Genomic DNA, 72,089 nt, shown 5'->3' on the forward strand with positions numbered 1-72,089 from the left:
ACATAGAGCCCGAATTTAGGTCGAGCCTAACCCGAACCTTAAGAGTCCCGTGAGGAGGGTACACAAGGAAAAGCTTTTTGAGTCATTTAATTTTGCTTTTTGAATAAATGTATATGAACTAGAAATCATGCGGTTAGGTTTATTTTTCTCGAACAAACATGCGAATTAGATATCATGCGGTTAGGATTTTTTGTGAATGACAAAGTATGGGGTAGATATCATGTTGGGTAGGATCAACTAAAGTATGATTGGGTAGCCAATATATGAGGGTAGGTTTTATTTGATATTTATAGTACTTATTATTTTGTTGTTTATATTATGTGCACTAACCCATTTTTTGTTATATGTCTATTTTATTTTGATTTTATTGCATTTACATCTTCATGTCATCACAAGGTGTTAATTTGCAAGTGATTGACTAATGAGAAGGCTAGACATATTGAGACAAAAAATTCTCAACCATGTAGTCAAAACCGGGAGATACAAAGATGTTCGACTGATCATGAAGAATGATATCTGCTGAATGAAGAAATCAAACTGATTGAAGACTTCCTTTAATGGGGCAAAGGCCAAGATGTTGATTCAAGAGATAGATACAATTATACCAGGGACGAGAATACCCTTCACAAAGACATGAAGATCACTTCATATTGAAAGTAAAAATAGAGACCTCAAGATTCAATTTAAGGAGCTATCATCAAAGGTGATAAAGTACGCCGACAACTTTAGGTGCAATATTAGATTCCATGAAGAGTACGGCTCAAGGAAATGAAGAAATGAAGAATTACATTTATATTTTGACTACATGGTGTACTGAATTCTTGTTGTCTAAATGAAGGTTGTTCTATGGTGGTCACTTTTGGAATCAACACCTTGTGCATGTGCATTTGCATTTGCATTCTTATTAGCATTAATTAATTTATTTTGTTATTGTTGCTTTTTGTCATTTTGTTATCTCATTTGTACTAACTTGTTTCTATATTGTTTTTTTTTCTCTTTGTTCGCATTGCATGATCATGACATATTCAAAAGGTGTTGATTTGTGAGTGGTCATCATAGTAAAAGGTTTTCATGACGGACAAAGGGTTTCGTGATCAAGCAGGCTATAACATAGTCAAGAAGTGGCATCCTGTGAAAGCTTCGAGAATAGTGGAGGGTTATGTGCATAAAGATCATATGGCGCACAAAGAGCACAATGAGATAAGAGAGATAAAAGAGCAAATGTCCAAGATGATGGATAGAATAGATGTTTTGTCCAAAGGAAGAGAGACTTCTACAAAAGAAAAGAAAGAACTCAATGAAAACAATCTTGAGGTGTCAGATACGCAAGGAACTACTTTAGAACCTGTTGATTCTAGTCAGTATGAGAAATCACGCACAATCATTGTTCGTATCAACAAGTTGTTTGGAAATGCCAAAGAAATAGTGGCAACTATAGAAGTTCAGAAGGATGAAAAGAAACCATGCGGCCAGAACTCGTTGGTGTTTGATAGTTTACTTCCAACATCAAGGGAAATAAAAATGGAAACTCCAATTCAACCCAAGTTGAGAGGTGGCTCTCATTGTGATTCCATCCCAATATCATATAAGGAATTGTATGATGAACTGTTAGAAGCCCGAGAAGTGGCACCGCATTATGTAAAACCTTTGCAACCTCCATATCCAAGTTGGTATGACGTCAACGTTCGTTGTGAATATCATGCTGGAGTTCAAGGACATTCTATTGAGAATTGTTCTACCTTCAAACGTCGAGTCCAACTTCTTCTAGATCATGGAGTATTGGAGTTTGAATTGAAAGGACAACCCAGTTTGAAAATAGATTATCCTGTTGAGTTTGAACCAACAGTGACCAAAGGTAAGGGTATCAGTAAGGAAATCCAGGAAGAAAATTGTTTGCCAAAATACGAAGCTCTGATTCGTCATTTAAGAAGTGAAAATGATAAATTGAGCAGGGAGATGGAAGCCATGCGAGATGATTTTCAAATGATCAATCAGGCTTTTAAATTTGCTGGTATGGGAAATGTACTAGATGAGTGGATAACAGGAGTCGCTAAACTGAGGAATGACGCTGAACAGTGGAGAAGGAATTGTAAGGTACACGAGGGTCGAGCCGAGAAGTTTTCTCATGATTTACATATTGCAGAAATAAGACGCAATATAGTTGTTGATAATTTGGGAAAATATCAAGCCGAAATTCAGACGTTGAACAGATCCATTGCCAATATGGAAATCTCATATCAGCGCCATAAGCGGGAGAATGACGCTGAGCTAGAAGCCGTTAGAGCCAAGAATAAGAAGTTGATGAAGATTGTGGATGATTATAGTGATCTTATGCAAGAGCTTCATAACCACAATGACTTTCTTACAAGGAAGATTCAACAGCAGTGTCTACAGCTCCGAGAATCAGCACTCAAGATAGAGAAAAGGGACAAAGTCATGAAAGAAGTTATGACCCATGCAAGCAATGTGGCTCAGAAATGGGTTGATTTAGCTGGCTTTGCAAGAGAATTAAAGCAGATTGACAACTCAACCCCCGAGCATGAGTGGAAATTAAATTGGCTTTTGAAGGAGATAGAAAAGTTCGGAGTGAAAGTTGTCCGTTATATGTAAAGTTTGTTTGATGAACCGAAACCTTTGTGTTCAATGAAAGTTATTTTAAGATGGTCACTCTGGAATGACACCTTTTGTATTTGCATCTGGCATTTGCATTACATATATTTATTTAAGCATTTTACATGCATTAATTATAAAAACACATAAATAATTTATGGAAGGTTATGTGACATTAATAACAAGATCATTCATTCATACTACTTCCTCATCATCATGAACAAGCAAATGGAAACAATGGAGCAATCTCATAAGGGATCACAAGATCAGTTGCAAGAGAAGTTAGTCGGGTCACAACAAGATACGGGAAATCAAGCATCGGGTTCTTTGCAAGGCGTATCGAATCAAATGATCCAGGTACTGGTACCACAGGCTGCTAGTAAAGAGAAAATAGAGGATAAAGGAAATCAATCTCATCAGACTGGTACATCAAGAGTGATAATTTGCCCTGGAGCGTCTAACTCAGACCTAGGGACGAGCCTCATCAATTTTGAACAATTTGAAGATAAATTCAGGTGGTTGAATGATGCCATTGAAGATATGAAGACTGTTAATGCCCCTCACAAGGAGTTAGAAGCTAGAGAACTTAGTTTGGTCCCTGATTTGGTCATCCCACATGAATTTAGGGTGCCTAATTTTGAGAAATATGATGGCACTAGTTGTCCCATAATTCATCTAAAGATGTTTTGTAGAAAGATGGAAGGGTACCTAAATAATGACAATATGTTGATTCATTACTTCCATGATAGTCTTGCTGGGCCAGCTATAGTATGGTATAACCGTTTGAACAAAGAACAGATCAAGACATGGGTCAACCTAGCTGATGCTTTTCTGGGACAATATCAATATGTTAAAGGCTTAGCCCCAAAACGTCATGACCTTCAAAGGATAAGAATGAAAGCTACTGAGAGCTTTAAAGAATATGCCCTAAGATGGAGAGGAGTGGCAGCACAAGTTCAACCTCCTTTGTTAGAAGAAGAAATATCATATATGTTTCACGATTCTCTTCCAGCTCCTTTCTTTGAGTTAATGTTGGGAAAGTCAACGAATAACTTCAAGGATCTTATGACAGCTGGAGAGTTAATTAAGGATGCAATCAGCAAAGGAAACTTGAAAGACACTTCTAAAAACCCAACCGATCAAAAGGAACAAACTGATGAGGTGAATGAATGTTACGTCAAGAGCTCTCAAAGCCGTAAAAGAAAATGGGTAGCGGGTTACTTGAGATTTCCAAAGAAAGTTCCAAGATCAAAAAATGCTTTGAAAGTGTTCCAAAATCCTATCTCAAATCTATATCCCCATTTGATTGAAGGTCAATACCTCACACCGAGGCCAGTGAAAGTGCAACCAGACCCTTATGCTCATAGCTATGATCAAGATAGTGTCTGTGATTTCCACTTGGGGGCATTGGGACATTCTACGGGAAACTGTAGGCCGTTGTTAAAGGAGATAGAGATGCTTGTGGCAAATGGGACATTAACAGAGGAATTGGTGGAACAGTGGATGACGAGCTCGAGTGGGGCATCAAAGAGCAATATGTAACATCTGTTTGAGTTAAGTGCCACGACATTAGATGGGTAATGAGGCCTCCTAGATAGGAAGAGATCATTTTATTCATTATGAAGCTTTATTCCATTTGCAACATCATGTTTGAACTTGTTTTTCATCATTTCTCAGTTTATTTGGTAATGATGTTTAAATAAATTCATGTTACTTTAAGGATGGTGAGCATTGAATCAAATTTGCAACTTGATATTCTTTGAATATCAACTGAATTAAAAACTCTTTAAATGATTAGAGTTATAAATCTTTGACAAGATGACAAGGTTGAAACCTGATAAAATAAGGACCTTGACCTTATCTCCAGAAGATACAATCGAACATCATACCCTTTTATTGCAGGGACCGATATAGCCTTCTTCCATCATAAGGAGATAAACGATAGGTTTGGTATTCAGGTATGTATAGGAGCGGACAACATGGGGCATCTTTTGTGTATGATGTTACAAAACCGAATAGATTACACTTTTGTTGATGATGTTCAATGATGATTATGATCCTTACAGATGGAATAGTCGAGTAGGTGAATCTAGTTTAGGTCAGTTACTTGGAAATTGAACTCTAACGATGAGATTTTCTGACTTTCAACAACACCTAGACTATGACAGGTTCTTCTTGACAAGCTTAAGAAATTGGACCCGTATACCCAAATTATAATATTATATGTATACAATAAAGTTTGAGTTGTCCCTCTAGAGCAATTGGTTAAACGCCCCGGCTTTATGGACATAATTTAGCTAGCCTAATAAAGGTGATGATATTATATATATACAATAAAGCTGAGCTATTCCGCTAAAGCAATTGGTTATAGAGGAAACTCGAAAGCCCTGGCTTTATGAATAGATTATATTCAAACCATGACCTTGATCGGGTACCTGGCAATTTGGTGTATGCTCCACTGTGATTGTCAAGTCAAAGACTTTGTGATGAGACGAACCCTTCAGCTAGCCCGATAGAGGCAAATTACAATAAAGCTGATTTCAGCTAACCAGACAATGGCAAATTAAATCAAGTTTTTTTAAATAAGGAGTTTCGGTAAAGATTGACTAAGGGAGTTAAGGAAAACCTGTTATAGTCAACTTCACACGAGCACTCAGGAATTTCATTTTTAGATCGATATTTCTGTACTGCCTTTGTTAGAGGAGTCTACGAGGCTTGAACAAATGGAAGATTTCAGAGAACTGAAATAGAAGTGTTCTATAAAGTCTAGTAATTGATTATGCAAGTTGCGTCATTTTGTCCGTATTCGATTAAAATACCAAGCCAGAAGAAGGGGCATGTTGTGATGTTCACGAAGACCGAGAAAGAAAGATAAGTTTGTTGGCTGAAACCTTAAAAAATAGGAAGCCAACTGAAGCCAACCCATCAATTTTGACACTTGTCAAAGAGTTATAACTCTGAAAAATTAAATAGTTATTGATTCTTTTGATATTTTTTGAACTCATGTTTATGATTTGATTTGATTGTGAGCCTGAATTAAGGGGTAATATTTTATAAAATTCTTTCATTCTTTGATCCCTATAATAAGAGAAAAGGGAAAAACATTTTCAAACATGACAGTTTCAAGTGTGAAAGGTCCTTGAAGCTTGTGAGACTCATTATGCCTCTATTGGAGAAAAGGAATAAGCAATGCCAGAACATGAAGTATTCCACGATCTTGAAGTAGATGGTCCAAGAGAACAGAATGAATGAAGAATGAAACTTATAAAATTTCCTTGTGACGTTGTCAATTACTCATCAAGAAGAAGATGATATCATTATTCAAAAGGGGCACATATTACAACTTGTATAAAATGCAAGACATTTTGTTAGAAAAATTAGGCACTTAAGTGTTTATGACAATGTGAAGAGACGCCTTCAAACTACTTGACAACACTACTATGTAGTGACACGAGAATGAGAACATTCAAGTTATGATATGTTGGGCACAAAGAGATCCAAGAGTACCCACTTTGGGGCATGACCAGAAACCCATATCATGTTGGGATGACAAGATTCAGATCAAGAAGATATTGAGAATGAGCCTCACAACTTGAAGTGTTAGGGGCAGACCGTGAATTTGAGCAGAGCTTACCTTGTAAAGCAAATCAACTGAGCATTGATCAATGGCAGAGTCCTGGAAGAACAACTCTGAAAGTATAATTGAGCCAAGGACGGAAATGGGGCAACACAGTCGTATTTCTTACTATAGCAAGATGTTGAGAGAGAAAACACTTTCTCCGAAATAAAGAAAGAAAACAAAGACGACAAGAAGAAGATCAGAGGGCTTGTCAAAGATGCAAGTAGGAAACCGTGAGTTGCTACACGAGCATATGAAGTAGACCCTTGAAAGAATGATCAAATAGAAGAAGATCAAGCTCACCACTCTGGAGCCAAGTGAAAATTGATTCAACATTTATGCATTCATGAAAACATCATTTGCATAAAAGAAAATGCATTACACTGATACATTTAATTGCATTAGTGTTTCATGCATAAATACATGATTTTGACAGATCTTCCTGTGAAAAGAGAAGATTCATGATGTCAAAATCCCGACAAGTTTGAAGGGAAAATTTCTAACCTCAAACGCAAGGAGTTACATTTAGAGAGGCATACCCTGAAGAATTGAGAGGTCTAATCCACAGAAGAAGCATTACTCTGAAGTGATGACCATCAGATATAGAAGAAAAACAAAGATTTTTGTGTATAAAGAAGTGAATCGATCGATTGGAAAGACTTGCACACATGAGATTAGAGCAAGTCAATCTTAAGCCTTCACCGAAGAGCAGTGAAGCAAACCATCCATAAGACCTTCGGGTAAGATGTTTTCAAAAGAATTTGAAAATAAAAAATAATGTTTTAAGAAGATGGAATTTTTGAAAATGAAGGATGCGATTTTCAAAATTTCACAATTTATAAGTCCTTCGGGCCATCAGTAAGTCTTTCGAGCATGATGCTTAAATCCTTCGGGTCATCTGTAAGCCTTTAGAGCAAGATGATAAGTCCTTTGGGCCATCCGTAAAACCTTCGGGTAAGATGTTTTCAAAAGAATTTGAAAATGAAAAACGATGTTTTGAGAAGATGAAATTTTTTAAAACAAATAATGCGATTTTCAAAATTTCACAATTTTTAAGTCATTCGGGCCATCAGTAAGTCTTTCGAGCATGATGATTAAATCCTTCGGGTAATTTGTAAGCCTTCACCGAAGAGTAGTGAAGCAAATTCATCAGTAAGTCTTTCGAGCATGATGATGAAAATCCTTCGGGTCATTTGTAAGTCTTTCGAGCATGATGATGAAATCCTTCGGGTCATTTGTAAGTCTTTCGAGTGAGATGATAAGTCCTTCGGGCCATTTTAAGCCTTTTCGGAAGAGTGTTGGAGCAAGCCATCAGATCATCAGATGTGAGAGGAAATTGAAGGTTCTCGAGTACAAAGAAGTGGATCAGTTGATTAAAAGAAAATGTGCACGAGGAGTCATTAACCAATTCAAGGTCTTAGAAAGAGAGATGTTCAGATGGCAGCCTAGTCCAAGAAGATTCTCATATCTAGCTGTTGCGAGACAAGATCCCGCAAGAAAAATGGATTCTCAAAGATTCCCTTAAATTTTTAATTTTTCGAGTATAATGTTTTTCAAATCTGTAAGCATACATTAATGAGTGGCAACGTTTGTTTTTCAGGTTTAACCTTCGAAGTTGAGCCTTCATGAAAGAATAGTGAAGAATAATCAAACCATAAGATTGTTCGAGTTCTACTCCCTGAAGCAAGAGGGAGCGAACCCGTAGGCAGAAGATTGTTCGAGTTTTACTCCCTGAAGCAAGAGGGAGCGAACCAGTAGGCAGAAGATTGTTCAAGTTCCTTAATCCCTGAACAAGAGGGAGCGGACACATCATTCGAAGATTTTTCAAGTTTCATTTATCCCGAAGTAACAGTAGAGTGCTTTAATCTTTTGAAGTTCTCAAGACCGGACAAAGTCAATCATCTTTTGATCTTTGCTCTATTCTCGTTACACGACAACGAGCAAAGAGGGGCAGCTGTAGATGCTCGTTTTTGTCCGGGGTTAGATCGCTAAACCCGACCCCAAAATCCGTTGAAGGCCCGATTCAAGTCCAATGATCCAGTAGAGCAACCTCTATTCCACGTGAGAATTCCCTAAAATAAAAACGGTTATGGGGAGTTAACAAGCATGAATGAGAAGTTACCAATAGGATTGAGGTTTATAATCGTATGAGGAAACTGAAAAGGGGTTCAGTTTTTATTTGGGGGTAACCATATCGAGAGGACCAGGAAAAAGGAGAGGAATTTTTTACACAAAAACAGGGGGCTCGGTTCAGGAACCATAAAACCAACACAAAAAACGGTAACCAGTGGGAAACCATTCGATCGGCAGGAGGGGTTCAAAAACCAGAAAGGAGTCAAGCAGAGATTTTTCATAACCAAAGGGGTCGACTTTTGGGACAGCAACAAAGGACCAGCTATTATCCCAAACGGAAGAAAAGACGGAGAGGGAACCAACATACGAACAGGAGTACGAACAGAAAAGCAGAAAAACGCCGCAACAGACAGAAGAGATTCTACTCTTGTAAACCCACAAAAACAGTGTGTAAGCAAAGCAAAAATTGATCTTAGTTTACATTTATTTGGTTTTCATAATTTTCTTTGTGGGTGTGTGTTGTTTGAAACAAAAACAAAGAGAGTTAATAGATTAACTTACCCTTCTTGGATCCTCTTCGCCTGTGTGCGTTGTCGGGGGTTGGTGAGAGGTGCGACCATGGTGGTCGGTTGGGTTGTTTAGCCTAGGTTTAGTTTTGAGGATCCGTGAGATGGCGGCAGATGTGGTGGCTAGCCAGCAGCGTTGGAGGCTCGGGTGGGTTTCGACTGAGGGTTTCGGTTGTAAAGAAAAAAATAGAAGAATGGAGTAGTGACTAGTGAGGAAGAAGAGAGGGAGAGAACGGCGCCTCTGTTGATGGGGGGTTTGCAATTAAAATTAGGAAATGTTTTACCCTAGATATCACTTATATCAGAGAATTGGAACGGCGCCGTTTAGTGAGTGTTTAGGGATCCTGTTTTGCGCGTGGTTATGTGCCGTTTGAGCCATTCAACTTTTTGGTTTCATGCATTTTGGTCCATAAATCATGTTTTCCTGTTTTCAATTTTGCATCTTTATTTTATGCGTTTTAATTTTCAGTCCCAAATATTATGTTATTTAGTTTTTGTTAATTTAGACATTTAACTTCTGAATTGTTGCATGTTCGTTTTAGTCACTAAATCACATTTTTCAAGTTTATAATTTTATCTTCATGTTTGTAAGTGTTTCTTTTTTTAGTCATCTGTTCATATATCTTTTTTTACTGTTTACGCATTTGGCTCGTAATTTTGGTTAATTGGCATTTTAGTCTTTAAATCTAATTTGTTGTGTTTTTAATTTGATCTTTGTATTTCATGCGCATTTAATTTAAGTCACAAATGTTGGTTATTTTGTTTTTGTGATTTAGACATTAGGGCTCCAAGTTTTTACATGTTACGTTTTAGTTCATGTTTAAGTTTCTTACGTGTATGTATGTGTGATTAGTTAGGGTTCGTTTCGGGTGTATACTTATCCTAGGTTTGAGTGATGATGATATGTGTGCATATGTTATTACGTGGTTCATAAGTATGGATTTAGGTGTAACATATATATTTTTATTTAATTAATCTTTGCATGACATCATTTTTGCATAATTTACATGATAGCCTCACGTGCATAACTTGACTCTTATTACATAATTTAACTAAGGGTAATATCCTTTTAATTTAAAATTGTTGAAGTAGGCAGTCATAACTGATTTGAGGTCTGCTTTTAATGATTTTAAAATAAAAGTGTATCCCGAAAGTGAAACAAAAAAATTGATTTGTCACCTAAAATTTGGGAACGAGAGAAAAAGAAATGGTCGTTTATTTAAATATATCGAGAAAAGGTTGTTATATCTTTAAGATCTGGTCTCGATATTTGTAAATAATCGAACATTCTTTATCTTTCTAAAATGACTTGGTAATTTTAATTTAATTCGTTTGAGTGTTCTTGAATGTTTTAAATTTACATTTTTGTTTTATGGGATTAAAATTCAAATTAACTTCGAATTTGTAAAGTTCATTGCAAAAACGTTAATTAATCGATTAGGTACCGATTTAGGGCATTGTGGGGGTGCTAATCCTTCCCCGCACGTAACCGACTCCAGAACTTGGATTTTGGTAACGCAGACCTCAATTTGTTATTTTAATTAAAGTTAATTTTTATTTAAAATGACAAAGCATTTTTGGGTGCCCAATCACACCCTAATCAAAGATTGGTGGCGACTCTTCGAACCGTATTTTTCGATCGTAAAGGAAATTCAAATCTTTTCGAAACGAGGGGTCTTTTAAATCGCATATGTTTTTAAAATGAAAAGAGATAATTAAGAATTAATGCGGTTTTCAAAATCTCACCTTTTCTCACACCTTTAAGGAAAAATCGTTTCGCCAGCATCGATGCATTCTGCAGTGCATCGATGCACTACCCATGCATCGATACACAAATTACCTTCGATGTTTTCATTTTTAAAGGGATACATCGATGCACCAATTGCATTCGATGTTTCTTCTTTAAAGAGTGCATCGATGTACATTCAATGTGCATCGATACACCTTGCCCAGAATTTGCATTTTAAGCCCGAAAATCCATTTAATTCAACTCAAATGCTTCATATTTCTTCCCCTTTCATATTCCTAACTTACATATACATATTTTCACTCATTTCTGCTCAATAATCACTTCTTTATCCTCCATATCCTATTCTCTTTAAGAAATTCAAGAATCATACCCAAATTTTAACATGTTACAAATCTAATTCTAACACTTCATACATGTTAATTAGATTGATAACAAGTCAAATTCACTCTAAAACCTCATTAAAGAACCCTCTTTCAAGATTTCACTTATTCCTGTCTTTTCTTTAATTCCCTCTATTCTCTTCATCTTATTGTTTCAAGATAATTTAAGCTCTTCTTATACTTAATTATCACCTAATAATCAAAACTCAACCTTAAATTTCAGCTAATAATCAATAACAAGAAATCTTACCTTCGATTGAGCTCTCACGTGGAGGAAGAAGAAGGGAGAAGAGTTTTCCAGATAACTCTCCCCACAAGCTTATCTCTTAATAAAGAGATAAGATAATTATCTTTAGATAACAAAGACCATTTTGCCCTTAATCTCCTTTAATAATTACTAATAACTTTCAAGAAATATCTCCACATAAATCATTAAACTATTCAACTTTTCTACTTTTATCCCCATATTCTGAAATTTTACAATTTAGTCACTAACCCGGTATTGATGATATTACAAATCTCCCCTCATTTTAAGAAAATTCGTCCTCGAATTTTCATTGTACATACCAATAAAAACATATCTTTTAATGTTCTTATGTTGCTTTCACAACTTTATCCCATCTTTATAACTTTAATAATCAGTTTTACTTATACATAACCTTATTCTTCACCATCTCTTGCACTTATATTTTTCTTCCTCAAAGCTCTCTTTAAAACTTATAAATACTCTTCTCTTTGTCTTCATCATATCTATATAATTCAAATACAAAACCATATTCAAATCCATATCATACTTAATTAACTCACTTTATCTTTTCTTCCAATCTTTTTAACTCTATCACCTTTATTCTTACGGCTACTCAATAACAACTGTTCAATCTAGAGCACAAGCCTTAATTAACCAATCATATACATCCAACCTTCCATCATTTCTTAATTCTTATCTGTACTTTAAAGCACATGATCTTTTCATATTACTTTATACTTCTCTTTCAATTATTACTTTCCCTCAAACATAAGAATCGTTATTTCCTTCACTATATCACATTCATATGATCAACACATTTTTTATCGTGTAACCTTGTTAGCCAACGCTAACTCTTTCTTCTAGAGTACAAACCCTTATTATTTCCACACTCTTACTTATACACAGTACTACCCCTTGTTTTCATATCCATAACTCTGATTTCATTCATCTTATAAACATATCATTGATGCACTTATTCTTGAATCCTTTTTCAAATTCTAACCACATCACTTGATCTTTTAACGTTCTTATGGTGACTTTTGTTCACCATATTCTATATTATCCACGTAATAACGAACTTCTCAATTTAATTTCTCCACTTTGGAGAAATGAACACCTTCTAGCATTATCTTAATATCATTTATCCAAAGGTCTGTAACAACATAACCTTCCTCAAATTCACTTGAAAACACATTGAAACACCTTTCCACATCATGATTCATTCTCTAATCATATACAGGAATTCCCTGAGGTTTTCGCTCTTCTCCCTGCCTGGCCAGGGCAGGTGAATGTTATTAACTTCAGGTCTATCACCTTGTTCTTCACTTTGGAAGCTCTCATAGATTCATGTGCTCATATCATTTCTTCTATCACATATCACGTGTGCATATGATCATCCAATTCATATCATATAACATATGTCATTTGCATATGTTCACATATCTTCTATCATATCATATAAACATATATATCTCATAAATCATTTTCAAGTATTCACTTATCTTATATAACATAACAATTTAACTTATTAACAAGACAGCACACTCCTTACCCTAACAGATCAGAAAATTTCACACTTTGTGTTGGCATGTGTTCTTTTTAAAACACTTTTTGACTTTGTTTTTAGCCTAGAATCGGCTAAACCTTAGCTCTGATACCATTAAATGTAACACCCCAACCCGAATCCGACCTGGATCCGAGTCTGATGTGTCACATTGACTTTTTAAAACATTTACTTGTATAAAATAGTGAGTAATTTAAAAACTTTTATAACATATAACTTATTCAAAACATTTACAGAACTATTCAGAGCTTATACAATTCAAATCATTTAAATACATGCCAACTAGACTTTTATACCATAAAATACATTTAAATCATCTATTTTATAATCTGAAACTTTGTAAGAAAAAATGTTGACCTGACTTGCACCTCAACAATCCATAAGCTTGTAAGAACCTGCATGTGAAACACTCACACGCCAAGTCTATGACTTAGTGAGACAAATAAATATATAATGTAAACTCTAACTTGTAATCATGCAGGAGCAACTATTATTATCATATCATACACATCATATCAAATCATCTCACTCGTATGCTTTTTATATAACAATTACATACATATCATCATTTATGTTTTTATCTTCATATCTCTTATTTCTTATTCATATGATCTCTTACATTCATATTATATAACTTATAATAAATTCTTATATCATCATATATAAGTCATTTATACTCACTCACATATACATCAACATATATTCATGTAACAGATACAATAACCCATATCAAACATATATCATATCATGCAATTCATATACATATATCACATACATTGATTTCACAATTATCTCTTTATTAGCCCATGTACACATGTGAGAACTGTATATATGTGAGTCTATTGAGGTTGTGCACTATGTTGTCACCACAGCTCGTATAATTCCCACTAGGGGCGCATAGAATTTGTCCCGAAGGACCACGTAGATGTCCCAAAGGACTACATATAACACATATGTCCCGAAGGACCACTATGTCCCAAATGACCACTATGTCCCGAAGGACCGCGTAGACCCTCGACTCTTGGTATGCCAACTATATCTCTAGCTCTCCTAACACTTACATGGGCATTCTTTTTTATATCGTTTCACATAATCATATCTCATATACTCATAGCTTTTATCATATCATTTCTCATATTCATATAATAATATGATTCACTTTCAAATATCACATATACACATTCATATCACATATTCTTATAAACTCATAACTTATTTCACATGTACATGTAATCAGGTAGTTTATTTTCACGTAGTTCATGTCACTTTTCATATCATTCATTTATCACATACATAATCTCTATCATATATACATTTCTTCACTTATCTCATAGTTATGTATCATATTACATAATTTAACTTATATCATAATATCAAGTGTGCATATATCATGGACAATTAACATGTATCATATAAACATTTATTCACTCATATCATTAACATATGTAACAATCAATAACACACACATAACATGTCAAACATATGCTCATATTAATGAATTCATGCATTCTACTATAGGAAATAGACTTGTCACAAGTCTTATTTCCATTAATACATAATACACTATCTAATGTGCACTCACCTTGGCCTCACTACGTTCCAATACACTTTATGATTTTCCTCTCTTTCGATCGAATCTTAACTTGCCAATCGACTCGGACTTGTTCGTGCTCGATATCTATATAATCATACATTGATACATATCAGTATCCAATTGATATACACTAATCTATCATTTCTTAGACCAAAAGAAATGTCTATTTCAATTTTCCCTTGAAGTGCATCGATGCATTCTACAGTGCATCAATGCATTCTTTAAACTGTGCATCGATGCACTACCCATGCATCGATACACAAATTACCTTCGATGTTTTTATTTTTAAAGGGATGCATCGATGCACTCCTTATGCATCGATGCACCAATTGCATTCGATGTTTCTTCTTTAAAGAGTGCATCGATGCACATTCAATGTAATGTGCATCGATACACCTTGCCCAGAATTTGCATTTTAAGCCCGAAAATCCATTTAATTCAACTCAAATGCTTCATATTTCATCCCCTTTCATATTCCTAACTTACGTATACATATTTGCACTCATTTCTACTCAATAATCACTTCTTTAACCTCCATATCCTATTCTCTTTAAGAAATTCAAGAATCATACCCAAATTTTAACATGTTACAAATCTAATTCTAACACTTCACACATGTTAATTAGATTGATAACAAGTCAAATTCACTTTAAAACCTCATTAAAGAACCCTCTTTCAAGATTTCACTTATTCCTCTCTTTTCTTTAATTCCCTCTATTCTCTTCATCTTATTATTTCAAGATAATTTAAGCTCTTTTTATGCTTAATTATCACCTAATAATCAAAACTCAACCTTAAATTTCAGCTAATAATCAACAACAAGAAATCTTACCTTTGCTTGAGCTCTCACGTGGAGGAAGAAGAAGGGAGAAGAGTTTTCCAGATAACTCTCCCCACAAACTTATCTCTTAATAAAGAGATAAGATAATTATCTTTAGATAACAAAGACCATTTTGCCCTTAATCTCCTTTAATAATTACTAATAACTTTCAAGAAATATCTCCACATAAATCATTGAACTATTTAACTTTTCTACTTTTATCCCCATATTCTGAAATTTTACAATTTAGTCACTAACCCGGTATTGAGGATGTTACACTAATGATTTCTGAAATCCACTAGATTTGCTAACCTTTAAGGAAAATGTGTAATCTTACAACAACGCACAATGTTTATACCCAAAACCTTGCTTACACCTTCTTCACAAGAGAAATTACAAATTTAGCAAACAAAATAAAACCTCACAAAAAACAAATAAGTTTGCAAACAATAAACACTCACCCAAATCACACTTGAACAATATTGAACAAAGTAGCTCACAAGTTTGTTACAAAGAATACAACAAAAGCTCAAAAACTCTTTTGATGTCGGTTTGATCTTGCAATAATCTTTATTGTTATTATTCATTTGAATCTTGGTTCATTTTATGTCTTCTAACGCCCTTCTAACCGTCTGGAGTCGTTGTTGGTTGATTAGAGTCATTGGATTCATTAATTTCGAGCATTAAATGCTCACATGTAACTTTGATATCGATACTAGACAGTAGATATCAAGACCAAACACTCTAGCGGTCAAAATTATAGTAGTTAAAACACTCAGTATTGATACCGTTATAGTGAGTATCAATACTCACCTATCGGTATTGATACCAATCGATACCAGAAAAGCTTACTGGAAAATGAATATCGATACTGATTTACTGGTCTCAAAATCGAGAGAGAGTTTTTGATAAAACTGAATATTTTTTAGGTTTATAAGATATTTAAAAAGCACTTATGGTTATTTTTTCACAATTAAAAATCACTTAAAAACCTTTATAAAAAAATTTCTTAGAATTACAAAATGTAAATTTTAAAAATATAAATTATTTGATAATTCATATTATATCAAAATTAAATATTGATTCAACAATAACAATTGGTTTTTTAATAGTACGAGGTAATTATAAATGTAGTATTTGTACAGAATATTTCTCAACCATTATTCATCAACTCACGTACAACCTATAAACATAATTACTCAAACTTTGGACATTAAGGAATAATAATAATCTTTTTAACTACTGAAAATGCTTGATAATTTCAATAACAATTGAAGTTAAAGACCATGTTAGTTTTAAGTTTTATGAAATTAAATTTTGATTTATATTTCTTCAACGCACATATACCATATAAATATAATTATTCAAATTTAAATATAAGAAATATAATAATTTATTTTATCATTAAAAGTGACTTAATAATTTTATTTATTTTCTTTAATTCTATAAAAAATCACCTAATTATGAATCCTACATATTAAATTATTTTTTACCACTCAAAATAATTAAGAAATTAAATGCTACATATGAACACATCAAATTATTTTAATGATTAAAAAAAGTGTTGGTTTCTCTAGAGGTCTTGGATATAAGCAATTATCTACGAATATATATGTGTTGTTAATAATTAATTTTTTTTTAAATATATATGTTATCTTATAATAATTTTAAACTATTAAAAAAAATTGGATGCCACACATTTTATTCAATAAATTATCCATTCGTACATTTTGCATACAATATTTCTTAAGTATGATATTTGATATTTTACGACAATATTGTCTTAAAAGTATAATACTAATTATTGAAGATTTTAACCGATCAATAATTGAAAGATCCTCAATAATTACCTGAATTAATTCATTGATAATTAGATATTATTTGATGGGATGAAAAGTAGAGCTGGGTATATGGGTTAAGGTTCGCGGGCTACCCGTTTAACCCGTGACCCGTGCGGGCTTCGGACCTAAAAAATTGAAGACCGTTTAAATTGCGGGTTTTTTAGCCCGAACCGTTAAACCCGCGGGTTTAATGGGTATAACCGCGGGCTACCATTTAAACCCGCTAAAGCCCGCTTAATTTAAAATTTATAAAATTTTAGAGAAAATAAACTTAAAGAATTTTATAGAAAAAGAAAATAAATTACTTATAAATATGATGTTACTTATAACTATTGTAGTTCTTAAATTTATTAGGGCGTTTGTCATAATTTTACTGTTGCTTGATATTTTTTTCATTTAAATATACATCATTATCATTTTGGTATTTAAAGTTTTTTTATTTAATTTTGGCCTTTATTTTTTTTTCATGAAGTAGGTTATCTATTTTGTTCTTTAATTATAAAAAGTCACGTGATATTCTAATAATATATCACATGACACGTAATATTTGGACAAATTAATTACTTATATTTTATCAATTTTAGTATAATTGTATCTTTCAAATTTACTATTATACTGTAAGTATTTTATTTTATATTTTCATATTATGTTTTAGTATTTCTCTAAAGTATCCATAAAATACAATTATTAGAAACACTTGACAACTTTCTTGTTAGATTTGTATAATGTTTGACTTTGTTGAATTTTTATGTTTGAATTTCTACTTGCAGATACTTCTGTGTATTCATATTATAGCCTTGAATAATCGTGTTTTATAAAAGTATAATGTGATTATTGTTTTATTTGTTTTTCAATTTGGTGATATAAATGAATATTGTTTTTTTAATTTGAATTTAAGTAATTATATCATTATATATATATATATATTAATGATTAAAAAATTAAAAAAATATTATTTTATAATCATTTTCGACTATTTAAAATAAAATTTAAATATTATTTATTATTTTGACAGTACTATCTTCCTTTTCAAGTTGCTCAATCATTTTTAAAAGTGTAGTAAGTTAAAACATTATTTTTTATTGTATTTAAAGCATTTAAAATTATTTTTATTAAACGGACCACGGTTAAGCCCGTTTAGCCCGCGGGTTAAATGGACGGACCGCGGGCCTTAAAATTCAAAACCGTTTATGAATACGGACTTTTTAACTCGCTCCATTTAAACCCGCACCGTCAAAACTCGCGGGCTAAACGGACGGTATACCGTATACCCACCTCTAATGAAAAGAGGAAGCAAAAATGTCATTGTAGTTTTCCCCAAATCAGTTGTACTAATACCCAAAAACCAACCGTGAAGGGGAAAGGTACAAACTTTTCCAGTTAAGCAAACGAAAGGCAAGCAAATTGCCACCAGAAAGACCCCATTTTCTCCCCGCTTCAAATTTTAGATAAAACATTTATTATTATATTTACTTTTGTAGCCAGCAAGGAGGGTTTGTGTTTATAAGCAAGAAAAACAAGTAGAGAAGGAAAGCCTCTCATTTTGCTCCCATCCTGTTTCACTTCTCAGCTCACCTCACCTCATTGAGCAAACTTATTCTTCCCCTTCAATTTTTCAATACTCCAAAAGAAATGGCGGAGGAGAAGAAAGCCTCTGGAATTTGGCCAAAGGTTAAACCTTTTGTCAATGGTGGTGCCTCTGGCATGCTTGCTACCTGTGTCATCCAACCCATTGATGTGATCAAGGTGTTTTTTTTTTCACTCATCTTTTAGTAGATCTGATCTTCAAGTGTTCCCCTTTCAAAATTGAACATAAAGATGTCACTTTTAAGGCCAAGTATGGGTTTTCAGTTCTGGGATTTGCTTGGGGTTGTGTCCTTTCTGCTAATGATCTTTTGTTTTTGTGTTGGTTCGGTGTAGGTGAGAATCCAACTGGGTCAGGGATCGGCAGGAACTGTCACCAAGAACATGCTTAAAGAGGAGGGTGTTCGTGCCTTTTACAAGGTTCTTTTCTGCAACTCCATTCAAGTTTTTGATTTTTTTAAAACTTGATATAGCTTTTCAGATATTGGATCTGTTATTGGCTTCTGAGACCTGTGTTATAGTCTTATAGATGCTGGATCTTTTTTACTTCTAACATTGTTTCAATTTTCAAAATTTTCTACATTTTTGTTAATGGTTTATATGGAATTATTTATTGATTTGAGTTCCCAAAATATTGGAATTTAGTGCTGTTTCATGTGATGAGATGTGCTTGTTGATTTTGGCACTACTTGAAAGTTGAAACTGCAATTTTGCTCATTTTTGGGATTGGAAATCCTGATATTCACACGATTGAGTCATTGAATTTCCTAAATAGTGTAAAAAGTATTGCTTTGAATCATTGCTATTTGGTCTGGATCTGTTCTACAATGAGGCATTTTGAATTGTTTCAATATTGGACCTTGGATATATAATAGTTCATACATAGATACAGTGACTTTATCATGATGATTTTCGAAATTAAAAATTCAGTTTTACATTCCAATCAGAATTATGTTCTTTCAGATTTCTCTGAGTCTTTTGTAAATTTTTGGACAGGGGCTGTCTGCTGGACTTCTCAGGCAAGCTACATACACAACTGCTCGATTGGGATCATTCAAGTGAGTGCCATTGCAATCCTTTGTGTGACTTTGATTATATGTTTCAAGATGTTTCCTTTCTTGTTATGATGATCAACAGTTTGATTTTGAAGCGTGAGCTTTATTTTTATCTTATCCGCATTTGCTTTTTCCACTGCATATGTGTGGGGTGATTTGCTTTTGAGACTAAACTTGTATAATCTATTCGGTTCTGATTCAGCTTTTGAACAGTTTCAGTTGTTTTGTATAGGATGTTGACAAACAAAACAATTGAAGCCAATGGCGGGAAACCCCACTATATCAGAAGGCTTTGTGTGGTCTGACTGCTGGTGCTATTGGAGCCTGTGTTGGCAGTCCAGCTGATTTGGCACTTATCCGAATGCAGGCTGATGCCACTCTGCCTGTTGCTCAGCGCCGAAATTACTCCAATGCATTCCATGCTCTATATCGGATTGTTGCAGATGAAGGGGTTTTGGCACTTTGGAAAGGTGCAGGCCCTACGGTAGTCAGAGCCATGGCACTGAACATGGGAATGCTTGCCTCATACGATAAAAGTGTCGAATTTTTCAAGGATAACCTTGGCTTAGGAGAAGCTGCTACTGTGGTTGGTAATAGTCTTTCATAGTAGCGTGCATATATTAACTATTATAAAATCTTTCGTAAATCTATCATATGTTCTAAATATTTTGGATGAACAAAATGTAGCTTATCGCGAACTGATACTTTGTTGGTATAGTCGAGTAGCAGAATTATTAGACGTTATTACCAAGGAAATATTGGCTCTCCTACTTTTATTTGTTCATTAATTCAAGAGCCGGTTTTTACTACCTCATTTATAATTTTCATTGGTTGGGTAAGGCATTAAGCACTTGGGCATATCTGCTTGTACCCTTTATCCGGATAAACTAAGAAAGATGTATGGTCTAATGAGGCTAGCACGAAATATTATATTCCGGTTCATGGTTTCTCTTGGTCATATGTTTCATTTGACCGGATCTTTCTCCGGTTAGATTGTAGTGCTTTTCCCGATTCTTAAGACCATCATTTGACATGCATTACTAATCCTAGAACTTATTATTCGGCTTTCTCCCCTTTCCCATGTTGATTAATGTTCCTTTTCATGGTCGCAGGTGCAAGTACCATCTCGGGTTTCTTTGCTTCAGCTTGCAGATTGCCTTTTGATTACGTGAAAACACAAATCCAGAAAATGCAACCCGACTCCTCGGGCAAGTATCCGTACACCGGCTCTTTGGACTGTGCTATGAAAACCCTCAAGTCTGGTGGTCCATTCAAATTTTACACAGGGTTCCCTGTATATTGGTCCATTCAAACCCGACTCTCAAAGCTCCACCATGAAGCTTTTTGTATATATCTGAGGATCGGATGCTCTTCCTCATGCAGATGACTTGGATATTCCTCAACCAGATTCAGAAGGCCGAGAAAAAATGGGCTTGTAGAAGTGTTGTCGCTTGTCGGATTGCATCGAATAAGCACACTATTAAATTTAAAACTTGTACAAAAATTATATAAGGAGAAAAAGATGTTGGAAAAAATAGAAAAGATTTAATAAAGACAAAAGGCACAAATATAGATCAACTTAATAGATTAATATTAATGAATTCAACCAGCGTTTGATTCTAAAACACACGTGAAATAAGTAAGCATTGTTGAAAGGGTCAAATTACAATATATACTCCAAGCCTTACCTCCATTATTTCCTATGGAACTAAACTTCACATCTTATCTCCAATATTTCTCTGTTAATCAAACAGATCAAAATCGGATTATTTTCAAGCCTTGAATGAGAGAAGGTGGGGATGACAACAGAGCAGAGCAGAGCACAAGCACAATTGCATCTCTTATCAAACAACTAACAGAGGCTCTAAACCAAACTTGACAGAATCAGGATTACTTATTTTACCAATTCCACCAGCAGGCATTCACCTTTGAGGTGGATCCACTGTTCGAACATTCGCACCAACCATTCCTTCGATGCGATCCTTCGTTATCTCCACAAAATGACCTACTATTTCGTGGAACTGCTTTAGTCCCGTCAGTGGGAGAATGATGGAAGATCGGTCAGAACCTGCAACCTGCGATGTTGAGCCATCTTATTATCAACCTATACAGTCCATGCATGCACTTTCATTATATATATGTGTGCGCGCGCGAGCTTAATATGAAAGAAAAAGAAAGTTGAACGGAGGGTACTTCGGATATCCTCAAGAAATGTCCTCTGTTGTTGTTCCCAAGATCAAAGAAAACCTCTTCTGATCAGCTCTGATCACTTTTGAAACCCCATGTTACCAATTTCGTCTTGTGCTGGCAATTCGACTGATCTATCTACATTTAAATCAGAATTTGAGGTAGGCTGGCTGTGTCCAGATATGAAGCCAGCCCCGACGTCATCTGAAAGTCCAGCAAGGCCTTCTGAAGGTTCGGAACTGTTCTGTTTCAGAAAATCCGTATAAACAAAACAAAAAAAACCAGATTGAAAGATTAAATGACACTAAATATGGAATTGATGTGTAACTGCAGAACACTGTAAAGGGAGGAGCATAGGAATGTAACATGAAGGTACCTGATTTGGCAATATGAAAAGTCTTGATGCCTCATTGATATCTGCTAATATGTTCCTGAAGGCTTCCCACCCTTCATCCCTGGTACTTCCTGCTGGCACAATAATGGTACTGCGGTTTCTGCTGACTGATGCTTCAGACACCTTCATAGATGATTTCATTAAAGAAATAGTTTTATTTTTTTTTAAAATGGCGAACTCAAAATTTTGACTTTTCCTATCTTCCAAACAATTCAAAGTTGTTGCAATGAATAAAAAACAAGATACAATACTACTTACAAAAAAAGAAATCAAAGGCACTACGAGGTCAAAAATAGCACTAAAGCGTCATTTTCATAAATCATAGCTCTAAATAGTCAAATCGTTTTCATTATTTTTGTGCTCACAAGCATACATGCATGTCAGTGTTTGTGAGTGTATCTGTATGTGTTTAAATGAATGTCTATTTCTAGCATAATTCAAAAGAAAAAAAATACAATAACTGCCAGATTTTACAAAATTTCCCCAATAATTTATCAGAATGATCTGATTCCTCTTCAGTTAAATTTTCTTCCCTCTTTCAAGATATTCGCTGGTTATTTACTCATTTATTTATTTTTCCACTAAGAATGTTCAATTCTGAAATGAGAAACCGCCTGTTCTTCATTGTCCTTTAAGAATCTATGTTTCAGACATATCCAACATGTATCAATGTGTAGATCAACCCTACAAACATAAAGAAGGAACATACAAAAAAAAACATTCTTTGTATAAGATACATCCACATTTGATATTCACACATGGCTCTTAGAATCACACTAAAACAGGCAGAAACAGCTTTAGGAAATCAAGACAAAGGCTGCTCATAGAAGAGAACATATAAAAATTGATTTCTATAATAATCCATGATGTGGGAAAATATATTATTTTTATAAGGTTAAAAGGTAAAAAAACAATCTGAGTCGGATAAGGCTCAACCTGTTAATGATGACTATGAGAAGCCCACGACGTGGCAAGTTACATGAAAATCAATTTGAAGAGACTGACAGAAATTTAGACTTATCCTTTAATATAAAAATAGACAAATATGAAGACAGTTCTGCTTTTGAAGTATCTTACACAGTAAGAAAAAAATGTGAGTATCAATGTTTTTCTACCCTAACTAAGCTGTTTATAAGAGGGGCTTTACTAATGCTCTTAGGTCAAGAAGGCTAAAGATAAATTGACCCACAATGACCATCTCAGTTCAGCTAAAATTCTACTTGAGCAATTCACATATAGTACAGAGGTCAACAACAAACCCAATGTGCCTCAAAACCAACTATCCCAGATCTGAAACCAATTATTTCCTACTGAAAATGATATAGACGTTGGCCGGAAACAAAGGCCTTCAGAAACCAAAAGGAACTGACTCAAAGGCAACAACCAGAACTTTACCAACTTTAAACCTGGAAAGAACTAAAATCAGAAACCAAAACTGCTTAAAAAACCTAACCCATCCCATCCAATTGTTACCTCTAATTAAGATAAGGCTAGCAGAGTTTTGCAAGGAATACAAATTGGAAGACGCAATCTCAAATTTGAGCAATAATAAGCAATCTACAAGTTCATTTGCAAGGTTCAAGCAAGCAAAGTTGATACCTGAACCTTCAACACAGCAATTGTGGTGATCTGAAATAAAACTATTAATGATTGCTAGCAGGAAAGGGTGAGAGAACCAAGCACCAAAGATCAGACTTTGGAGATGAGTATTTAATTAGAGAAGCTAATACCATTTTACAGAAGGAAAACCCACAATTCAACATACACTTTACCTGGAGGAATGGAAGGGAAGTTGATCCAAGGTTCAAACAACCAAATTATCAATGAAGTAAATATAGACAAAAATTATAGTGCTCGAAAATAGATATTAGGAGCCTCAAGGAAGCATTTTTGTTGCTTGGAAGTAAAAGCATCAATTGATGCTAGAAGACTGACAGAATCAAACATGACATTTCAGAGAAAGAATATTGAATTGGAGGAGCTGATATCATTCTCATAAAGGAACCCTCTGGAGCAGCAACAAACCCTTTAAACCGAAGGTACGAAGAAAAAGCTTCATTAGCAAGAAAAAGGGTAGATCTCATGCAAAAAGCATTTAGAATATTCTATGTGCATTAATGTTGGATGCTAATATCCTATAAAACCCGCTTTAAGCAAACACTAAAGTCAACTTTCCTAATTTGTGTGGTATAGTCATTATCCAAGATGAGTTATTGTAAAAGAGTTCGTGTTCATCCATCCCCATTTCAAGCTAAGAAGAACAGGAGAATTGAATTTAAGGAACAACACAAACCTCTTCAATTACTTCAGAAAAATACCATAATCAGCTGCAACCTTCAATGGCGAAAGACGAGATATTATTCACCACTATAAATTATAAAAGGTTAGGGTTCTTGATATGTGCAATGATCAATGCTTACAAGTTACAATTTCTGGTTGAAGACCGATAACAAAAAGACTTAGCATTCGAAGTGCTATAAAGCCAAGGCTTAGTTATTTACTGACATCATAATTCATAGCAAAGCATATCATTCTCCAGCACTATCCAATTTAAGAAGAGATCCGATCCCATAAACCCATCCTACTGAAACTCGACATCACATACAGGAAACAGTGAATTCCATAGGAAAAAGAGAAATGGAAGTGGTAGAGTGAAGGTAAATACTAACAGTAAGATGCGTACCTTCAAGAAACGACCCCTTCGGTTCTCGCCAATGTCGAAGTAAAAGACCTTACTGTCGAGCTGCAATTCCTTGCTGAAGAGGTCGCGCTCGTCGGAGTTGACGTAGTAATTGAAAAGATCGAGAACCAGGAGATGCCGGAGGAAGGAACGATGATGGTTGACCTGGTAGCTGATGTCTTTTCCGAGATTTTCAGATAACGACCGCGTGGGTTCTCCTTGAGATCGAAGTAGAACAGCTTGTGTTCTACCTGGAGCGTTTTGAAAACCAGCTCCACATCGTTTCCTCCTCTTTCTGCTCCGCCACCGCCGCCTCCGGAGTTCCCTTCCATGTCCCCCTTTTTTTACCAGGAAAAGAAAATTAAATAAATTATAAGCGTACGATGATGACTGAGGAGTAGGCTCCGACGTGGGTGGGTCTATCTTGGCAGTTGCTGCAACCACCTAACAAGACTAGCAAATGGGAAAACTGAAGGCCTAAGCCTATCTAGATTAGTTATAATAACCCCATAATAAAATATTTAAAGCACATTGTTAACATTAATTAATTTTAAAATGTATGAGATAACCCCGACTCGATTCCACCTCTTTTTTTAGGTAACATAAGGTTTCAATGATTAATTATTTCGCCCCCAATAATCGCATTCATAAAATTTCTCTAAAGTTCCCACAAGGTATAACTAATTGAGATAAATCTAATTAAAAGATTCGAATGATTTGAATTGAAAAGTTATATTTTATCGTTCAAATTTTATTTATTTTAAATATAAAATAATATAGGGTTAATTAGAGGAATTATCATTTATATTTGTATTTGTATTTTGTCTACTTTTAGTAACTGATTTCAAAATACATAAGATATAATCACACATTCGTTTTTATTTAAATAAATTTGATCACCACGAGTTGTTGTCGTTAGACCACTAACGATTTGTTAAGCTGACACGGAATGGTAAACTACATAGTTGACCACTTTTATTTTAGTTTTATAAACATATGGTCACTCAATTTGAAAAAAACATAAGTTTTGGTCATTTACGTTATCGTCTTATTAAGATTTGGTCAATGAGACATTAACTGTCATGAGTTTGATGACGTGATCCGTTAGTAAAAATGTTTAATTTTTATTTTAACCCTTGAATTTTAGATAAATTACAAATAATGGGTTGCTGAAATATTTGGGTCACTGAAATATTGATTATCCCAACCTTAAATCAATTTATTCCCAAAACCCAAAGCCACGAAAGGAAGAGGAAGAAATGAAGCCACAAGCGGCAGAGGTAAAATTTTAACAAGAATTGTTTAATTTCATTGCATATTGTCGAGGAATATATAGTTTTGATGTTTTAAAAATACAGGGAAACACGTCTTAATGCTACAGGTTGTGAAGCCATTCACATTATTGAAGTTGAGACAACCTTCATTTCTTGTATAAAGATTCGTTTGTCGTAGGAATATTGATTCACTGCGTTGTTTGTAGCCTTCAATTCTGTCTCTTTTCTGAAGTATTGGTTTGTGGATATACAATTACATATTACATGATTTTCCTGCCACAAGCGACGGAGACACGTAGAAGTAGGCACAAGTGTGGGATAGAGTACTTGTAAGATGAAAAAAAGGGTAAATTAAAAATCTATCCCTAAACTATTTTGTGTTTACAAAAAAAAATATTTAGTATTTTATCTAAAGGTCAAGATTTAAAATAAAAATTAATCATTTTTACTGACGTGTCACATCATCAAACTCACGACAGCTAACGTCTAAGTGGTTAAATCTCAATAAAGCGATAATGTAATTGATCAAAACTTATATTTTTTGAGTCGAGTGACCATACATTTATATAACTGAAATAAAAGTGACCAACTCAACTCTGTAGTTTACTCTTATGTGAAAGCTTAACAAATGGTAGTGATCCAATACAATCAACCCGTGATGACCAACTCTGTAGTTTACCCTTATGTGAAAGCTCAATAAATGTTAGTGATTCAACTACAGTCAATACGTGGTGACCAAATCTTATTTAAATAAAAACGAATGTGATTATATCTTATATATTTTGAAATCAGTGATCAAAAGTGAACAAAACATAAATATAAGTGATTATCCATGTAATTAACCCAATCATATATGTCTGAAAGACTCTTAAACACTCTTCAATAATAAAAATTTATACACTTCTAGATAATCGTATTTGAACTTAAAATGTTAAGATGATAATAATATAATCATTGAAATCGTGTAATTCGTGTTAAAAATAATAATTAAATAAAAGAATTTAATGATGAAACATTGATAGAAATACAATCGAATCATCATGAATTGATGAAATAGATAATTTGTAAAAAATTATAATTAAAAGATAAAATAAAGTAAAATATTAATTTAAGAAATAACATATATACAAATTGAATGACCCATTTGTAAAGAATAATTAGGACTGGTTGAAAAAACAGATTCAACCGATCGAAAGAAGTGCTTGCTATCACTAGGAGGAAGAGGGAAAAATGAGTTTGAGAAGAGCAAATAAAGAGGAGAGTGGAAATTTGATGATTATGTGAGGAGTTGATAATCTTGTGTCTCAGTTCTTGAATGAAAGTAATCTTTTGTTGGAAAGGAAAAGAAAAGAAAAAAAATAGAAAGAATAGGTTTTGATTTGATTGCTTTGAAGAAGCAATCAATCAAAATTGTATGAAACGCAGCAGATGATGGTTTGTTTTTGCTCTCAGAATGTGAGAGATTGTCTTCACGATTACGATAAGCTCCTGAATGTCGCTGTCATCCTCATTTACATTCAAGTAAATTCTTCCTTCTATCTTGGAATTAAAATCAGAAGAAATCTAGGGTTTCTTTGTACCTTTTGTTAAAAAAGGAGTTGTTATTTGATTGATCAGATTGGATGCTCCTTGATCGGATCCCTCGGCGCACTCTACAACGGTGTGTTGCTGATGAATTTGGGGATCGCATTGTTCGCTTTGGTCGCTATCTCGAGCAGCAGTCACAGCTTGGGCCGTACCTACGCCGTTTTGCTCTTCTGCGCCATTGTTCTTGACATTTCTTGGTTCATCCTCTTTTCCCGCGATATTGGAACATGTCCAGTCAGAGTAAGGGGATGTTGTTCGTCTTCTCGCTCAGATTAACGCTCGCCATGGAGATCTTGGGGTCTTGCGTAAGATTCTTTTCGTCCCTGTTATGGATTCAAATATATAGAGTGGGAGCTTCGTATGTAGATAGTCGTGCTAATCCGCGAGAACCTGATTTCGATGTGAGAAATAGTTTTCTGAACCCACCAACTCTACCCAATTCCAGACAGCGCTCGAACAGTGATTCTGATGACGCCTTAGGATCTTATTACTCCCATCTTTTTGAAGACCGTCGACGCAGTAAAAGTCAATTTCTGGTATAACCCTTGTTCCTCTTGTTATTTAAAAGCCAAAAAAAAACTTGATTGTTCTCTATCTTTTTCTTTTCCTTTTCATAGGGTCATAATGATAAGAGTTAGTAGAAATGAATCTCCTGGTACCGAAAGTTTGCCTGTTGGGACAATTTCTGGCTAATCATGTAAGCATCTTATTTTCCGTTACGAGTTTAGGTTGACATTGTCACTTGTTTGAGTTATGCTTTACTTCTTTCTTTTAACAGCCTAAACTTCCTTCTGCAATTGATTCGATAGCTCTTATGGGTAGCTCAAGTTAGTACTATGCCTTTTTTTACTTCTATATATAATTATATTTTGATGTTAATAATACTACCGTGAAGTCATTTCATTGTTTGAAGTTGTCATGCAATCTTTTTCTGCAAGGAATACTTACGTCTTTTCTTGTCGAGGTAGTGTTCTAAGTTTGAAGATTAGCACGCTATTTGTTAAAGGCTTTCTGCTTATTTGGTTTGAATGTTGAATGCTCTTGATATTACCTCTCTTGATTTGCAAAACGTAATTACATTTTATTAACCAAAACAATGTAACAGAAATATTAAAGATTCTGGTGAATTTCCGATAAGAATTCACTTGTTCCTGCCATTTTATAAAAATATCGACTTTTGAGTATTAATATCAATCTGACTAGATTTTCTTCTAACTACCATCAGCATAAAGTTTGGTAATAAGATGGAATGTGCTTCACCATTCCTCTAAACAATTGGTTCCTTTTATCCTCTTAGTCTTGTTTATTCATGCAGTTCCTAATCCTTATACTTTCTCTCTGTTCTGAACTTGCACCAGCTTGTTTGAAGAAATCATCATTCTAAACATTATGGGTCATCATAAATTACATCATACCATAGCAGAAAGAATAAATTTTTGCCTGTTTCCTTTTTGTTATAATAGCTAGGTGAATAAGCTTTCCAGGGTTTTTTCTTTCTTTCTTGGGTTCTTGGATGAAAATGTTGATTGAGGGAAAGAGTTCTTCATACCTTAATAGGTACTTATGAGCTAAAGGCCTAAACCCTTATATAACCTAAAGCCTAATGTTTGAAAGCTTAGCACAATGTGACTAGTATAAAGTACCCTAAGATTCTAAAAGCCCAAACCAAACCGAAAATTGCGATTAAGCTTATAAAATATAATAGGGAGAAAACGAATATCCAAATACTTAACTTTCTCAAAGTAGATGCTTTCCGCTTTGCACCTTTGTAAATGATGTTAAGCCTAAGCTATTTAAACTAAAACTACATAGTAGTTATAAGATTAACCCTAAATATCAATACATACAGTATAAAAAAACAGAAGCATAAAGACTATTGCTTGACAATAAGCAAAACAGTAATTATTTTAAAAGTTCAGAAAGAATATAAATGTCTAAATTGTTTACTATTACATTCATGAGATACAATACTAAACTGAAGAAACAAAATCCCATAATGCCTTAATTTGTATATTTCTATCCCAATAGAAACCAAATAAATAAGAATCAAATGCTTAGAACCTGTCAAATATTTCTTCATTCCTAATGAAGATTGAAAAGGAATTGAATTATCAGGAGCGAACGAAGTTAATTAACTGTTAAAAAAACTAGTTCTTATAAGTTCATACTTTTGCTGCTTTTCTTGTCTTTTTCCGCATGGATTTGTCAATACAATTTGCAGTATCTACTTCTCTAATGTTTAGTTAAATTTGTTGTCTATTGCTTTGATGATCCTGAATGCTCCGCTTCATCTACTTGGATCTGTAAGCTTTTTAATTTAGTGGTTCATGGCATAGTTCATCAATTAATCTTTTTATGCTAAGCATAATACATTAATTTGGTTCTTTTTATTTTAAATTGTTGAACATTGCACAACAATATGTGATACAGGTTTGCGCAACTAATTATTGGTTTCAATAGTTTCCTTGCTGTCAGTCCATCACTTTGTTTGGTGCCTTTTAACCCAAACTCAACAATTGCAGGTGGAGAGTGCTGCAAAAGTGCCCAACTCTTTGAATTCAGCCACTTCTGTAAAAAAAATCAGCTTAGTATTACCGATTTTAGTTTTGAAGCTACTTAAAATTTTCCGGCACTATACATTGGTGGGAGTTGGAATTGTCAAACTTCCTGCTCCGTCATTCTTTTTTACCAGGATGTAGGCTCTGCAGCAGTTATCTTGTAAGAAATAAACTGAGGGATTTTGAGATTTGTACATTTATAGTTAGCCATTGTTACATAGGCATGGTAACAGCTCTTGAACATGCTTTGCATTGATTTATTGCTTGGGATATTAACATTGAGATTTTAGATGCCATATGATGGATTTGCGGGCTTTTTTTTTAACTTTATTTGATTCGAGCAATGTAGGACAAAATTTGATATTGTAAGATTTCAAATAAGATTAATATATTTGGTTTGACAATATAGCTTCTAGTGGTATATACGATTATCAGTAGTCGACATTATTATTTAGGAAACAAAAACATTTGCTCTGTTCATCTTTATTTTCTCATTATATTAATTATATGTAATTGTTTATGAACTTTCCATATTAATATTTCTTTGAATTTAATGTTGGAACTTTAACCCATTAAAAAGATATTATAATTTAGTAAAATACGTTTCAAATTAAATAAAAAGACATTTTATCTTTAAAATAAATATCATAATTAGAACCTACCCATACATTTCACCAAATAAATATATATTTTTAATCAAATAAATTAAAAATAATATAATAAACTTAATGATATTATTATGGTAATCATAATTCTAAAAATACTTCTATATTCAATAAACCAAATATCCACTCAAGATTTGTTAGACAAATACTAATTGATTAAGCAAAAGGGTAATTGGGTAAAAAAAAATCTGCTTTGGACACATCAAAACCCCCAACATTTATTCTTGCACTTGCTTCTTCTACTTTAGTTTCTTTGCTGTTTTGCTGCAATTCAACGTCAAAAAGGTCAAAAACTTCTCTTTTGTATGTTTTTGTATCAGAAATCTTTTCTTTTCTTATTTTAATTATTGCACTGATTTGTTTCTTTTTCATAATTATTGGAAGAAATTCATGTTTTGGATTGGAATTTGAAACCTGATGCTTCCAGAGTCGCAGATCCTTCTACTCTGTTGTTTGATTTTGCTAAGAAAAAGAAGTAATCTTTGAGAAATTGTTTACTGTTGACATCTAGTTTTCTTTGGGAAGACTTTGAATTCTGGGATATTTTAGTTTGGGATTCTTTTCTTTTGTATGGAAATTGTTTATTTAGATCTGCTAAATCATTCCCAAAAAATAAAGTTTGATCTTTGATGGCAGATTTGCTTTCCATTTTACCTTACTGTAACTGGCTCTTGTTGTGATAGAACCTTGGAGAGATAGTTAAAAGAGGAAAAAGGATCTGTGCTGAGGAAAGGCGTGGGGGATAATGGAGGAAGCAATGGCCGCAACTTACTGGTGCCATCAGTGCTCTCAAGTGGTTACTCCGATCATGGAAGTCGAGATTAATGCTCGTTATGTCAAGGCGGTTTTGTAGAAGAAATGAGCAGTGGTACAAGAGACGGTGCTGAAGGCATGGATTCCGATTTCCAATCCGATCGAGCGCGCTCTCTGTGGGCACCCATCTTGTTAGGTATGATGGGTAATCCACGTCGCCGCAGAAGACTTAGACGTTTCGAGTTTGATGAAGAGAATTCTGATGGCAAAGCTCGCCATGGAGGTGATTCAGACTTGGACCGGGAACTAGAATCCATCACGAGGAGTAGAAGAAGAAACTCTGCGGCGATTTTGCAGTTGTTTCGAAGTATGAGTGTCGGAATGACATCAGAAACCGATAATTCTTATAATGATAGGGATAGGATTCGAGATAGGCAACGAGAGCGTGTAATTTTGATCAATCCTTTCAATCAAACTTTCATCGTCCATGGTGGTCAAAACCAAAACTCCAATCATATAGGGTCTATAGGAGATTATTTCAGTGGCCTGGCTTAGATTTATTGTTGCAGCATTTGGCGGAAATCGACCCCAACAGATACGGAACTCCTCCGGCACAGAAAGAGGCAATCGAGGAGAATGTGCAGTGTTCATGTGCTTAGATGATTTTGAGGTTGGTAGTGAAGCAAAGGAAATGCCATGTAAGCATAAGTTCCATAGTGGGTGTATATTGCCATGGCTGGAGCTTCATAGTTCGTGTCCAGTTTGCAGATATCAAATTCCCTCCGATGAATCCAAACCTGACTCCGATAGGCCGAGGAGTAGTAGGAACCAAAGAGAAAGTGAAAGTGATGTTCATGGGTATGGGAGTGCGGAGGAAGAAGGTGAGGGGGACGGGAGAAGCGGGAGAAGATTCTCATTTCCGTGGCCGTTTAACGTTTTGTTCACATCAGGATCTCAATCCAGCAGAGGGAATTCGTCGTCGTCTGGGAATACTTCTCAAACAGACGAGAATTGAGTCTATATGGTATTAGCGTCTTGTTTGTTGTTCAATATTCTATTCTGCCTTGCCTTGTATGTACAATAGTTGCTTCAATCTTGCAAAAAAATGAGTTGAATTTCTGTATTCTTGGAGATTCTTGAGCCTTGGAGGATATTATGAATTCTGAAATATTATGTAATCTCGTCTCTCTACACATAATCTAAGTTTTCAGATAACAGTTTGGGATGGGAAAGGGTGACCTTTGACTGATACTTTCAATACATTTTTCGTATAATTTAAAAAATATAATATTTCATCATTTCGTTTTTATTTAATTAAGATATATCATGTAAATGAAGAAATTTTAATAAAAATAATTATATCTTAATTAAATAAAAAAAAAAGACCAAATATTATATTTTTTAAATTTAATAAAATAAATTTTTTTGTAAAACTAAAACGAGAGTGATTAAGGAGTTTACCCTTTTAATATTATGGACTAATTTGTCAACATGATGAGGCGATTTTTTAGGGGAAGAGATGTAATTAATTAATTAATTAATGGACTTTCAGATTCTTCCCTCGCTGGTAAAGACAATGGACGGCTACGATCATTTTCGTCTTATCTAACGGTTATTAGTTGCGCTATGATGTCCGACATGGTTGATGGTATTATCTTAATAAAACTAACGGCTTTTATTAAAAAAAATAATATCTAAGATCGATTCAAATTAATCCCTCCCTATTAAATGAATCAATATGTTAGTTGTAAAAGCACAAAACAAAAACCAATTCATGACATAATTCACATTTACATTTAAAAGAAATATAATTAATATTTCTAATTAATATTTCTAAACCTTGTATGATTCTGAAGATTATAAATTGGTGGAACCAAAATCAGACCTGTCCTTAATAATTTCGTCAAAAAAGAACAACATTCAGTGTTTTTAGGTCCCAAATATATCATCATATCATTGTACCTGTGAACTTAATCACCAACTTTTGCATTCAAAATTAAAACAACAAAAACGATGAAGCATAAGAATGGCAGTGTGGTAACCCCTTGTACCAGGGAACCTTCAAAAAATGACATTAGAAATGCTTAACCGGATATCACGAGGCGAACGCACTCACTTTGCGGTCAAGATCTTGATCACGGATGCAGTTCCGATACGATGCAGAGCAACGATCGAATCCCCTGTGCGGCAGAGTCCCTTTGCCTTGGCATGCTGCACGGCAAACTCCAAAGCTTCCTCAGTTGTCTCCTCATGAGAAGCTCTGGCAGATCCAGCATATAAAACCGGGATCAAACCACGATAGACCAAGCTGTGCCTTGCTGGAGCTTCATTGCTGCATGACCAATCGAACGAATCAGTCATGATCTCGGGGACTGCCACGGATAAAATGGGCATTCCGGGTCTGTACTTTGCCACCAGCTTTGCGGTACTTCCTCCCCTTGTTAGGACCAATATAAGAGCTGCTTTTGCTGAATTTGCGGTTCTAACAGCTGAAGAAGCCAGGCTTTCTAACGGGCTCATCGGAACAGGTGAGTGTTCCATAATCCTTTTGAAGACATCTCCATAGTCAAGAGTGCTTTCTGCTTCTACGCATATTTTGGCCATGGTCCCAACGGCAAGTTCCGGGTAAGCTCCAGCAGCAGTTTCACCACTTAACATCACGCAGTCTGTGCCATCGAGAACTGCATTGGCAACATCAGTGGCCTCAGCCCTGGTTGGCCGAGGAGACTTTATCATGGACTCAAGCATTTGTGTTGCAGTGACAACAGGTTTTCCTTGGATGTTACACTTATAAACCATCACTTTCTGTGCTAGAAATATCTTTTCAATCGGAATCTCCATTCCAAGATCGCCTCGTGCCACCATAAATGCATCTGAATTTGCAAGGATGTCATCAAAATTTGCTACCCCTTCTTGATTTTCGACCTGCAACATCGTTTCAAAGGGGAAAAAACAACCATCACAACGGCATCATAAAATATTAACCCTGCCTAAATTAGATGTATGTATTACATAAATCTTCCTCCCCAAGAAATTATATACGGACAAGTCATATCTGAAATACTTCAAGCATACCTTCGACATGAGAAGAATATTCTTAGCATGCTTCCCAAGCAGCTTGCGGACCTCTACAAGGTCCGACCCTTTTCGGACGAAAGAAAGAGCAATCATATCAATTTGGTTCGGAACACCCCATTGCAAGATATCTTCCTTGTCCTTTTCAGTCAAGGTAGGAAGGTCAACAACAACCCCTGGAAGATTAACGTTCTTCCTCTCACCAAGCATTGCAGAATTTTCGCAGCGACAGTGAACCAGACCCTTTACTTTGTCGCAAGATAAGACGGTAAACGAGATTGTACCATCCGCACAAAGTATGACCATCCCTGGTTTGACATCCTCGGCCAACTTCTTGTAACTCATACTTATCAGTTTCTCATCGCCCTTTATGGTATAATCGGTGGTAATGGTGATTTCTTGACCCTGTTTGAGCTGAATTTTCCCATCCTTTAGAAACCCAGTGCGGATCTCAGGACCCTGAAAGTTTACATATAAAGAATCAGCTACAATTAATCAGCCAGACCTCTTCATATACGGACAAGTGTCGGATTCCGAGCGTGGTTAGATTTTTCTAAGTTTTCAATATAGATCTCATTAAAAATCGTCATGAATATGTCATTGAAGCATGTCATCAAACACTTTGATTGTTTCTAAGCAAACTCTTGAAGCATGGAGATGTAAACGTAGATCTATGATCATACAGAGGCAAGTAAGAAAAAGAAACAAGCAACCGGATCCAAGAAAACAAGCAGACAAGAGAGATGGATTAAAACTAAAAGAAGTTAACGCAAGCAAAGGCTTTGACTTTAGGTTAAAAGAAAAGGGTTTAAAGAAACACGAGCCTTGGTGTCGAGCATGACGGCGCAGAGAATACCAGTGTTGAGCATGCCGGCCCTGAGATTATCGAGGGTTTCCTGGTGGTATTCGTGAGATCCATGGGAGAAGTTGAAACGGGCGACGTTCATGCCGGCCCTCAGCAGCTTCTCGATCATGGGGACCGACCTCGATGCAGGACCCAACGTGCATACGATCTTCGTCTTGGGTTTCTTCTCCGTTTCAAAAGAAACTCCTCCGTGATTGTTATTCATTTCCATTTTCTTCTTTCAGATGAAAAAATATCTTTTTTTCGTCGTTCAACAGAGTAAAGGTTGAAAATTTAGATGAGACCCAGAAGACCGATGCGTGTTATGAGAAGAGATGACTTTGTTTGAGCATTAATTTAGTGAGAAAAATGAATAAAAAATTATATAATTAATAAATTAAAGAAAAGAAATTGGCTTTTTGGTTGCTTCACGAGCAAGACGGAAATCGGTGCTTAATGGGAAGGCAGGCAGGAACATGTTCCTTTCACAGTCAAAATTGTGAAACTCGCTATTTAATAATTATATTTTTAGAGTAAACTATGAAAGGCCCCTAAACTTTTAGGGTGCTTGTATTTTGATCACATATCTGTTAAAACTTATAATTCAATTACTAAACTTTTAATCCATTTTTAATACTATTACTATCGTCAACTATCGTTAAAAAATTGATGTGATATATTAATTTTTTTTTCAAAAAAAATCCTAAATTATTTTTAAAAATTGTCAGTCATCATCTTTTTTTTACCCTATCATTATTCTTCGTTCTTTCGATCATTGTCATCATTAAATATGCCATCCACCATATTCAAGAACTTTATCAATTTTCTATGATCGTCGAACCATTCATTATCGTCATTTCATCCAAATCTCGAAATAACATCAATCTCATTCGATCACCATCCATAACCATAACCATCAGTAGTAACAAACAATAGAAATAAATAAATATATTTAAAAAAAACTCATCTCGATCTTAACGAGTTTCTGATGAACACAACGATAGTTGCTCAATTTTAATAGTGAGAAGACTTCATTTAGTAACAATACTACTATAGTTTGATTTCAAGTTAATCCAATGATTAATAGTGACATATAAAAAATACCTTCTATTGTAATTTAAAGAAATTAGTATTTTTTTTTGAATTTGAATTGAAAAAAAGAGAAAAGAATAAATCGAATAATTCATTAATCTTTTTTATAAAATAGAAACTTAAGATGTTTTGAATAAGAATAAGACTTTAACTTGCTACGTTACTTTTTCTTAATGACAACTTGACGGAAATGATTTTAATAAAAATAAATTAAAAAATTTTATGATCGTATTACAAGTTTCAAAAGTTAAATAATAAAAATGTAAGTTCCTTAAAAGTTTAGGAATCTTTCACATAGTTTACCCTATTGTTTTGTAAACTCAATTTGATTTTGAATTGACCATGGACATTGGGACACAGATTTGGGCTTTTGCAGTGTTTCGAGGTTATTGTTATTTGACCCATGAAAATACGGACAAATGGAGTTTCCAGACGCCAAAAGGCCAAGGTCGCTGATTAGGCCTAACTCTGATTTCATTCTTCAATTTTACGAAAATAACAATTTAGTCCTAAGTTCGATTTCATATTTATAAAAATAAATATCATGGTCTAACTAGATGATACTATTAAATATTAATGAGTGTTTAGTTCATCAAATATAAAATTATATCTGATATTATGATTATTAAAAAATTAAAATATAATATTATTTAGTATAATTTAATATATTGCATTATATTATCTAATGTATTGTAAATTTGTAATGCAAGATTTTATTACTCGATAAGTTACACTCGTAAAATTCACCTAATTTTTGTTTTGGAATTTATAATATCTTATTTTATTAATAAATGAATGCATTTTTTATTAAATTAATTTTATATCTTCCTTCTCAAAATAAATAAACTAAAATCAGAAAAGATCAATAAGTAGCACTACTTTCTTTTAATGAAAATGACATGAAAAATAAGGAAAAATATTTTTTATAATTATTAAAATATGTTTTTTAATAATGGATTTGACTGAATTAACCATGATGTGTTAAATTGATGCAAGATAATCTCCTTGGATGAGACATTTAACTTTCATAAAATGTAGGGACGAAATTCATAATTAAACGCAGAACATATATGCGAAACTTCTTAGAGAAAGGAGAGGAGAAAAATAAATGCTTTATCGGTTCTCCATACAGATTTCGATGCGCTAAAAAGCGTATTGTCTCCCTCGCCTCCTGTGTCTCAGACATTGTGCCTGTCTGGTCGACAAACCAAGCAAATACCATGGGATCTGAACCAGAGGAAAAACAAAGCCTTATTCCCACTGGCTCATAGAATTTTTATTAATGAAGAAACAGAGCCATATGTTCAAATCAAATGACAGAGATGTTAAATGGCAGACCGAACTGTGAAATCATTCCCGGAGTTATTGACGAGGACGACCACCGGACTTCTAACATAATGGAAACCATCCGACCAAACTATTTCACCGAAATCGTATCTTCCTTCAGACTTCTTCAGTGGCTTCAACGTGATGTAATAAGACATTTCCCGCTTCGAATGCGAGAAGATCAACAACCTTGGCCAAATCATCACTTCCACTCCATCGGGCTCCTTGGCCACCACACCGAAATAAACCGCCGTCTTCCGCCCTCCCACGATTCTCACGGTCCTTTTGATGGTGATGGGGGATTGGAGATTTGGGATGCTGATGGATGGATAATTAAGATTGGCGTTTGTTTCGTGCACGTTCCGGAGAGGGGAGAACGATCATGTTTATTCGTTTTTCGGTGTATCCCATGTTGCAGAGGAAGGGAATGTAATCACTTGTGTTCATGTCGTAAATAAGTCCTGGATCAAGTGCTTTTAGTGGATTTATTTGGCCTGCACCCATCTCGAAAGGCGTTGAACCGGCCGTTGATCTACCGGAGAATAAAAAAAGGGAGAATAAAGATGCATATAATATCTGTTTTTTGGTTGAGATGAATCTGTTACTTAGGGGATTCCGCTAGATAGTTTTTTTATTGAGAAAATCGCCTCAGTGATCAAAAATACCTTATAATATACGATTTTAACTAACTTTTTTTGGATTTGCCAAAATGACCAATAAAATCGCAACGCGATTTAGAAAATCGCAACGTTAAAAAGAAAATCGCAACGGTCAAAAGAAAATCGCAACGCGAGCTTCCAAGTTCGCAACGCGACTGAGAGAATCGCAACGCGATTTATAAAATCGCAACGTTGAAAATAAAAAAATATTTGTTTCTCTAAAAAGATAGTATCCGCGCGGACGTGTCGAAGACACGTATTACCACTACCACTACCACTACCACTACCACTACCACTACCACTACCACTACCACTACCACTACCACTACCACTACCACTACCACTACCACTACCACTACCACTACCACTACCACTACCACTACCACTACCACTACCACTACCACTACCACTACCACTACCACTACCACTACCACTACCACTACCACTACCACTACCATTACCACGACCACGACCACGACCACGACCACGACCACGACCCGACCCGAGACGAGACGACGGCGGCGGCGGCGCGCGAGAGTCCCCCTTGTTCTCTTTCACTCAACAAGGAAATGCAAAATACAAGCCTTAAATATAATTCCCAATAGTGTTTCCAATACTATGTGGGATTGAGCATTACCAACACTTGTTCCCAATATCATTATTCTTCATAAGTTATCATCCATTACAATATGAATTATCGATAATAAATTAATTCATTTTAATAAGTATTTAAAATTATAACTTGATAAATACATGAAATAATTCTATTATTAAATAAAAAATATATTTTTTATATTAAAATTATTGAGATAGATATTTACTATAAAAGTAAAAGATTTTTTTTTCACGTACAACCTCTATGTGAATTAGTTTCACAATAAGGTATCGGTTATGCATTGGATTCTTTCGTATTAGATGGTCTTTAATAAGATCATCATCATCATTCTTTTGTTCAACAATACCATATATTAATGAGGTATATTGGTTCATTAACACGACTAATTCATATTGTAATGGATGATAACTTATGAAGAATAATGATATTTGGAACAAGTGTTGGTAATGCTCAATCCCACATAGTATTGGAAATACTATTGGGAATGGTATTTAAGGCTTGTATTTTGCACTTCCTTGTTGAGTGAAAGAGGACAAGGGGGACTCTCGCGCGCCGCCGCCGCCGCCGTCTCGTCTCGGGTCGTGGTCGTGGTAATACGTGTCTTTGACACGTCCGCGCGGATACTCTAAATCGCGTTGCGATTCTCTTCTAAATCGCGTTGCGAACTTGGAAGCTCGCGTTGCGATTTTGATATCGCGTTGCGATTTTATTGGTCATTTTGGCAAATCCAAAAAAAGTTAGTTAAAATCGTATATTAAAGGGTTCTGCAAATATCAAATCCAATCCGTTTGCTCTTTTGACAGCTGCTTGTGCTATTTCGTACACTAGTCCTGGAGTGTAAAAGCATAGGATTATTCTCCCAGTAGCTACTCTTTGTTTCCAGTTCCCCGAGCTGCACAGTCTGAATATACAATACATGTTGTAATAACATGTAAGAGAACTTCAGCTCGAATAATTTTGTCAAATGATTAACAGGGGCGGGGCTATAGGGTGTACAACATGAGCGATCGAAGAGGGCCTCAAAAAAATTAGATTTATTATAATAAAAATCTCTTTTTTCTGTTTAACTCCACTTTACGAGAATTGAGTTCATCTTCATGATCTCCCTATCCCACATAGTTAGGATTTGAGTTAGTAATATCACCAATCTCCCTATATATACTGCATTCAAACTTTACATTTTTAATAAGGAATTTGCAAGGGATCCGAAATAGCAAGGGCATCTTTTTAAGAATTTGCACAGGGCCTCCAACATCCTGCCCTGATGATTAACTCTTTGTTCTGTTGCATACAACATACTTACATATCACTCACCCATCATAAAAGTAACTGGTCCCATTCACCAGTTTTCCTTTGATTTCTTTGCTGATTATACTTTTTCCCTAGGAATTAAGAATATATCAGTACAAGTAATACAATATGCATGTAGAAGATAGGGAAGGCTTGGCACGAGTTGGTGATTTGATTTAATCTCGGTTTTCCCATTGGATGTCTGGTTTGATCTTATGATCTTGCTATCCAGTGATTGAGATTGACAAGTGTTTTGGTGTTCGGTTTTGTTCTCAAAGGCATCATGGAAGGATTATGGATTATCTTTGGGAACTTTGTCTCTATGTTTGATTTTGGCATTTTTTTTCAATGTTTCTATTTTTTTAATCATTGATCATTCTTATTGGCTTGTGCTAAATCTGTTTATTCTAATAAAAATCACCTTCATTTAGGAATTATAAGTTTTGGAAAAAGATCATATATGTTACCATTACAGAGAAGTTTCTGTCAAGGACTATTTCGGTTGGAAAACTTCGATCAATAGTTGAAGCAGCTACGCAAAGAGACCACGGTGCAACATTTTGGACTAGAGATGGCTCCGGACCATCATTTCCTGCAGAGAATACTACGGTGATACCAAGTTGCATTGCATGGAATGAGCCGATATCCGCACTTGATGCGAAGAATGGGGACAAAGGAGGTGTTACACCGAAGGAGGCTGAGATTACATTAACCCTGTCATGCAAAGCATCATCAAAAGCTGCTAAGATATCAGCTTCAGTGCAGATCCCATCAAGATTCATGCTCCAGCATACTTTGTACACTGCAACGCGAGCTCGAGGTGCTCCACCTCTAGCAGTGCCTTGGGCAATGCCAAAGAAGCTTACATTTTTTACAGTAGACCCAGCTGCTATGGAAGCGGTGTGCGTTCCATGACCAAGAAAGTTTCTTGCTGATCTATATTCAGGGTTACCGCTCATGTTCAAAGGCCCTTACTCTCGTTCAAACCCTTTGAGATAGTAACGTGCGCCAATTAATTTGCGGTTACACGCTATTGCAGGTTCAAACTCTTCTCCTTCAACACATACTCCTTTCCAAGATGATGGAATTGGTTCCATGCCAGGTTTTTCTTGGAAACTTTCAGATTCTGGCCATATGCCTTAAGATAGAAAAGACATTATAGGCATGTAAGATAGGATAAAATCGTATATTTTTCTCTTTCTTTCCTTTATACAATGATAATCTCTGTTTACATTTGCATAAAGACCGAAGCTACTAATTAGTGCAGTGAAAGAGATTCTTTGAACTTGTTATATATATAAATGAAGGACTTCATATATGCTGATTGAATACCTGAATCAAAGATCCCAACAACTATGTTGTGGCCGTAGGTGAACTGCACGGGAATAACTCGAGTTTCATCCAGAGTAAGGCCAAGAAAATCCTAGCTTCTTGTTGTGTGCAACTTTAGTGTCTTGCTCCGGAAGACTGATACTACTTTGTCCATCCCTGCATGCAATATTTTCTTCTATTCATCAAAACATTTCTTACTTGGAAATTTACTTCAGGAACTAGCAAGCTTTACATATATATATATATTAGAAAAGGTAGCTACTTACTAGCTAAGGTGGTTGCTTGAGATGAACTGAGGTTTGCTGAAAAACCCGAGAAACTATTGCTGTAGCTATAGAGGATTGACTGCTTGGCATCTTCTTCACTGAAAGAAACTTAGGTAGAAAATTTTAGTCAAAAGACATGTTTACTATATAAGATATGGTAAAAAAAACCTGGAAAACACATCAGAGAGAACTTGAATATGAAACTTGGAAGTGAGGATGGGGTCATGAAATTGGTTGATCCCTAAATAAACTATGTAAACCTGCATGGTTAAAATAATATGACCCAGTTTTCAAAAAAACAACATGAGGTTAATCAGACTTCGAGATCATAGGTTAACTGGAAAACAAGAAAAGGAAGAAGGACTTTATTGGGTAGAATTACATGACATGTGGACGTTGTGTGAACGAAAGAAAGTGAAATTGCAAGGGATACGCCCCAGAAGGATTAAAGATGATAAGTAGCCATTGTCTCCCATTGAAGAATCATATTGTTGGTTCAGGGGGTTAAATAGTGTAGTATAGGCTGTCATAATTTTGAAAAATCGGTAGTCGACCAAAGGATCAATGGCTATAGAGCGTGTCTTCAAAGGCTTTCAAGGCTGCAACAACACTGACATGCCTCTTTGAATCCATGATTATATTTCCCCTTCAAAGTTAGTTGACAAAGATGAAAATAACAGCCCCTACACTCTCCTCTCACCACTCTTGATTTTCCAACTTGTCTAGTGTTGTACCTATATACATCGATGATCTTAGGTTAAAATTAAAAGTAAAGACTACCTACATAAAGCTCCATCATATACCATGAGTACCATAGAGGGCGATAGGGCAATACATGTGCCCTTTCATCATTCTGAAGGCGTGTGTTTCATTCATGAATTAGCTCAGAAAAACTTTCTGCTTTCCTGCTAATGCTACCAGTACCATGAAACCATGCCTAAACCATGTTGCTATTGCATCATTTAAATCAATGTATGAGACTACCATAAAAGTTTTGGTCTATCTTTTCTGCATCACCTCACCCACTTTTTTTCTTACCATGAATAATGGCTTAACCTGGTGATGCTCGGAAATGAGAGTTTCCAGAGGTTATATAGCCTGCTTTAGTAAGGTTAACGAACACGTCTGCAAGAAAGGTTATATTTAGGCATGCATCAGATGCTTCTCTTTGAGTAGAATAAGTAAGGTTCCTTTTTCAATTCATTCTTTTCTTCTAATCCAAATAAACTATAGCTCATCTATAATACATTGTATGTGCTTCAATTATATTACCCTTATGCATGAAGAGGGTAAAGCTTCAAAGATGGAATCAACCTAACCTAGAAATAGGAGAATTTCATCTAGCTGGTAAATCGGAAACAAAAGAAAAAAATATTAAGCACTCATTGAATTATTGCTTTGATAGATGGTTTGCTAGCATATTGCGTAAATTGTGTTCCAGTTGTACTGTGTAATTACAAGTTCATATGATCAAAAGCCTAAGCTTACGAAGCAAGTCTAATCTTCCGGCATATACTTGCATCATTTGGCCTTCCTCTTCATGAACACTTAGAGCTTCCTTTTTACCGCTATACATTTTTCTTTTTCTCATGGCAATCCATAATTGCATCTTAATCCAACATCATAATTTGATTCAAGTAAAGTAGCCATTGTTTTCAGTGGCAACACAGATAGGTTTATGATTCCTTGGGGAATTCAATAGTAGCATAGCTTGTGTAGATAAAATTTTCACCTTTCTATCTTCTTTTTAGCTTGTGTAGGAAATAAAAGGTGTTAGCAAGTAATTCAAATCCTTTAGCCTGATAGATGACTTTAATTTCAATTTTGGTTAAAATGCATACAAGGATTCAATAGTGTTGGCTATCGAACGAAAGCCGGAATAGTTACTATTTTCACCATCTTGTCCTACGTTCTCATGTACATGGAGTTCAACCTCTAAGCTAAATACAATCCCTCAAACAAAAAATACATGTTTCTTTTTTACTAATCGTACATTTCTTGGCTGGATAGATATGAACCCTAGCTTTTTGCATGAATATGGTACTTAGTGAAAAACTGGTTATGGTAGAATTGGTCATCCTGGTTGAAATGTGTACTGGGATTTTGATGGAGTTGGTCAATAGATCCAGCAACATCTAATGGTTCTGCTTGTCAGGATTTCACAAGCAAAGGAAAGTCGAAACGAGGGCATATCTATTTGAAATATTGTCTCTTCGACGATTATCGAAGAAGTTGGTCTACTAGAAAGAAAGAAAAAAAGCAGCATCGTTTTATGCTAAAAGAAGTCTAAATAAGTTTACAACAAGAGTTCACTTTCTTGCTTATAAGTCCACATTTCTAGCTACGTCTTTTACACTTATACATTTATCTGGTTTATGCATAGGTCACAAATGGCAAACCTGGTGATGCTCGGAAATGAAATGGTTCGACATTTCGAGAATAACCCGTTCTGCCCTGTTGCCATATTGTTGACTGCCAAATGACTAATGATACAATCTCTGGAAAGTTCTCATTAAGAAACTAGTTAGGCAAAGATGATGCCAATCTCTATCACTTCAATCAGTTGTATATGTTTTCACATTGTTCTGTATGATTATATGGTTATTGATACCTTCTAATCAACAAATGCTTATTGTTTTGTATATTGTTTATTATTCTCCACGACCACGAGACGGACGGCGGCGGCGCGCGAGAGTCTCCCTTGTTCTCTATCACTCAACAAGGAAGTGGGAAAACCAAGCCTTAAATACCGTTCCCAATAGTATTTCCAATACTATGTGGGATTGAGCATTACCAACACTTGTTTCCAATACAATGTGATTATTCAGGAAACAATTAACAATCAATCTATTTAAGCAAAACATTAAATAATAATATCACTATTTAAGGCTCAATCCCACATAGTATTGGGAACAAATGTTGGTAATGCTCAATTCCACATAGTATTGGAAACACTATTGGGAATGGTATTTAAGGCTTGGCTTTCCCACTTCCTTGTTGAGTGATAGAGAACAAGGGGGACTCTCGCGCGCCGCCGCCGTCCCGTAAAGTCTCGTGGTCGTGGTAATACGTGTATTTGCTAATACTATCTTTTTAGAGAAAATTCTTAAGAAACAAATGCAATACCGTCGTTGCGATTTTGGACTATCGCAACGAATTTGGAATAAATCGCAACGCGAACTTCGACTATCGCAACAAACTTGGACTATCGCAACGAATTTGGAATAAATCGCAACGAATTTGGAATAAATCACAACGCGAACTTCGACTATCGCAACGAACTTTGAATAAATCGCAACGCGAACTTGGACTATCGCAACGAATTTGGAATAAATCGCAACGCGAACTTCGACTATCGCAACGATCTTGAAATAAATCGCAACGCGAACTTTGACTATCGCAATGCGAATATGTAAATCGCAATGCGATAGTCGAAGTTCGCGTTGCGAATCTGGAAACTGATTTGCGATACCGGAGATCGCGTTGCGAATTATCAATCGCATTGAGATTTAGTTGGTCATTTTAGCAAATCCAAAAAAAATTGGTTAAAATCATATATTATAAGGCATTTTTGGTCACTGATGTTATTTTCTCTTTAGAAATTATCAAAATTCAAACCTACTAAGTGGTCTCGATGGTTGACGGAGTGTTTTTTCTTAAAAATTTTAAGTTCAAACAGTAACGTCTGCAAAGTATATGTTTGTTATTCATGATTATAAAAAATCAATAATTAAAAAAATTCTAAATATGCTCTATTTTGTAATCCTCAAATTAATAAAAAAATACTAAAATTTCAAACAACAGGACCCTTAGCTTGAGGTAAGCGTGTTGCATTAGCAAGTAATTTACAGTAAAATAGGGAATTGTTGGTAAGGTGGTTGCGGATGGAGTAGAGTCGGCTGATGTATGGTAGTGTAATTTAAAGTGCAGTAGTTGTTTTGCGGTTGGCCTCTCATTTTATAAATTTGTCAGTCTACTATATTCAAAATGCCCTTTTAATTTTAAGGGTAAACTACTCTAATGGTCACTAATGTTTGTGTAAGTTTTTGTTTTCACAACTAATGTTTCAAAAGTAAAAAATGGGTCACTAACGTTATGGTTTGTTACACCACTTTGTTTTAATTTATTTTTAATTAACGGCGAGTGACCAATTTGTAACAAACGATAATGTTAGTGATCGATTTGTGACTTTTGAAATATTAGTGGTGAAAATGAAAACTTACACAAATATTATTGACCATTGGAATAGTTTACCCTAATTTTAAAAATAATTTACAATTTTTTTTAACTAAACATGCTTTCTCTATCCAAAAAGGGGGAAAAAACTAAACATGTTTCATATTTTAAAAAAAATGAATTGTGACGAGTTGATGTATTATTTATTTTTCTTGAAAATTACAATCTTTCTTTTATTTTTTATTTGATTTAATCGATATGATAATAAAAAAAGGAAAAAATAATTTTTTAATCCATATATTTGTAGTTTTTGTCAATTTGACTTTTAATCTTTACAAATAATATTTTTTATCGGATAAATTGATAAAATCTCACGTTTTGGCCTAGCCAAAGATGGACCAGAGGAAGACAAATCTCACGTTTCCACTCGCATAATGGCCACATATGGCTATGCAGCTCCCGAGTTCATCGCGACCGGTATCTTCTAACTGCTTTTCCATTAATATCGGGTTTTATTAAGAGTCAGACGCAAAATTTTACGTTAAAGATACAGGGTTTATAAAATTTTAAGAACGAAAATAGATCATCGATAAAAAGTATAAAGAATACTATCTAATTTATATGAGAATTTTGAATTTTTAGAGAGAGAGAACTTCCCTCCACTCCCGTCCATCGCTGCTCTTATATCTTGATTGAATAATTAGTATAGTGGTGAAGGGCTTGTTTATGTTTCGTTTTCTTTTTGCAGGGCATTTGAGTCCTCGTAGCAATGTGTACAGCTTCGGAGTCGTCCTTCTCGAGCTTCTCACCGGAAGGAAATCGCTCGACAAATCATGGCCGGCTCGCGAACAAAACCTCACGGATTGGGCTCTTCCTCTACTCAAAAAGAAGAAGAAGTTGGACAACATAGTAGACCCCAGGTTACAAGGAGATTTCCCCATCAAAGCCTTCCACAAAGCAGCCATGCTATCTTATCACTGCCTCAACCACGACCCGAAAGCGAGACCTCTCATGCGAGACATTGTCGATTCCTTGGACCGTCTTCAGCTTTCTCCTCACCCGCTTCCGACTGAAAAAAACCGCAATCACCGTCTCCACCGAGGTACCGGATCAGTTGAATGTTAAGACTTTTACAGAATTTGGTGCTCCTCTATAATATAACAACCTTCTTGTTCCAACATACACATACATAAAATGTATATGTATATATGTATGCATATGGAGGCAGGTGGTGGTCATTCATTTGTTGCTGACATGGACGAATGTAGTGAGCATATTGTTTGTGGGAAGCCATCTAATGGATACAATAAACTATAATTCTTTTTCTTGTTTCTAAATTTCTAATTTATTAACTGAATCAACGGTTGAGGAACGTTTAACTTCAGCACAAACCCAATACACAAACCCTATACAATTTGAGGAGATGAAAACATTTTTTTTCTTATATTAACTTTTAATTTATATTTTTAAAGGAATTTATGAATATTTTTTTTCACATGTAGTAAAAAGTTAGGAGGGTAGGAGGAGAATATGCTTTAATTTATAGCTTACCTCTCATCAACATTGTTTATAAATTATAATGTTATCATAATGATCATCCATAAATAAAAATATTCATTGTACTTATATTAGCCTATATATTTATATTTCTTTTTACAAACTTGATGATTCTAATGCATATATTACAATAAATGTTAGTTTTATGTTTTGACCACCTTAAGCTGTAATTCCCTTATTAGCAATAAGGGATAATAGAAAGAAAAAAAAATTCAAAGAAAAATAATAAAAAATTAAAATAGGGCGTAAAAAGAAGAGAGAAACGGGTGGGTGTTTCTGGTGGGAAGAAAACATAAAAGCGCCGTATTAAGTAAGAGTATTGGACTTGAAAGTTTTGGACAGCGAAAGAGCCAGAGATCTTGTGCTTTAAACATCACGAATGATTTTGCAGAAGCCATTGTTAAGTTTTATATTCGTTGGCATATCTTGAGGAAGAGGGAAATGGAGAAAGATTTCTTGTTGCAATGGGGGAACAGAAAGAGGCCGAGTTGTTTCAACAAACTCAAAAATCAGCATCACCGCCACTTTGTCAACACCAGCAGCGGCGTCGGTGGCGGAGGCGGCAGCAGCTCCACGACGCCACCACAGTCCTTACCTTTGCCCAACAACAAGAAAATGGGTTCCTCGCCTGTTGCCAATCGTCACAAAATGTAAGATAAAAACGATTTCTTCACTTTTTTTTTGGTTTATTGACTGCCCAGAACTAGTAAATGAGTTTTGAGTGTAATGATAGATCTGGGATTTGGGGACGCATAAGCCAAGATCGGCATTGACATCACCGGAGAAGGAAGATAGGTACTATGCAACAAGGGGATCGAGTTCCTTGATGTTGGATGATAATAACAATAACACAAAGGGTTTGATGGATCAACAAGTTAAGTAAGTTAAGGAAGAAAAAGAGCAAGATTTCATGGCCGTGTAGGGATACAAGCTTCCCCAAAGGCCTAAGAAAAGGGCTAAGTTGATCCAAAGAAGCATTCTCGTGAGTTCAAATCTGCCCTTTAGATTCCATTTTGCGGAGATTTAGATCTTCGTTTTTTGTTTTGCTGATTTATGGGGATTGGTCTTTTGTGGACGTGGCTATCAGATCTCTGCCAAGAGAGGTATCAAGTGAGGGAGAAGAAGACTTCAAAGAAGGTATAAATTGTTTAGTTTTGGCATTTTTGAACAAACCATTTCTGGGTTTTGATTGATAATGGCATTTGATTGCTTTTTGTTACAATGCAGAAACCAAGAGGATTGAAGGCCATGGGAAGTATGGAAACTGATTCTGAAAAAGATTGACTGATAAATTCAATGAAGAATGAATGAAACAAGTTCTGTTGCTTTTTGGGCATGGAGAGAAGAATGACTGATAAACCCAGAAGCACACATTCCATTACTCATGACAGTGATCATTTTACAATTTTCTTTTTAAAATTTATGAATATTTTGTAAAAATTTCAGTGACAACATAACAATTCAGTAACTTCTGGTCTACTTTATCTTTGACTGAAATCATACAAAAGATGAAACATTAAATTATATATATTACGAGGGTCATTGTCCTAACTCAATTTGTTATGATCACAACGTAAATATTTAAATTCATTATATTATTTAAGTTAATCAATATCTCATCTAAATTGTTAATAATTATCTTAATCTTTTTTATAATTATTAAGCCAATGATTAACAATAAGATTGAATATAAAATTAAATAAAAACATTTCTTAAAAAATAGTATTTTTTTATTTGTTAATTGTATAAATGGTCACTTTTTATTTTATTTGTAGCAAATAAAGTTCACTTTAGGCGTGTTATTTATAAGTAGGTTGAAATAACTTTATGTGTGTGTTCCATTAGATTATTTCTGATTAAATTAATTTTTCAGTTATCTAATTTTTCCTCTAAAGTAGTTTTTTTTTTGTAGTTCCCTCTCAAATGTTCACTTTAGGCGACGGTCTAGTGTTGTTTTTTTTAAAAAAAATTAAGTCTAAATAAGTATCATTTCTGTTTCGATTTTTCTTATTTTCATATATTCATGAAGCGTTTGTTTTTGTTTGCTTCTAGGACACAATTTTCTTTATCCTTATGATAGTTTGACAATTTATGTTTCATTTATCACGACTCATATCCTGATCGGAAAAGCCTTTTACGACAACTTCTTGATGTATTCAAAGCTGTCCACAGAGTAATATGTCATATTAATCATCTCAATCTTCATGCCTACATTAATATTACGTCTTAATTTGAATAGACGAGAAAATTATCTAAGGAGGTTCTAGTTTTATTTTCTTCATGTCCTTTGAATTTGAACATTAAGGTATGCTGTCTTTGTTGTATCTTACCTTTTTTATATATATTAAATTGTTTTTTCTTTTTGGATTTTTTGTTCAATTTCTTTCCCTCAAAGAACTTGCAGTAGAGATGGAATCATCTGGTGAGACTGAGAAAGAGGAGTGACATTCATATTCAAGATCCTTAAATCCCCAGAATTCTTCTTGCTCCTCTTCTGGCAATTTCCTTTTCTCTATATGTTTCCCCTTCCACAAGTACCTCCAAAACCTATTATTTTACATAAAAAAATTGTATATCAAATGAATAATTTAGTCAATGTTAACATTTGCTTTACGTGATTCATGGCAACAAAAAAAGAAAATGTATCAGCAATGGCATATGTTAGTATTTCCTTTTCTTTCTTTCTTTTTTTTCGGAGGATCAGGAGATGTGATCGGTCTCGTAGAAGGTTAAACCTAAAATATCGGAGACATCAGATTTAGGTTAGGTGGAACCGAACATCTTTAGAACAGTGCAGCCAAGAATCACCAAATTTAAGTAATCAAATTATCCTTCAAAAATAACTTGGTTTGACCCCTGAAAATTGCATCATCCCATGATAAATATATGTGTGTAAGTAATCAAATTGCAGGTAAAACACTACCTCGGTCATGGTTGGACGCCAGGCCGATGACGCTTGAATGCAAAGCGATGCCTTGAACGTAAGTCGCTTTAGCTGCGAGCTGTCGAAGGAGCCTCGGATCCACCAATTTCTCCATCTCTTCTCGGTTCAACAGAGGTTTTGCCTATGGAGTTCGAAAGGGTAAGCAACTAAGCAAGGGTATGGCAATGTCACGTTTATGGTTATAGAAAAAGACACTGCAATTGCAGCATTACCCAGCAGTGCAAGCTTTGGTGCCAGGCGTTGACCGGTTTCCTCCCAGATATGATCTCTAACAAGAAAACCCCGAATGCGAACACATCTGTTTTCTCATCCACGGTTCCGTGCATGAAGTACTCGGGTGCTAAATGGCTAAACATTATCGATTCCGTATGATTATTCCGGTGTAAAGACTAGATAATTCATTGTTGAACTAGCATACCCGAATGTCCCTTCAATCGGAGCAATGGAATGGTGTGTTCATTCAGAAGGAAGCCATTTCGCCAGTCCGAATCCGATATCTAAAACGTCAATTTCGAAACGAATTAACCACCGAACTCGAAAAATCAAAATACTACACCGGAAAAAGTAGAGCATGGTTCGATAATTTGGTACCTGGGGTTCGAAATCCGCAGTCAATAGAATATTGGATGACTTGATATCGCGGTGAATTATCCTTCTTTGGCACACTTTGTGCAAGTAATGGAGTCCTTTTGCAGTACCAATCGCTATCTTATACCGTGTTTTCCAGTCAATTGGCGGTGAATTCGCATCTGCGTTGAAAAAGCTCGAATGAAACCTAGAAAAGAGAAACAATTCAACCTGGAAACATCGAAATAAACAGATATTACCATGGAGACGAGAAGCAACGGAGCCTAAAGACGAGAACTGGAAGATGAGAAAAAGGCCATTGTCGATGCAACAGCCTAAAAGTCCCAACACATTTGGGTGACAACATGGCCTATTGTGCCGATCTCCGTCAAGAAATCCTTCTCTTTCCTTTCGTCACTGTAAGTTTTCGTTAGCCTCTTCACTGCAATCTCTTCCCCATTGTTGAGCACTCCTCTGTATACCTCTGCATACCCTCCTTTTCCCACCAAATTATCTGCTTTCCACACACACATACATAAATCAAACGGAAGATCAACAAAAAATGAAACCCAAAGAAGCAAGACGAAGACAGACCTGAGCTGAAAGCATTGGTGGCGAAAAATATCTCTTCAAAAGAAAAGCACTTCCACGAAGGTCTTTGAGCAGCTGTAGCAATCAAGATACCATCTTTGTCTTCTTCCTCGAAAACCCCACGGCCGTGATCGACGGCGCCATCTTCGAAACTGCGTCTCTTCGACGAGAACAAGCGTTTCAAGCTATTAGCTCGGATATACTTCATCGGGGGAACTCTCTGTTTCATGCAGGAACCAAGAGAGATTGCGTTGGAAAAAGAAAGAGAATCTCAAAAGCGGTTCAACTATCCACTTTATTTCTGTTTAAAATGATTAAGGAAACATTTATGGAGTTAAAGAAGAAACGGGGAAGTAGGCGGCGTGTATTTATGTTTAATACAATGAAATAAATTTGTTAAAGGTTTAATAATTACTAGTATTTATTTTTTGAGTTTTTCTTATGCTTTTAACGAGGCATCGTTGTGTCTCTTCTGGTATGTATATGTATATTAAATACAAGGATTTGCTTTATTCTCATGTATATATATGATGCTTACTAGACTATCCTATTATTTTTTTATAGAAAAGACTTGGGTTTATTATTTAAAATTTTGTTTAAAAATATCATATTTGAATTGATAATTAAACTAAAAAAAAGGCTTAATATACTATACTTTTCGATGCTTAAACTATATTTCAAATTTACTTTCGGTCTTTAAAGATTTTTCATTAAAAATAGATATCTAATATTTTTTTCATTATATTTTTAGGTGTCTGTCGTTAAAAAAATTATTAAATGATATGTATCGCATTTATATTTTTTATTTTTAAAAAAATAAAATGTTATTAAAAATATTGTTTTAAAAATATCTAAACATGACACGTATTACTTTAACAGTAACTACCTAAAAGTATAACAAGAAAAAATTAGTTATTTTAAATACACCTAATCATAACACATATATATAATTTTATTTAGTAAAAAAAATTATTATATAATATTCTCAATAAAAGAGACCCATTAACTTAAACATAACTTAATATTATTAATGAGATTGATTCAAGTGGTAAACATATTGATATCGTTAAGCAATGTCTCAGGTTTGAGTCTTTGTGTATGCAGAAAATCTCCGCTGGAATACTCAACCACCGAAATTAGGTGTGTGACTCGAGTCGATCCAGATTAGTCAGGGCAAAGCCTTAGAACTAGATGACAACTAAAAAATAACTTAATATTAATTGTAGACATTTTATGTACAAAATTATCATAATTATTTTTCTCGTTTATTTTTATAAGATGATCATTCCAAATCAATTTACTCTATATGTAAATGTCAGGATTTAAATCTTTAACTTTATTTTAAAAAAACTAGTGTCTTATTCCACTAGACCAATCGATTATTAGTTAAGTTATTTGGATATTTTAATTCTTACTTTAAATCAATTATAAGTTTTAGTTATTTTATACTAAAATTATTTGATTTTCCGTATAAAAAATTATATGTTATATATAAACACAATATGAAAAAATAAAAATGTAACGCAATAAATAAAATAAAACAAACAAACTATGAATAAAAGAACATATAAAATTACTCATAAGTTAAATTATATAAATATATAAATAGAAATTTATTAATAATTTTAATGATTAAAAAATATTATTTTTTTAAAAAAGTCTAAATTTAAATAGTTACATCTATAAATATATTTATATCATTGACTACTAATGAAAAATTAGAAGCAAATACTTCTTTGTAATATATATATGCCAATTGCATGGAAAATGCAGCAGTAAAACAAATAGGCAGATGGAAAGTCAGACATCAATTCTTCATTAAAAAATAAAAAATAAATATATGTAATTAAAAAATTTAGTAAATAATTATTTTTAACCAATAACACCACTTAATTCATTATATTCGTACATCATCAATAATTAAATATAAAAAAATCGACTATTTTGAAATTTCAACTATGAAACCCAGCTGCCGACGCATTCAAACATTTGACATATGTGTATGTATGTATATAAAACAGAGGATACTCATTCGTCTCATTTACATTACCAGAATTCCAACACAAAATCTATGGCGGACGCCGCAGATTCCCCTGTTTTACGCGACACTTTCGATCTCAGCAGCCGTATTTTGTTCGCCTTCCTTGTTTCTGTGTCGACCATCGTTTTCCTCGTTATAGCATTTCATCTTTATGTGAGGTTCGTACATAGACGCCGTCAAGCCCGCCGCCGCCATCAAGCGTTTCTCGGACGCATACGTAGCCTGGGCTTAAACACGTCTGGTGAGTCGCCGCTCGATCCCGCGGTCATCAACTCATTGCCCATATTCCAGTTCAAGCAAACCACCGGACTCGGTGAAATTTATCATAATGGTAAGTCAACCGAGTGTTCGGTTTGCTTAACGATGTTGGAAGAGGAAGACATGGCCAGAGTTTTACCAAATTGTAGACATATCTTTCATGCCGAGTGTATAGACAAGTGGTTGTCTTTGCATTCCACCTGTCCTCTATGTCGAGTCGAGGCTGAACCGCGAGTTAAACCCGAGGCTCGTGAAGGTCCATCGACGGTGATGGATGAACATTCATTGGGCACAGAGGGATCAATGTCCAGAGTTGAATTACGTGGGGAAGAACGTAAAAGTCGTCCACAAGATCTAGAAAGACAATGATATCGTAGTAATTATATTTACATAATGTACGAGTATTGTTTTAGAACAAAAATATATAAATTAATTTTTTATTTAAGCCAGTTTATATAAGACTGTATTATTTCAATAAAAGAGTTGTAACTTTTAATAACTAACTAATATGAACTTTTAAAAATAATTTATATAAACGGGGTTGATTCAAGTGGTAAGCAGCTTGATATCGTTTAAGCAATATCTCAGGTTTGAGACCTTGTGTGTACAGACAATCCCTATTAGGAGATTCACCCACCAAAATCAGATGTACGACCCGGGTCAATCCAGATTAATCAAGACGAATCATTAAAACTAGAGGGCAACAAAAAAAAATTAACTAATCGTTTTGCATATGCTTCTTCCAGTCATCTCTAATACTCTAATACATCATGATACTTTTTTTTTTAATTTCAAAGTTGATTGTCACCACTTCCTTAAATCATATTAAATTATATTTATAACGTAAGATTTTTTTTTTTATAATTTTATCATATTTCTAATAATTTTGATCCATTTTATTTAAAGTAAATAAAAATCTTGATTGTATCAGAAAAATCAATAAATAAAAGTCAATAGTCAAATCAACAATCAATTCAAAGGATTGAAAAAGGAATTGTATTTGCGACACTTAGAATCTTAGCAGCCGTATCTTGTTCGTCGCTCTTGTTTCTCTATCAACTGTTGTTGTCGTTGTCGTAACATTTCATCTTTATGGGAAGTGCGGCGGACACAGACGCCACCAAGCCCGCCGCCGACACTAAACGTTTCACGTATGCATGCGTGCAGCGTAATCTAAGTCAAGAGATAAAGTCATAATTAAATATTGAATGTATCTAAAATATTAAAATTTTTTAAAAAATATATAATGATTTATTAGGTATTTAAATTTAAAATTCAAAAGATAATACTTAATTTGTATAATATTTAAACTTATACTGACCTAAAATGTTATTAAACCAAAACATTTGAGAACATGAGATTAACCTTATTTAATTTGGCCCTACTTTGATTAAATATTTAAGAAATCTTTATATTTTTAAATTTAAATGCTTTTTTTATAAATAAAAATATTATTAAAACAAAATCTATCAAATATAATTTTTTTTAAGGGATCCCTTTGGATCCCAACAGAGATCGAGTCTCATGGAGGGCATTTCATAATTCGGAGATGACTATCCAGCTCAGTTGGTAGAACACAAGGTTCTTAACCTTGAGGTCGTGGGATCGAGTCTCACGGAGGATATTTCATAATTCGGAGGTCTTCTACGGAAGTTGCTCTCAACCTGGTGTTGAGAACAACCTACTATCTTACCTCCCCTTACCCCATTACATATGGGAACAAGTGACAACCATTTTTTTTTATTTGAGAACATGAGATTATCCTTATTTGGTTTGACCCAACTTTGATTAAATATTTAAGAAATCTTTATATTTTTTTATGAATAAAAATATTATTAAACCAAAATCTATCAAATATAATTTTTTTAAGGGATCCCTTTGGATCCCAACAGAGCTCGCCTCTGCCGAGGCCTAATCACGTACGGTGACACGCCGCTCGATCCAATTGTTATCAGCTCGTTGCTCAATGCTCATATCCCGATACAGTCAAACTCGAGACTTAATAATTTTTTTTTTTTTTGGTTACAAAAGCAAGTCTAAAACAAAACACAAAACTATATATGTACTGCATCCTCATGCAGCACACTTAACACCTCAACAGGAGGTGTATCAAAAGTGATCCAGCCAAGCTTCCTCGCAGTTGCCAGAGATACGCCAAGCAGTCTGCAACCTTGTTGCCCAGCCTCGATACGTGTTGAATCCGTACTCTCCAATCTCTCCTCAATAATTCCTCAATATGGTGAATAATGGTAATTCTAGCAGCAACCGAGTGACTCCTTTGAGTTGCCGAAATTGCTTCTAAACTATTAGTTTCCAAGATAACCTGATTTGCACCCATATCCTACGCGCACACGAGTCCCAAGTACATCCCCCAAAGTTGGCTCTTGAATACGAAGCACTTGCCAAGGAATTTCGCAAAACCCACCGGCCAGCTGCCCGCATTGTCTCGAATCACACTACCACACGCGACCAGGCCAGAGTAAACTAATTTCTATATATTTTAAATAGTTTTTTTTATTACAAGTTTATTTTTACCTCTTAAAATTCTACGCTATAAGAAACGAAACAGGTAGGGTCTTAGCAGATTAACCAACTGGTATGGTATACTAAAGTGATGCTTTTAAGTAGACTTTGCAGAAGATGATAATAGTAATTTCCGAATAACAATAGTGAATTTCGATGTATATGTAAAAATTTAGTAATGTATTAGTAATAAACCTCAAACTCTGCATAAATTGACTGATCTACAGCGCATTGAAAACGGTCGGAAGTCTTTACGTTTTAAGAGAAGAAAAAAATTAAAGTTTTAAGAGAATAAGGTTATTCACAAAAAGGAGAAATTGGGCTCAAAAAGTTAATTAGATGGTCATGGGCTCTTTGGAAGTTAATTAGATGGTCATGGACTAGATTTCGATAAGATAATAAAAAGGCAAGAGATGAGTTTGTCACGTTCGATTAGTACCGTTGAATACGCTAATGATGAATATCACTGAGCACTATTAATTTAATTTATAAAAATTTTAAATTTTAAAAGACTGAACGTATAGTTATAAATTAATAAAAACATAAAGATAAATTATTTAAAATAAAATATTAATTTTATTATTTTTCATAATATTTTTCAACAATAAAAATTTATAATTTACCTTTAAAAATTTATTTAAAAAATAATAAAAGGATATTATAAAAATAATGTAATTAATATTTTATTTTAAAATTTTTAATTAATGTAAATTATACATGAAATCTTTTAAAATTTTAAATTTTTATAAATTAAATTAATAATTTTCATCTATACTCATCGTAATAGTACTCGGTGATACTCCTCTAACCAGGGACAGAGTCAGAACTAAATATTGACAGGGGCCAAAATATTAAAATATTTAAGAAAAATATAAAGACTTATTAGGTATTTAAACTTAAATTCAGCACGAATCAAGCGACCTTAGTGATTAAGGGATTGTTATTATCCTTGAGGTCTCGAGTTCAAGCACTACGAATGTAAGGGTATGAGCGTTCGTTGTTAAATAGTTAAGAGTATTTGTACAAATAGTATCTTGTATTCACCCATTTATAAAAAAAAATCTCAAAATTCACAAGATAACACATAATTTGTCTAATATTTAAATTTACAATGACCTACATTATTATTAGACTAAAAATTTTGAGAACACGAGATTATTATTCTTTAGTTCGTTCTTTACTTGATTAAATATTAAATAAATTTATATATTTTTTAATTTAAATATTTATTTTTACATAAACTAAAATATTATTAAATTAAAATTATATTGAATATATAAATTGTGTTATTACTTTCAGAAGCTGTCTCTCTCGCCGTCAGTTCCTCAAATGTCAATTTCCACAAACAAAATTTTCAACAACTTTTCTTGGCTCATCGTCCGTCTTATGCCCACCTAAAATCATGCCAACATCACCTCCAATTATTAAATGACCATATTCTCATATGTAATGGGGTAAGGGTAAAATAGTATAGTAAACTGACCCCTAACACTAGGTTGAGAGCAACTTTCGTGGAAGACCTCCGGCAATTATGAATTGCCCGTGTGACTCGATCTCACGACCACAAGATTAAGAGCCTTGCGCTCTACCAACTAAACTGGACGGACAATTGAGATCTCTATTTGATTAAAATCGGCTTAAATTTTTAAAAATATTCAAACGATGTTTTTTTTCATCTAAGTATTTAAAATATTTTTTATCAAACTAAATCTTTAAATTTATATGTAATCATCTTAAGTACTTAATTTATTTTATTAAAATAAGTCCTTAAATTATGACTCTTTTTTACTTGAAGTTCTTAAATTATTTTTTAATCAAAACAAATATTTAAATTTGTGTGACATGTTAACATCTTATTAATCAATATATTTTTTTTAACTGAAAAAATGAAAAATTATTAAATATAACAGTTTAAGGATTTAATTTGATTAAAAATAGTTTAGGTACTTAAAACAAAAAATATATATAATTTAAGTACTTATTTTTAAGTTAAGCCATTAAAAGAAACCATAATGTGCTTAGTTAATGAGAAAAATTAAAGGATTCCAATGCATTACTTTAAAATATGTTACAGTTTTCTAAAAATTAAAAAATATGTTTGATCAATATAAATGAAAACTTGTATCCATAAATAAAATAGTAAAATTTTATTTGGTATCTAATTTTTTAAAATAGAAATAAATAAATAATTATTAAAAATTAACTATAATTATTAAAAAAATCATTACAGTAATTTAACATGTGAGTTATGAAAATTTAAAATAATTAAGTTGATAAAAAATTTCATAACACAAAATTTATTTTAGTTTACGATAAGAATTAATGTTATTGTTTATTTGACGTCAATTAAATTATTAAAAAAAATACACAAAATATTGTTATAAACAATAGCACACAAAAGTGTCATTAAAATAAAAATATGTTTAATTGTAATTGAGGCCTTAAAACTTTTGGGGAAAAATAATCAGTGTAGACTTTGAATGTTTTTTGCACTAAAAAATTAATCTAACCATTTAACAAACGAAATCAAGCGTTGGTTGTCAAGATACTTATATAATAGTTCACAAACTTACATCACAATCTAAAATATTGACATAACAATTTACGATACTATTGTGGTAGTACACGATGGACGATGTTGTTGTATATGGGCTTAATTGATTTTTTGGCTAAGTTTGATGGCATAATTGATTTTTAAGAAAGTTTGAGGACTATTTGTAAAATAAATTAAAAGGTTATTTAAACTAAAAAATATAAAATATAAACAATTTTTAAGATATTCACTACATTAAATATAAAAATACTAAAATGTTAATTTATTAAAAAAAATCAATTTAAGGAATCTCTTTCCTAAAAAGTTTGTAAAAAGGTGCACATGTATGAATGCAACTATCTTAAGGGTTTTGCATGAATGACAATACGAAATTCATTTTTTGGTAAGATGTAATTTCAAGAGAAATTTTAAAGGTATCCTCATGAGAGGGAAATCAAAGCTTCTTATGTATGTGATGATGAATGCTTGATGCAAAGATGTAAATTTATGTAACAAGTATGTATGTTATGGTGGCCTCAGTCCCTGTACTATTTGACATCGGTGGCCAAATCCCTAAACTATTTGACGTTTAGTTGAGGTGACCAATTTGCTTGTTGCTTCCTTTAATTTGTATTTTCTAACTTGATCGGAGAACCAAGTCTTTTACGAAAGTATAATCTTCTTGAAATAAGTTGATTGAATGAGATCACACATGGGGTACCCCTTGAAATTCTTGTCTTGTGTCAATTTATTCTTCTTGCCCCAACAAATTTTGGCAATTTTTTTTTGGCTTTTCTTGCCCCAGCTCCGATAATGAGCTTCTATGTTTGAGAGACATTTATTAATTGCCAAGATCTATTTCAGTTAGGTTATCTTGTTTGAAGATGTTTTTCTTCATTTTTTTTTTGTTTTTCAAAAGGTTAAAAAGTTTGATGAAGAAGTTTTGAAAATGCTTTATGAAAGAATTTTAAAAAATGTTTGATGAAATAATTTTGAAGAATGTTTGACGAAGTTTTGAAAAATGGTGCTCCTTATTTTAGGTTCACAATTGAGACAAATTGCAAAACAATAGTTCATTAGTTATCAAAAGAATTAACTACTCTTTTAATCTTTCAAAGTTATGTCTCCTTGGCAAGTGTCAAGAGTGGAAGGGTTGGTTTTAGGTTGGCTTCCTAAATTCTATGGTTTCTATCATTGAGTTGTCTTCTTTGTCTATGTCCATGTTAACATTGTGACACATTTTTTTCTTTACGGATTGGTATTTTAGTTGGATGTGGATAAAATGATGCAACTAGCATAACCAATTGCTAGACCTTTAGAGCACATTTTTTTCAAATCTCTGGAATCTTCCATTTATTCAAGCTTCGTAGACTCTTTTAGTAGAGGCAATGCAGAAATATCAATCTAAAAACAAAATTTATGAGTGCTTGTGTGAAGTTGACTATAACAGGTTCCTTAGTATGTTTTCACTGAAACTTCTTATTTAATTAAACCTCGAATTTTTCTTTTTGCTTAAATTTATTAAATTTAATTTTATTTGCCTTAACTCGGTGAGTTGAAAGATTCATGTTGTTACACAGTCTTTGTATTGACAACTACAGTGGAGCAAACATTGAATTATCAGGTCTCCGATAGACATCACATTTTAAATGTAATATATTCATAAAGTCATGGCTTTTAACCAATTGTTTTATCGGAATAGCTCAGCTTTATTGTATGTATATATATATATATAGTTTTGCTTTGCCTATATTTGGATAACTGAATGATTTATCTCATCACAAAGTCTTTGACTTGACAACTACAGTGGAGAAAACACTAAATTATCAAGTATCCGATCAATGTCATGGTCAGAATTGTAACCTATTTATAAATTTAGGGCTATTTGAGTTAACTCCATAACCAATTACTTTAGTGAAATAACTCAACTTTATTGTATATGTAATTATATATAAATTATGGGGTATACATATTAAATTTCTTAAGCTTATCGAGAAGAACATGTTATAGTCTAGGTGTCGTTGAAGGTCAGAAAACCTCATCTTTAAAGTTCAATTCCCAAGCAACTGACCTAAACTAGATTCATCTACTCTACTATTCCATTTGTGAAGATTAGAATCATCATTGAACAACCTAAACAAAAGTGTAAACCAATAAGCTTTACAACCTCATATACAAGTTGCCTCATTTTTTCCTCCCCCATACATATCTGAATGCCAAGCCCTTTGATCATTTTTTTCATAAGAGGAGAATGCTACCTTGATCCCTGTAAGAGAATGATATGATGTTCGGGTGTATCTGAGAAGGATCAAGGGTCCTTTTTTTATATGAGTTTAATCATGCCACTTGCCAAGAGGCCAAAACTTTGATTCTCAAGAGAGCCTCTAATTCATTTTATATTTAAAGAATTCCAAGATTATAATTTGCTCATTGTTCATAACTTCCAAAGGTTCATAACTTCCAAAGGTAGTATTTTATTTAACATGTTCAAAAAAGTCTAGTGACTTACAAACTTGTAAACATAGAAAAAAATAAACAAGTTAAAACAAGATGGAATGTCTCTTTCATGCAAGTGCAAAAAGCTTCATGGTAGATGCAAATGACTTTTTCTTGGCCAAAATGCCACATTAGTTATTGAATATACATGCCCATAAATCAATCAGATTTTAAACCTTACGCTTTAATGCCATACAGTTCTTAGTGGTGTGCCATATACTTCCCAAGTGGTAGCTGCATATGACATCAACATCGTAGCTCTCAGGATATGGTGGCTCTTTTAGTTTGGACTGGACTGGAGTCATGAGATTCTTTTCAACGAGTATTGGAAGTAATTTCACATATGTCGTTGTGTTGAAAACATTTTGATGTTTCGATATAACAAATTAAGTTAAATGAATTTTAAGATTTTATAAAAGGTTTTCTAAGTATATTCGATGTAATTATTCGAATATCAAAATATTACTCCAAGTCTTTCAAAGTTCATTTTAATCCTTACTAAAGTGTAAAATTGTGTTTTATACTTAAACTATTTTAAAACAATTTTACAAAGTATTTCGAGCCTTAATCGGGCCAAAAATATTTTCTTTTTAAAGGGTTTCAAGAAAAATCATATTGCCCAAGGGGTACAGATTCCCCAGGGGGTACCGATTCCCCCTTGTCTAACGGTCAAAAACATATAGCACTTAGGGAATCGATTCCCCATGAGGGGGTACCGATTCCCCCCACACTCCAAGCTGTTTTATTAATTGTTTCTTATCCCCAAACGGCTCTAAAATATACCCAACGACTATATACGACTTCAAACACATTCCAAGCTATAAATACAAGCTAAGGACACTTGAAGAAGCAAGAGAACAACCATCCAAGCAATCAAACACAAGAAAAGAGTTTTTCATTCTTATTTCATCTTTCTCTTGTAAATATTTTGTTCTTGTGAGCTTAATTCTTGTAAACACCTACCTTAGAGAGGTTTTCTTGTTTACATCTTTTATCCTTTTGTAAAGGGGAAAGGTTCTAGCTTAGCCCGTGTAAAAGCTAGGGAAAGGTTCTAGTTTAGCCTGGAAAAACTAGGGAGTTTGTAAGGTTACTCTTTATCCTCAAAAGAAAGAACAAATTAGTGAATTTGTTGGAAAATCCTTGGTAAGGAGCTAAGGTAGTGGACATAGACTTTGGTTGAGAAATTCGAACACTATAAATCGTTGTGCAATTCTCTATCTTTCAATCTCCTTACTCCCTAAACACAAAACCGTTCCGACCCCTCTTTGCAAACCGTTCCGGTTTTCGATTCGAGCTTCCAAAAATACCAATAATTGGCATCAAAGCCTAACTCGTTAAGAAGGTTTAACCACCTTGAGACGATCCTCGAAGAAGCTCTACCAATTCCCGACTCAACCGACAAAGAAATGACTTTTTCCTCCGGTGCTTATTTTCTTGAAGAATATCCTATTATAGATTCACAACCGATCAACAAGCCACCCTTCTTCAATGAAGCAAATTATGCACATTGGAAGAATAAGATGATGTACTTCATTCAATCCTACAATCTAGGAGCTTGGTACTCAATCATGGACAGTTACTCCTCTCCACCCGGCAAGTACAATGATTAGAGTAGAGAAAAGTAGAAAAATTTTCAGCTTAATTCTAAGGTTATACATATTCTATTTTGTGCTTTAGGCCCAAATAAATATGGAAGAGTCTCATCTTGTTCCAGTGCCAAAGAGATTTGGGATAAGCTCCAAGTCACTCATGAAGGAACCGACGAAGTGAGGGAATCAAAGAAAAGTCTTCTCAACCATAGCTACGAGAACTTCAAGATGAAACCCAATGAAGACATCAAAGTTGTGACAGATAGATTTTTCGTGATTGTCAACGGTCTCAAGGGATATGGAGAAGTAATCCTAAATGAGAAGCTTATTAGGAATATGATTTACTCTCTTCCAAAGGAGTGGCAATCAAAGAAGACTGTCATTATCGAAGCAAGAAAACTAAAGTCTCTTACTCTTGACGAGCTAATTGGTTCTCTTCTCACTCATGAGATGATGGTGAAGGAAGATGAAGAAAGGAAAGAGAAGAAAAATAAGAAGAATAAGAAGAAGAATGAGGACGTAGGCATCAATGAAAGCTATCAAGATTCAAGTGATGAGGTGGATGAAGACGATGATGAAGATGAAGTAGTCAACATATGCCTCATGACCACTCAAGAAGAATTCGAGGCATCTTCTAACTCAAATGAATTTAATTCATTTACTTTTGATGAGTTACAAGATGCTTATAATAGATTGTATTTGGGATTTGAGACCATGAATTCCAAATATACGAAATTAATTTTAAAACTCAAAAATAAAGATAATTTGATTTTGAAATAAAAAGTTGATTTTGAAAATCAAAATGAAATTTTGAAAAATAATTTAGAGCTTTCAAAAATCAAAATAAATGATTTAGAAAAAGAAAATTTTAAGTTAGGTGTTAAGTTTGAAAGTTTAATAAAAGAAAAAGAATTAATTTCTAAAAACAAACTATTATGTTTAAATATGACAAAATGCTCACATTGCCATTATCATGGTCATATGGAACATACTTGTCCTTTGAAGAAAGGAAAACGTTTTAAAATTAGGCAAGTATGGGTTCCGAAAGGAACAAGGAGCATTGAAACTAATGTCCAAGGATCCAAAGCAATTTGGATACCAAAATCTACTTAAATGTCTCTTGTAGGTGTGTGGGAGCAATGGTGATGAGAGTGATGATATTCAAGATGCTCTAGCCACACATAAAAAAAGGAATGGGTAACCTCTAAGCTTATTGCTTTTAATTTTGGTTATTTGGTTGCTCATTTGATTTTAAGCATGCATGAGTTTTGTTTTTAAATGATTATGCATCATTGTTTTAATCTCATGTATGTTGAAAAGATGATTATGATGAACATTTTAAAGTTATATTAATTTTTAAGAATTTTTAGTTCATCATAATAAAATTTTGGTCAAAATTGGTTTTAATGCAATTGATATCTCTCTAACAATTGATATCAATTTTTCAAATACTTTGATTTTACAAATTTTAAAACTTTTTACCTAAATTTGAATGTTTATGCATGTGGTTTAAATGAAAATGATATCTCTCTAACAATTGATATCAAAATTTTCAAATGCATAACATTTTTGGAAAACTTTATGCACATGCACTTAATTTTAACAATTGGTATTGATATCAAATTTCAACAATTGGTATTGCATAAAGTATTTTAGTCTTGGATATATTGAATTTCATGTGCTACTAACATGTTTGTTATTCTTTGTTGAAATTCAAATTTGTTTAAGTGTCTTGTTCTTAAAGCTAAATTTTATTTGGAATGCATTTATTGAGGGGGAGCTTTGATTTTTTTCAAATGATTTTTAAAATGTCAAATTTACTACTTACTCTCCAAAGTTATTTTGAACTTTAAAAGATTGGAGTCTTTTTGATTTAACAAAAAGGGGGAGAAGTGTTAAGGTGTTTTAAAGCGGAGAAGCGTTAAAGTAAGGGGGAGTAATTTCAAACTTGAATTCAAAATCTTAAAATTACTCAAATGTTTTGTTATATCAAAAAGGAGGAGATTGTTGGAAACATTTTGATGTTTCGATATAACAAATTAAGTTAAATGAATTTTAAGATTTTACAAAAGATTTTCTAAGTATATTCGATGTAATTATTCGAATATCAAAATATTACTCCAAGTCTTTCAAAGTTCATTTTAATCCTTACTAAAGTGTAAAATTGTGTTTTATACTTAAACTATTTTAAAACAATTTTACAAAGTATTTTGAGCCTTAATCGAGCCAAAAATATTTTCTTTTTAAAGGGTTTCAAGAAAAATCAGATTGCCCAGGGGGTACATATTCCCCCCCCAGGGGGTACCGATTCTCCCCCCAGGGGGAACAGATTCCCCCCCCAGGGGGTTCCGATTCCCCCTTGTCTAACGGTCAAAAACATATTGCACTTAGGGAACCGATTCCCCATGAGGGGTACCGATTCTCCCCACGCTCCAAGTTGTTTTATTAATTGTTTCTCATCCCTAAATGGCTCCAAAATATCCCCAACAACTATATATGACTTCAAACACATTCCAAGCTATAAATACAAGCTAAGGACACTTGAAGAAGCAAGAGAACAACCATCCAAACAATCAAACACAAGAGAAGAGTTTTTCATTCTTATTTCATCTTTCTCTTGTAAATATTTTGTTCTTGTGAGCTTAATTCTTGTAAACACCTACCTTAGAGAGGTTTTCTTGTTTACATCTTTTATCCTTTTATAAAGGGGAAAGGTTCTAGCTTAGCCCGTATAAAAGCTAGGGAAATGTTCTAGTTTAGTCTGGAAAAACTAGGGAGTTTGTAAGGTTACTCTTTATCCTCAAAAGAAAGAACAAATTAGTGAATTTGTTGTAAAATCCTTGGTGAGGAACTAAGGTAGTGGACGTAGACTTTGGTTGAGAAAGTTGAACCACTATAAATCGCTGTGCAATTCTCTATCTTTCAATCTCCTTACTCCCTAAACACAAAACCGTTCCGACCCCTCTTTGCAAACCATTCCGGTTGTCGATTCGAGCTTCCGAAAATCCCAACACGTTGTAATCGGGTCAATATGATTATTCTCTTGGATCGTTCTATATTCAACTAGATAAGATACCACCGTATTAATTTTAGCTTCATTCCCACCGTATTAATTTTAGCTTTATTCTTAATGTCAGTATTGTTAGTGCTTCCTAGCTTGTCGTTCTTGATAGCTCTTTCAATCATCTCTCCACACATTACGATATTAAAATTTTTTTGGCAACCCTTAGCATATGGTTGTTATATGGAGATTTCAGCGTGTTGATGAACATGATGATGAACTCCCTTTTGGTCATTGGTAGGTGCACTTGGGAAGCAACATCCCTCCATTGATGCGCATATTATCGGAAGCTCTTATTATCCTTCATCTCCATGTATTGTAACATTGTTCGGTTAGGGGTCATTTCATTCATGTGTTTGTATTGACTCAAAAAAGCATGAGCTAGATCATTCAAGGAGTGGATTTCAGTGCAGCTCAGTTGATTATACCACTTAGAAGTGGGTCTGATCAAATTGTCTTGAAATAGTGGATTAACATTTTATCATTTCTAGTGTATCTAGTCATCCTCCGAATAAACATTGTGAGATGGGTAGTAGGGCAACTAGTTTTATCGTACTTTTCAAACTTAGGCATTTTGAATTTAGGCATGAGCATCAGGTCGGGAACCAAGGCTAACTCACTTGTATCCATTTCATTTTGGGAGCTCTATTTACTCATTACTTTGAGATAATCCTTGGACCAATTCTTCAAATTAGCAGGGATCACACTTCCACCATTCTTCATTTGATTAAAATCAAACAACATATAATCAGTGGGGCTACATTGAGCATTGGTCTTGGTTGGTTGAGTTTTAGGGACAAATAAGCTTGCTGGGTGGTTTTGAAGTCTCTCGGGTGAAATGATTAGTTGTGAAGCAGCATGTGCCATCACACACTCAATGGTTTACCCATTTGAGGAAACCTTCCCTTTTTTTTTTCCTTATGGATCCTAGCTAATTTCTCAACAATTTGGTCGACCATATTGTCCTGGTTTTGCAAGTTTGATCCATATTAGTCTTTTATGATCGTTCCAATTTGGCTTCCTAGTCTGTTTGCATTCTTTGCAAATTCTCTTGCAGTTATTTATTCATTTGCTCAAATTTTGCTTCCATTTTGAATATCTTATCGCGTGATCAGTACCGTTGTCATGGAATTCTTCACGAATTAAACCAATGTTTTAATGATTGATGTATGCAAAAATGCTTAAATAAATGCGATGTAGATGTAAAATACAGAGATGAAAATGTGAATGCAATACAAAAAGATATTGATCCCTTCGATGGGGAACTCCTTGCGGTGAGTGACTTTACTCTTAGTGTTGATGAATTTAACTTCATTCTCCTTCCTATTTGAGTGAGAATTCTAAGGTTGCCTTTGGGCCTCATGAACCAAACTTCTGGTATTAAAATCGAAAATACCATTGGACGAACTATTACAGTTGACCTTAGGAACAGGGATGGTCGACTAGGTCAACATAAAAAAACCGCTTCGACGTTGCCTTAATGTTGGAACCCGAGCATATGGTAACACTCAACAATGCCTCCTTAAGTATGAACGTCTTTCGACGTTTTGTCATGGATGTTACTTACTCGGTCACGTGATATTTGAGTGTCCGACCTTCATTATCAATAATGAAAACCTTTTTCAATATGGAGACTGGCTCTATGCCCGATCCACCATTCATAATGCTGTGCTTCTCGAGCAATGAGAGAGACCATCTTCTATGTTGAGCAAGAAGTACTTTCTTCCACTGATCAAGACCCTTCTATGGAAAGCTCTTATTATTCTTTTAGGGTTCACTGTTTGCTCCCAGACGGAGGCACAAATGAAACACATCCACAAGCCAATCCAAAAAATCCCATAGTTTTGGCTTATGAAGAAGACTCTGAACCAACTGAAGAACATGGTGCGAGCAATGACTTTACTATTCAACCCATTACAAAATGAGCACAACCGTGCGTCGAACTTATCTCCTCAATGAATGGGAAATGGAAAAGTAAAGACAAAAGTGGAGGGAAGAAAATAAATAAAAGAACGCAAAGGCAGAACGCACAATCGGTGGTTGCAATCAACGCGAATCTTCACCTTGAGAAAGAGACTTTCGGAGGTATTTTCGAGCCTCTTATGGAAGGAGGCAAACCTATGCAACCAACAGTGGTGGCTGGGGACCAACCTCGTCGATCGCCATAAGCATCATTTGTTAGAATTGTTGCGGGCCTGGGAACCTGTCGACAATTCAAAAGCTTAAACGTTTTATTACTAAAAGCTATCCCTTGCTAGTCTTTATCTCATAAAGTAAAATTAGGAAAACCAATCCCGAGCATGTTCAAACCAGTATTGGTATGAAAAACTATTTTGTTATCGATAGCACCAATGGATGTATCGAGCTCATTTTATAATGGAATGATAGTGTCCTCGTGACCCTTCTTGGTTATTTCTCCTTACACATAGATGTAGAAATAACGTGGAATGATTTTAATTTTTGATTTACCGATTTTTATGGTCTTAACGGTAGCACAAGAAAGAAGGATAATTGGGATCTTTTAAAACGTATCTACACTTGTTCTAATTTACCGTGGATCATTAGAGGAGATTTCAATGAAATCCGCCACCAAAACGAAAAAGAATGTGAAACAAACAGATCTAATGTTGACATGCTTGACTAACAAAATGGTCTTCGAGATGTTAACCTATGGGATCTCAAACCAAAAACGGGTTAGTTCACTTAGAGCTCGGGTCGTAAAGCAACCAACCATATCCGTGAAAGAATCGATAGATTTGTTGCTAACCTGAATTGGATCTAAAGATTCAAAGACCACAACATTAGGTCGAAACACACTACTACTTCTGATTTTATAAGTGTTGAGCCAAGGAAGAAGATTGTGTTAACCTCATCAAACAGACTTGGAACAACAGGAATTCCCATGTGCTTACTAAATTGCAAGAAGTTGGGAACCTCTTAGATCATTGGCAAAAGAGACGAAGATCAAAAGCAAAAAAAGAGGAAGAAGCCATCAGAAATCTTATCCACAAGATTGAGCTAAAACCCATTACCGAATCCTCTTTAAATCATCTCAATACTCTAAAAGAGGATCTCAGACTTCTCATTGATAAAGATAAAACTTATTGGAGACAAAGATCTCGTGTGGCCTAGTTGAAAGAAGGGGACAGAAGTACGACTTTCTTCCACGCTATAGAAAACGACCAAGAAAAAAGAATTGGATCGAGTCCCTTAATGAAAAAAACAATGTGCATGTCAACCATATTGATGACGTTTTTGAGATTGCTACCGAGTTCTTCAAATCTCTTTTCCCCTCGTCAAAATCGGAAACATCCTAAATTATTCTTCAAGCTATTGATAGATGTATCTCTGAGGAAGATAATATCAACCTTAATTGAGATTTCATGCCTGAAGAGGTCCTGACAGCTTTCAAACAAATTCATCCGAACAAAGCTCCTGGAATCGATGGTTTCCCTGGTTCCTTCTACCGGTTCTTCTAGGATATTGTTGGTAAGAAAGTGGTCCAGTTGTGCCATAGTCTTCTTAGAGATCACACCAACATGAGTGAAGTTAACAAAATCGTCATCGTTCTCATTCCCAAAATAAGCAACCCTCAGACCATGAAAAACTTCATGCGTATACATCTTTGCAATTTTGCAAATTTCTGGCCTTAAAGAGTAAATTAAGAGCTGGCAATGTAGCACATGCAAAGATTAGCTGGAATGGACTTTGACATAAATGGAGACGGAAGGTTTCTCCAAACTCTTGATACTGCTCTGGAACGTGTGGAACAGAAGAAATTAATGGGTTCATGATAGATAATGACATAAAGATAAAGATGTGGTCATTGCATCATAGAGTCTAAGCACCGAGATAACAGAAACTAATATTGACGGCAAACAATTTCCCTCTAGCCAAAAGACCCCTCGAACACGGTTTTGGAAAAAATTAGAAGCGCACCAAGTGAAAATAAATGTTGATGAGGCTTTCTCCCAAGCTGCTAACATCGCCGCTGTTGGAATTGTAGCGCGTGACCATAATGGCATGGTTCTTGGTGGCATGTGCAGGAGCATTGACCCGCCCTTTACGGCTGAATCAACTGAAGTTCGTGCTTTCACATAGGGGATAAAATTCCCAATTGAAAACGGATGAAACTAGGCGACCATTGAAGGTAACACTATTAATATTGTTAACAAACTCTCCAATCAGAACCCTGATGAATCAACCATCGAATTATTGCTCAACGAAGCTAGAACCCTTCTGGAAGAACACAGAGACATCAAAATCCATTATGTCAACCGAGAGGCTAATAAGGTTGCTAACACCCTTGCTCAATGGGCTTTGTCGAATTCCAATCCTTTATAGTTTTATTACGATGAACTTGATTATATTAAATATGTAATCATTTTTGATGCCATTAAAATATAATTTCCCACCTCCTTAAAAAAAAGTAATTGTGAGAATGCAACTGAGCTGATAATAGTTTTATTTGCTACCAAAGCAAAATACATGTTACCAAGTACTCTTTCTTGGGCTCCATTCTCTCAAATCTCAAATTTGTATATATTTCATATGTTTTCTTTGTATTTTTAATTAAAATTTCACCATCTTTTAAAATTTTATATATTCGTTCCCCTAATATAAAAAGAAAATTTTAAATTTTCTTTTATGAAAATGATGAAACTAAAATTTAAATAAACATGTAACTTTCACGTTAACAAAAACATTTAATACTAATAAAAAGCAATATACAATATTTTGATAGTTCAATTTCTTGTACGATGTAGCTTTCACATCATTGAGAATATTTAATACTAATAAAAAGCAATACACCTTCTTGCATGATGAGATTAATAACATGTGCAACACATCTCATATGTATATATTTACCATTTGCAACACGAGTATTTCGATGGTTCAATTTCTTTCTCAAATAACCAATACCAACACCATTAGCAGATGTATTATCAACTGTAATTGCGAAGACCCTCTCAATCCCCTAATCTTGGATGCACTTTTCAAGGGTTTGACCTATGCTTTAACCTCTATGAACAGATATCGGGCAGAAATTTATGATTCTCTTTTGTAACAACCATTCATCATCTATCCAATATGTCGTTAGAACCATGTAAGATACTTTTTGCAATGAAGTCCATATGTCAGTTGTCTAACAAATTCTACTAGTATCTTTTTCAAAAGCATTCTTCATTAACTTCTTCATGGAGTTGAATAAATCGAGACAAACCCTTCTAATTGTAAAACGAGAAGGGAGATGAAACCTTGGGCATGTTAGAGAAAGAAATGACTTAAACCCTTCTCCTTCTACAATTCGAAAATGTAGCTCATCCACGATTATCATGTGAATCAATGCCTTTCTAATAGCATCTTCTTCAAACTTCCAAGTTAAAAGTTTTATCGCTCACTTTCAAGATCAACCCGAAGTATCTCTATTTCTTATTGTTTAGAATCTGAA

The 72,089-nt window shown here is 34.2% G+C and overlaps 3 protein-coding genes and 6 pseudogenes across 4 annotated transcripts; 5 read left to right on the forward strand and 4 right to left on the reverse strand.

Annotated features, from left to right (window-relative positions):
* The first annotated feature begins 18,681 nt into the window (after nucleotides 1-18,681).
* LOC120161285 lies at nucleotides 18,682-21,090 on the forward strand (annotated as a pseudogene).
* A 233-nt stretch (nucleotides 21,091-21,323) lies between these two features.
* LOC120162007 lies at nucleotides 21,324-25,433 on the reverse strand (annotated as a pseudogene).
* A 1,994-nt stretch (nucleotides 25,434-27,427) lies between these two features.
* On the forward strand, nucleotides 27,428-30,688 carry LOC120162017 (annotated as a pseudogene).
* A 611-nt stretch (nucleotides 30,689-31,299) lies between these two features.
* On the forward strand, nucleotides 31,300-32,831 carry LOC120161392 (annotated as a pseudogene).
* An 896-nt stretch (nucleotides 32,832-33,727) lies between these two features.
* Nucleotides 33,728-41,757, reverse strand: LOC120162028 (pyruvate kinase, cytosolic isozyme). Of its 2 annotated transcripts, none has more exons than XM_039172219.1 (4): nucleotides 41,751-41,757; nucleotides 35,701-35,955; nucleotides 34,877-35,335; nucleotides 33,728-34,726 (listed from the first exon to the last, which is right to left on the reverse strand). In XM_039172219.1, the coding sequence occupies exons 2-4, from the start codon at nucleotides 35,950-35,952 to the stop codon at nucleotides 33,914-33,916; spliced, it is 1,524 nt and encodes a 507-aa protein (XP_039028150.1). In that variant the 5' UTR covers nucleotides 35,953-35,955; nucleotides 41,751-41,757; the 3' UTR covers nucleotides 33,728-33,913. The 2 variants fall into 2 exon arrangements, with proteins under 2 accessions (XP_039028150.1, XP_039028156.1); XM_039172225.1 differs by lacking the exon at nucleotides 41,751-41,757 and adding an exon at nucleotides 35,987-36,123 and having other exon boundaries at nucleotides 35,701-35,953.
* LOC120161295 lies at nucleotides 38,138-42,767 on the reverse strand (annotated as a pseudogene).
* A 4,092-nt stretch (nucleotides 42,768-46,859) lies between these two features.
* Nucleotides 46,860-47,769, forward strand: LOC120161403 (probable serine/threonine-protein kinase PBL16). Its single transcript, XM_039171670.1, has 2 exons — nucleotides 46,860-46,954; nucleotides 47,226-47,769. The coding sequence occupies exons 1-2, from the start codon at nucleotides 46,912-46,914 to the stop codon at nucleotides 47,600-47,602; spliced, it is 420 nt and encodes a 139-aa protein (XP_039027601.1). The 5' UTR covers nucleotides 46,860-46,911; the 3' UTR covers nucleotides 47,603-47,769.
* Nucleotides 47,770-50,411: 2,642 nt separating this feature from the next.
* On the reverse strand, nucleotides 50,412-52,455 carry LOC120161414 (annotated as a pseudogene).
* Nucleotides 52,456-54,207: 1,752 nt separating this feature from the next.
* On the forward strand, nucleotides 54,208-54,804 carry LOC120161304 (E3 ubiquitin-protein ligase ATL41-like). Its single transcript, XM_039171584.1, has one exon. It carries the CDS (start codon nucleotides 54,208-54,210, stop codon nucleotides 54,802-54,804), a length of 597 nt encoding a protein of 198 aa, XP_039027515.1.
* The last annotated feature ends 17,285 nt before the right edge of the window (nucleotides 54,805-72,089 follow it).

The sequence above is a fragment of the Hibiscus syriacus genome, unplaced genomic scaffold (genome assembly GCF_006381635.1).
Source record: "Hibiscus syriacus cultivar Baekdansim isolate YM2019G1 unplaced genomic scaffold, ASM638163v2 tig00002880_pilon, whole genome shotgun sequence".
Classification (NCBI taxonomy): domain Eukaryota; kingdom Viridiplantae; phylum Streptophyta; class Magnoliopsida; order Malvales; family Malvaceae; genus Hibiscus; species Hibiscus syriacus.

Excerpts from the sequence above, each read along its gene's own strand:
- LOC120161403 (XM_039171670.1), top strand. The coding sequence starts at position 46,912 with ATGGCCACATATGGCTATGCAGCTCCCGAGTTCATCGCGACCG. Across the intron at positions 46,955-47,225 it reads TCCCGAGTTCATCGCGACCG|GGCATTTGAGTCCTCGTAGC; the intron begins GTATCTTCTAAC and ends TTCTTTTTGCAG.
- LOC120162028 (XM_039172219.1), bottom strand. The coding sequence starts at position 35,952 with ATGGAAATGAATAACAATCACGGAGGAGTTTCTTTTGAAACGGAGAAG. Across the intron at positions 35,336-35,700 it reads CCGTCATGCTCGACACCAAG|GGTCCTGAGATCCGCACTGG; the intron begins GCTCGTGTTTCT and ends GTAAACTTTCAG. Across the intron at positions 34,727-34,876 it reads ATATTCTTCTCATGTCGAAG|GTCGAAAATCAAGAAGGGGT; the intron begins GTATGCTTGAAG and ends ACGATGTTGCAG.
- LOC120161304 (XM_039171584.1), top strand. The coding sequence starts at position 54,208 with ATGGCGGACGCCGCAGATTCCCCTGTTTTACGCGACACTTTCGATCTC.